The sequence below is a fragment of the Lepidochelys kempii genome, chromosome 5 (genome assembly GCF_965140285.1).
Source record: "Lepidochelys kempii isolate rLepKem1 chromosome 5, rLepKem1.hap1, whole genome shotgun sequence".
NCBI lineage: Eukaryota > Metazoa > Chordata > Testudines > Cheloniidae > Lepidochelys > Lepidochelys kempii.
Genome location: NC_136384.1, coordinates 30,413,498 through 30,474,445, shown reverse-complemented (window position 1 = coordinate 30,474,445; position 60,948 = coordinate 30,413,498). Strand labels below are relative to the sequence as shown.

Here is a 60,948-nt window from a genome sequence, read left to right as displayed (position 1 = left end):
ATTGTATACAATCATTTATCAATTGAGGTTCAGCCCTCCCCTGTCTTTTTAGACCAGGAAACCTTTGCAATGCATCCTTTGAAAAGTAAAACCCAGTCCAAGCTTCTCTCTCTCCTGCTGGGTGTAGACGCCATGCTGTCTTTTCCTCCAGGTGTTAGTTTGAGGTTTGCCTCCATCCTGTGTTAGCTTGATGAGTCTGTTTACATAATATGTAAAAAAATTCTCTTTGTCCTTCAAAATACTTTGGAAGCAACTCCTAGCTGGGGAAAACACATGTCTTTGTTTAGTGAGGACCTGTTTAGCAGCTCCCCCTGACATACCTGGTTTTCACACATTTCAGTCATAATTTCAGCATATTCCATAACTCTTGAGACTCACCATGTATATACATCATGCAAGAATATTAATGATCAGTGAGTTGTTAGTTTTCAAATGATACCATACAAGGCATATTTTGTACAAATTAGTGGGTTGTGTGTGAATACAGGGGTGCTTAGTGTCACAGTGAGCTTTCACCTCAGTTGTTTTCAGTTCTTGCACTAAAGAAGCAGAAGATTGCATTTGGAAAAAATATTAGAGCAACAGCTAGGTGATAAGCAATTTATGTGAGAAGAGTGGTATTACAAATTCTGAATCTTGCAGGGATGTTTACCACTGATGCAAAAGTTGGGAGTCATTCTCTTTCTCTCGCCTAATGATTATTTAAGTATTTATCCACAGTGGATCAGTCACTGGGAGAGAAAGTGACTCTGTAGTCCATCAGGGTGTTGCGAAACTCAGTGTCCAGTCCCCCTGTTCCAATCACTCTTTCATTATATATCCAGAGTGCAACAGCTTCAACAGGAGAAACTGAGGGAACTCTGCATCAGAATATCCCATAGCTCAATGGCTAGACAGCACTTTTAAGTAGCTCAGCAGGAGACTCCTTCACACACTCAGGCAGAGAAGGGCAGAATTGAACTTGAGTCTCCCACGTTCCCAGTAAAAGATCTAACTGCTGGGATAAAAGTTATGGTGTGTACACCACCTCTTCCCCTCCACCCTGGTATTATGACTGGGAGCTGATCTGATAGGTGACCTCTAAGTAAGTCTACCAGATTGGGCCTTGCATGTGAGTTAGGCAGCCAAATGTCTGTTTTCCCACAGTTTGTGAATTACTTTGGGGCTTAGGCAGGGATCTAGGCATTTGGATGCCTAGATGGAAGCAGCAGTACACAGGCCCAGAGGCGAGAACTTCTGCTCTGAAAAACTTAGGCTCTGAGTATTTTTAGGTACCTACAGGGTTTGGCAAGAGTTCTGCAGTTCCAAACTGGGACACAGGTGCCTATAAGATTTAGGGCATTTAGGTGCCTAACGACCCTAATGTTAAACTCACATAAATTATGCTTGCTACCTGCCTCCTCCCCCACCCACTGCTATTCCTCTCACCTTTGGGAGTCCCTGGTTCATCCCTTCGCTTAGGAAGCCTGTGCCCCATCCATCTCCACGAGACCCTCCATCCATCCCCCTGCCTGCCACCTCCTGACCCTATCCACCTTTATGGCAGCTCCATCCACCCATAGCAGCCTCTCTCCTAGAGCTCCCCTAGCTCCCCTAACCATCCACAGGCGCGCCTCTCCCCGTAAGGGAACCTGAGGCTCTGGTTTCCCTCTGCCTGGGCTGAGACTCACTCCCGTTGCTAGGTAACATCCTCCTCTGTGCGCCAGGGACCAGCGCAGCCACACTACCCTCACCCGGAGTCGGCAGCACACCTCCCATTGGTCAGCTGGGCTCTGCGCCGAGTTCCCATTGGGCGGCCTCTCCCTGAGCCGCGCTCCCATTGGCGAACAGCAATCTGCCCAGGTCGCGTCACGTTCTCACACCATGCGCCAGCGCCACCCGCCTCCAAGTCCGCTGACTGGTTGGGAGTGGTGACAAAAAGGGTACCCTGCGACGGGGGACTCTGATTGGGCGGACGAGCTGCCGCTCACGTTTCAAGCGACCGCTTGGGCGGCGGAGCTGGTTTAAAGGCCCGCTCCTGCTCCCGTGCCCCATCCAGTGGCTGAGGGAGAGAGAGGATTAAGCGGGTAGCCGGGACCGTCGCATCGCGCAGGTGAGAGCTGGGCAGAGGCGCATCCTCCGCCACCCCAGCCGCTCGCGGGGGGCGGGACTGAGATGCCCGGCTCCGCTCGGGGCTGGGACCCGCGCAGGGGCTTGCTGGGGAGCTGCGACATCCGCGCCCCCGTCCCGCTCCGTGCGGCGGGGCTGGCGGCTTTCCGGCGTTGCAGTGAGAGCAGCCCCCCGGCGGGCTGGGCAGGGGCTGAGGGGAGCGAGCGGCCCCGGAGCTGCGGTGGTGGGCTGGATGCAGGCACCTGGGGGCCACCCATCAGCGCCCCGTGGCCTCTCCTCGCCTGCCCGGATTGGGCAAGGCTGGCCAGGGGCGCCCAGCTGCATCGCACCGGGGGGCGCTGCCCTGCGCTTGGCTGCGGGGTCCGTGCCTGGATTAAAGGGTGGCTCTCCGTGTCTGGCGTGCCAAGGAGCCGGTAGCCCAGAATGGCTCACCCCCACCCTGGGGTGCCTGCCCTGCCCAGGTACCCTGATAGGTTCACACGTCCTTGGACTTGTCAGTAACAGGTATCCTTCGTGGATTTAGACTATGCCTCACTAGCGGAACAAGGCAGCTATAGAAAGATACTATGAAAATAAGGGCTATATGCCAACCAGGCTATGGTGGTGGTTTTTGTGTATTATAGTGCTCTACAAAATGTGCTAGGCTTGTACGGCCGCCTAGGACAGCAGTCACTGCCCTAGTATTCGCAATGGATGCCACTTTAAGGTACAGGACCCTCTTTTACTGCATGGTGTCTGTGCGGCCAGAACCTCCACAGAATGCTGTTCCGCGGATAAAACTCTATAGATTCCCATAGACTATCTTTGATTCACCTGGGTGTGAATGGTTTCAGAGTAGCAGCCCTGTCAGTCTGTATTCGCAAAAAGAAAAGGAGGACTTGTGGCACCTTAGAGACTAACCAGTTTATTTGAGCATAAGCTTTGGTGAGCTACAGCTCACTTCATAGGATGTCATTGGGAATTTTGCCTGCACGTGTATGGGGCTTTTGGAGGCAGAAAGTTGAAGGGATTTTATATGACTTGAAAAAGAAAAAGAAATAAATCAAAGGACTGGGAGGCACTGTCCTACTGAAAATCAGTTGCATTAAAACATGTAGCTTAACTATTTTTCCCCCTAAATGTCTCTTCTACATAAGCCAGCTACATTTCTAGAGTTTCAGTGATTCAGGAACTGAACTGACCAGGTAACTAAAAGCCGGAATAAGTGCAAGGCATGACTTAGTGGATAATTTCACTGACTCTCTTCCTATCGTATTAGCTTTGTGTGTGCATTAAATACATTTGTTATTGCTCCACTTCACTGTGGTCAGAACTGCAGGTCCCAAAACCAATTTTTTTCCATCTCCTTACTTCAGCCCTCTTTACCATTGATCATATACAGTAGTAGGCTTGCTACTAAGTCTCTCTCTCCCTTTCTTCTCTTCTCACTCTGGCAAGTGACCAGCTCTTTGCAGGATCAAACCCAATCACAGAATTGAGCCTGTGTGTTACTATGCAAGGGGCTTTTTAATAACTGAAATCCTGTATTTGCTACATTAGCAATGTAAAACCTGCTATGGGAAGAGAGAATATTTCTCTGAGAAATTCTTATTTTCTAATTATTTTCTGAGCTTGAAAAGACATGTGAAATAGTACATGCACTGCATTTCTTTTTATGAATGTATACTGCTGCCTAAAACCTGAACTGTAACCAGAAGAGTGCTGCATCTCATGAACACTTCATGGTCTAGCAGCAGCCTTCTGAAAATCTTTGAATATCTGCAGATAACCTTTTTCATATGTTTGGCAGAAATACCAATTGGTGGTCTGTTCAGTGGCTAGTAGTACATGCTGTATTCAATGTACATGAAGTAAATGTATTTTGAAATAGGTGGAGAAAGGAACTACATTAAGTTAAAGGGCATATTAACTGATTATCAAATTCATCGTAACAGTATTTCTTCAGAAATGAAAATAATAGTTTTTGAGTGTTTTATTTATGAAACTTTTCAGGAATAAAAGGAAAAAAGTGAATGACAAATTGTGTTGCCTGCAAGAACCAAAGATATGAATTCTTATTCTGTTTTGTAGCTTTCAGCAGACTCTGTCCTGTGAAAGAAAGAAATTTAAAAAAAATAATCTGAAAAGTCTAGAGAATGATCTCAAGCAAACTAGAGGAGCTCACTCTAATTTAAAAAACAAAACAGTGCATGCAACCATGTGATGTCTCTCCCATTATGGAAAAACTGAGCTAGTAGCATTTTGCAACCAAGGCAAGGACTGTTGTGGTTTGCCACATTATGCCTCCAAGGGATTCTTTAAAAAAGGCCTTCTAGTCGTGTGAGGGAACCTAACTAATTATCATCAATGCCACAAATTCCTTTTGATACTGATGGCATTAATCTTTCTCAGAACTCGTTTGGCTGCCTGTTTTTAGAATTGTTCTAAGGGTTATTACATGCATCAGTTTTGGTGTGAGTTATGTCATCTTGTCTTTCTGGCCTATTAATACAAAACTTAATTTAATATTGCTGTCCTTGTGAATAAAGCTGGTCTGAAAGATGCTGAACATTCACTCATGAAGGATGAAGCCTTCCTACCATAGAATAGGAACATTACAAGCAGCACTATAATTTACCCACCCCATACTTTCCTGTTAATGGGTCTCATTCCATTCCTGAAGGGAATGCTTGTAGTAGGAGTTAGAGCAGGGGTGGGCAAACTATGGCTTGGGGGCCACATCTGGCCCTCCAGATGTTTTAATCTGGTCCTCGAGCTCCCGCCAGGGAGCAGGGTCTGGGGCTTGCCCCACTCTGGCGCTCCAGCAGGGGAGCAGGGTCGGGAGCTTGCCTCACTCCATGCAGCTCCCAGAGAAGTGGCATGTCCCCACTCTGGCTCCTTCGTGTAGGGGCAGCCAGGGGGCTCTGCACACTGCCCCACCCCAAGCGCCACCCCTGCAGTTCCTATTGGCCAGGAACCATGGCCAATGGGAGCTGCAGGAGTGGTGCCTGTGGACAGGGCAGTGCTCAGAGCCACCTGGCTGTGCCTCTGCATAGGAGCCAGAGGAGGGGCATGGTGCTGCTTCTGGGAGCTGCTTGAGGTAAGCGCCACCCATAGCCTTCACCCCTGATGCCCTGCGCCCCAACCCCCTGGCCTGATCCCCCCCCTCCTGCCCTCCAAACCGCTCAGTCCCAGTCTGGAGTGCCCTCTGGCACCCCAAAACCCTCACCCCAGCCCCACCCCAGAGCTCGCACCCCCAGCTCCCCCTCCCCCAAACTCCCTGCCCCAGCCTGGAGCCCCCTCCCACACCCTGAACTCCTCATTTCTGGCCCCACCCCAGAGCCTGCACCCACAGCTAGAGCCCTCTCCTGCACTCCAACTCCCAATTTCGTGAACATTCATGGCCTGCCATACAATTTCCATACCCAGATGTGGCCCTTGGGCCAAAAAGTTTGCTCACCCCTGAGTTAGAGGGTAGCTCAGTTTCCATAACTCATACTTCGGTCTCTTTCAAGTGTTGACTGTCTGGGTCATGGGCCAGGATGCTATGCTACAAGCGCAGGTTACACTAGATATGACTTTTCACTGGTACAGATTTCCACTGGTCTCCATCTATCCTATAAATGATTTGTTTTTTTTTCAGTTGTGTCCATCCAGAGAAAAACACAGGCCACTTGCCAACCACCATAGTTAATCTGCCCTATGATCTTTGCTGATATTATCAATAAGGGTACCAGTTGTGATGTGGAGATCTGTGCAACAGCAACCGGAAATGGACTGTTTTGCCAGTTTCTTCCACTGCAGATCTGTCAGATGGCAAAGACTTTTTGATCACTATCAATGTACGTTGGATTTGAACAGAAGTGAAAGCTGGATTAATGACCTTTCAATCATCTGAGATGTGCAGGCTTTCTTGGTATTGTTATAGCAACAACTCTGGTATCAAAATATTCGTCTTTGACATGAAACAGCATTTTAGCTGAAGATTGTTTTTCTATCTTGATAACTTAAACTAGAACAATGGGAGTTATTTGAGCTCCATCTTGTGTATAGTGTTTTGTCTTTAAATGCTCTTTATCCATGACCATATAACTTAATGCATAGACTCACTTCAGATGGCAGGACAGCAATACTGTTAATAGTCACTGCATTGCTTCTGATTCGAACAGTTTTGCAACTGAAATTTATTTTACCACTGACATTTCCTATTCAGGGAGTCTTGTTCCTACCTAGTGTTACACCTGAGGAAACGGCATTTTGTTATGTGGCAGGTTTCAATCAAACCAATGTTTAGCCATCCTCAGTTGACTAGAGGATGGGCTAGAACCAGTTTGCTTGTCAGCTCTATCCATTCAGAATCTGTTCTGATAGACAGCCTAATTAATTATTAATTTCAATGTGGGGTTTGTCAGATTAGATATACTACAAAAACAGTGATTTTTATTAGTTTATGCAACCCACATCTGCTTTGCATTCTTATAGCATAAACATGCCAATTAATATTTCAGACTAGGGGACACTATTGTGACTTAAATCTTTCACTGAGATGAAGCCAGTGTCCCATTTCACTTCGCTGGGACTCAGAAATATAAACCTGAGTTTACTGCAGTACTAGCAAGCACTTCAAGGATAAGCTAAAGGAACAATATCTGAATTACTGACAAACTAATTTTAAACCCATTGAATAAAACTTGAGTAATTTAGACTGATTAGCAACTTACATAAAAGTTATAACTATTAAATTATTTTTGTGCTCCCAAAATGCATGCCAAGCAAACTTAGCAGGTGGAAAACAACACGATTAAACAGTTGGTACTTAGTATCACTTTAAAGTAACTTTGCCCTGATGCACTTTCTTTTCCAGGTATCCTTATGCAGTTGCTTCTAATCATAAAACCAACCAGTTCTTAAGTAACAAACCTCTGGCTTCATGTTTACAAAGTAATAAATGCATCTGAGTATTTATATCTGTCTTTTAGGTAGCAACTAAATGGGTAAATTGAACTAGTGTAACTTCTCTAAATCCAGTTTCAGAGTAGCAGCTGTGTTAGTCTGTATCCATAAAAGGAAACAGAGTACTTGTGGCACCTTAGAGACTAACAAATTTATTAGAGCATAAGCTTTCGTGAGCTACAGCTCACTTCATCGATACATCCAATGAAGTGAGCTGTAGCTCACGAAAGCTTATGCTCTAATAAATTTGTTAGTCTCTAAGGTGCCACAAGTACTCTGTTTCCTTTTTTTCTCTAAAACCCTCTGTGGTCGCTCCTGTTTTGGTTTGAGTAGTCTTTGTGTTGTGTTTTGTCATTTAACTCAACCTGCTCCCAGTCTATGTATAACAAGACCACAAAGCACTCTTACTCTAAACTAAAACTCCAGTTCTGCAAACACATATTTCCAGTAGAACTATTGACTTAAAGGGGACTATTCAAATTAAGTAGTCAAAATAAGAGCCTGTATAAATGGTTGCAGGATCATGGCCAAAGGCAATATCTACACGACAAAATTGTGTCAACCTAATTTATGTCGGCATACAGCCACCACAGGTATTAAATTACTTCTGTGTGTGCACAGGTAGCTCTTTGTATCCACAGTGCATGCCCTCACCAGGAGTGCTTGTATCAATTGTATTGTCAGTAAGGGCATTGTAGGATGGCTTCTGCAGGCCAGTAACAGTTGACTTAAGCAATGCAGTGTCTACACTGACATTGTCTAGACCTAATTATCTTGACTGTGATTCTGTGCTGCTCGGAGAGGTGGAGTTTTTAAAGCAGTGTAGAGAGGCACTTACCTGGGCAGGAGCCAAATGTAAGTGAAGATACTTCAACAGCTAGGTTAACATGAAACAGCTTAAGTCACCCTAAGCCTAAATGGGACACTACAGGTTTAAATTAACAAATTGGATTCTATCCATGCAACTTTCTCATAAAGACAAGTCTGTGCCTTCCCTTTATGTAGTAACACCTACCTGTACTGTGTGATAAATTCACCTCAGCTAAACAAAAATCTTGTTGTAACCTGTGTTGTACCTCAGCCTTTCCCCTCCCTGTTTATTCCTATTTGCCCTCTCTGTCTAATGGAGTGTCAGTGCCTCACAGAAGCAACCACACCTTTTTATTTAGGTGGTCAAGGACCTAGCCCAGTGTTTCTCAACACCTGGTCTATAGATCAAAGCCGGTCCCAGAAATCTCCCTGACACAGTTTAGGAAAGCAGCAAGCCAGTCCCTGGTATCAAAAAGCTTGAGAAACATAGACATAGCCTACCTCTAACTTTTACAGTGCCTAATCACCTTGTCACATCCTAGCCTGTTCAGGTCAGGCTACTATTTCCTTTTTGGAATGAAATCCGGGGAGGAGGAAAACGTGCTGATCCTTGCCCCTACTACACGCAGCGGTGGCTCATCTACACCCCATGTTTCTGTAGGATCCAGGTGCAGCCTGCACTTCACAGCATAGCACTACATCCTGGACATACATAAGAACGGCTATACTAGGGCCAATGCCAAATGCTTCAGAGGGTATGAACAGAACAGATAATAAAGTGAGCCATCCCCTGTCACCCATTCCTACCTTCTGGCAAACAGAGGCTAGGGACACCATCCCTGCCTGTCCTGGCTAATAGCCATTGATGGACCTATCCTCCATTAACTTATCTAGTTCTTTTTTGAACACTGTTGTAGTCTTGGCCTTCATAACAGCCTCTGGCAAGGAGTTCCACAGGTTGACGGTGCGTTGTGTGAAGAAACAGTTTATTTGTTTTAAACCTGCTGCCTATTAATTTCATTTGGTGATTCCTAGCTTTTATTTACTTTCTCCACACCAGCCATGATTCTGTAGACCTCTATCCTATCCCCCTTAGTCATGTCTTTTCCAAGTTTGAAAAGTCCCAGTTTTATTAATCTCACCTCAGGTAGAAGCTGTTCCATACCCCTAATAATTTTCATTGTCCTTTTGTGAACCTTTTCCAATTCCAATATATCTCTTTTGAGATGGGGTAACTGCATCTGCACACAGTACTCAACATGTGGGCATACCACAGGTGCTATTGTCTGTCATTCCTGTGGATGACTCTTTTTATTGGAAACTGCAGGCTGCATCCGTAGCCTCTATTTCCATGACAATAAAAAGGCTTCCTCCACTTTGGCTCCTACTGTTGGGAAAGCTTCAGCCTCAGCTAGCTGGGGATCCCCTCCCACCTCACAACAGGATTCAGGTGTGATGACCCACAGGCTGCAGCAGAAATACCAGCTGTGGTTGGGTAACAGCTACTCAATCCACGTCTGGTGCGCCGCACCCACCCCTGCGGCGGCTGCTATTGTCTCCCTCTAGTCCCAGGACCCCGAACGAAGGGAAGGCTGCCGGGCAGGGCTGGGGCTTGTCTGTCTTCTCGCCCACACGGCCCTGCCCGTGCCCGCTCCCAGCGCAGCTCTGCAGCACGGCGCGCGCCCGGCTCCGGCACTCACAGCCCCTCACCCACAAGAAAGAGCCGGGGCTGTGCTCTCCGCGCGCGGGCCGGGCAGGACGGCGTCTACTCTGCAGCAAAAACCGGCGCTACGTCACAGCACCAGGAGGCGGGAGTTGCCAGCTCGGGGCGGCCGCGTGGGTTGCGGCAACAGCGTGCGCGCGCATTTGGGTGACACGCACAGGGACGGTAGCGTGCGCGCCTGCGCAGTCGGGTCTGCCCGCCCGGTGCGTTCTGGGGGCCGGCTATGGGATTCCGTAACGTGTAAGCGAGCGGGGGCCGCTGCGGAGGGGGGCGATCGGCGACGGGAGCCCCCGGGGGTGGCTGAGGAGCCGCTTCCTATCCCAGGCGGGGGCTGCTCCCGGTGCGCAGGAGCCCCCGGGCCCTGCTGGGGGGCGTCTCAGACCGCGGGCCCCCTCCGGCGGCTCTGGGCCGCGCGTTCGCCGGGAGGGCTGCGGGCATGGGCCGTGCCGCGCGGAGCCGGGCGCCGGGCTGATCGCTGCAGCGCTGTGGCTTGTTGCCCCGGCTGGGCTTGGCAGGCTTTGCCGCATGGCTGCGGGGCAGGAGCGCGGCCTGACGCTGGGGGTGCGAAGCGGGAGGCGGTGGGGCGGCCGGGTGCTGTGCAGCTGTTGTTCTTTTCTGCCCTTTGCAGATGGCAGTGCGGGAGGGAGAGTTGCCTCCGTTTTGGGACATCCAAGTAACCCTGAGTCAGAAGGACCCCAAGGGTGGATACGAGACTGTCTGAGTGCCATGTTGCCTCGTGGGCAGAGCGCTGTGCTTGGACTCAGCAACTCTGGGCTGGATGACCTTGGGCAAGAAAGTTCACTACTCTGCCTTAGGTTCTCTGTAAAGTAGGTTTCAGAGTAGCAGCCGTGTTAGTCTGTATTCACAAAAAGAAAAGGAGTACTTGTGGCACCTTAGAGACTAACCAATTTATTTGAGCATAAGCTTTCGTGTGCTACAGCTCACTTCATCGGATGCATTCAGTGGAAAATACAGCGGGGAGACTTATATACACAGAGAACATGAAACAATGGGTGTTACCATACACACTGTAAGGAGAAAGTGATCACTTAAGGTGAGCTATTACCAGCAGGAGAGCGGGAGAGGGGCGACCTCTATAGTGATGATCAAGGTGGGCCATTTCCAGCAGTTGACAAGAACATCTGAGGAACTGCTGGAAATGGCCCACCTTGATTATCGCTACAGAAGTGATCACTCTTGTTACAGTGTGTATGGTAACACCCATTGTTTCATGTTTTTCTATGTATATGTATTTTCCACTGAATGCATCTGATGAAGTGAGCTGTAGCTCACGAAAGCTTATGCTCAGATAAATTTGTTAGTCTCTAAGGTGCCCCAAGTACTCCTTTCTGTAAAATAGGGATAATGACACTAAGTCCTCTTGTAAAACGCTCTGAGAGCTAGTGATTAAAAAGTGCTATAAAAGAGCTAGGTATGAATTATTTATTAATAGTGGGGCTTTTATAGAGGAGGCAAATTAAACGTTGGTACCTATTGTCACTGCAGCGCACTATTTTGTTTTATTAATTTAACAGGGAAACACTGTCAACAATAAAGGTGGCATCAGTACTGCAAAGATCCCCTGATTTTCATTCTTCAGGAGGTGATTAACTGAAAGGATTTCTGCTCCTGAGTAGACAAATTAGAATGCCGGCATCATTACATTCTGTATCATGTTTACTTAACCTAGATTTGACTTCAAAAATTTCTACATGTAGTAGTTGCCCTATGGGCAGAGCTGGACTAACCTTCTGTGGGCTCCGATGTCAAACATATTTGTGCGCCCCCATGTCGTCATTGTGGGCTCTGAGTGTGGGCCTGGTATGGCAGTGCCATTGGTGCCATAGTATACCCGGTTCTGAATCTCAGAGACATTTTTCATTTTGGTCAGATACCTCTGCATGACTATCTGCGTTGCCATACACAGTTTCCTCAGCCCCTAGTTTTTCTCATTGAGCTGTACACCCATGTGGGTTTACCATTGTTCACAGTGAGTAGAACTTTCACAGTGATCAGGGGAAACTCCTCACAGATTTATCTTAGGTCTCACATTACCTAGTGAATAAGTAACGCCTCCTACACCTAACTTTTTCTGAGAGGATTCCCACCCAATTACTAAATGTAAACCTACTTAGCTTACAAGGGCTGAAAAGATCAGGTAGTATGGTCACAAAAGCAAAGTACTTCTGAATTCAGCAGGAATTTTGGTTGTGCACAGAACACGGACCGGACTAGTTCCTGCATGGTTACAAAACCGCAGTAAAGCGGAACCATTTTCAGCTTGTGTGATTGGAGGATATCTGGATCCATATTATAAAACTGTCCTACATAAATGAGGAAAAGTTGAGGTGTCTTTGTTCTTTTATTCCACTCTTTGTTTCTGTGGGGAATTTGCCAATGCAATATTACTGTCTTCTTTATAAACAAAACTAAAAAAAATTATAATGGCTGTTTAAAATAGCAATTCCAGCCCTCGTTAGCACTGGGAAGATGCCAGCATTTGTTGCTCAATTTTATCCTAATTTTTGTACAGCAAATTACAGTGGATAAGTGTATTTGATTTGGGAGAAATGAAGTAGCATTGAATTGAACTTGAGCGCTCCTGAATTTTGAGGGTGTTCAAATCTGGAAGGCAGATGCTAGATTCCCTTCCTGAATATTAGATAAATCTGGAAAGGAAAAGCCAATTTCTGCTTCCATGACTCAGAAGTGAATGTTATCTGGCAGACCTCTACTTGGTACCCACCTTCTGTTGGTAGACTCATCCTTGCATGAATCATCCAGTTGACTTCAGTGGGCTTATTAATACGCATAAGTGTTTGCATCCTCAGGGACGAAATTTGTATTTTTAATAATTACGAAAATTCTTAGTGGTGTTAAACCAGAAATTCTACTGACAATTACAAAATCAAAGAAATAAGTACAAAGCATCCACTAATAAAATGGGAAGAAAATAAATAAATAGCAGTACATAAATAGAAACATTGATTTTTTTTTTTCCCCCTTAAATTTAAAATTAGTTACACTTTAAAAAAAAAAAAAGATAATATCTATTGGGGAGTTAAGCATGTTTGTGAAGTGCACCTCTAATGAAGATGAGTACTCCATATTGGTATGACCAGGTAGGACATATCATAGCAAATAGCATTGGATAGAATATGTGGGAAATAGTTTTTCAAGGAGTTTGTAGGAAATTAGAAGTCTACTGCACAATTACTTATTAAAGTGAATGTTTCCAAATAAGCTTTGGTGTGTGTTGTTTGTTTTTTTTTGTTTCTCCTCCTCCAAGCTCTACAACAATGCCTGGGTCTCTTCCTGTGAATGCTGAAGCCTGTTGGCCAAAAGATGTGGGAATTGTTGCCTTGGAGATCTATTTTCCTTCTCAGTATGTTGACCAGACAGAATTGGAAACATTTGATGGTGTGGATGCTGGGAAGTACACCATTGGCTTGGGTCAATCGAAGATGGGATTCTGCTCAGATAGAGAGGATATCAACTCACTCTGCTTGACTGTGGTACAGAAGCTTATGGAGAGGAACAGTCTCTCCTATGATTGCATTGGGAGATTAGAAGTTGGAACAGAGACAATCATTGACAAGTCAAAATCTGTAAAGACTGTCCTGATGCAGCTCTTTGAGGATTCTGGTAATACAGATGTAGAAGGGATTGACACAACAAATGCATGCTATGGAGGCACTGCTGCTATCTTTAATGCTGTTAACTGGGTTGAGTCCAGTTCTTGGGATGGTAAGTTTGGTGTCTGTTTGAAAGCTACATCTTACATCTTTGTCCAGTAGTCTTCCTAGTAACCACCTTAAATACCAAGCACATAACTTTGTGCTTGGATACTAAGCTTTTTAAACATACTTTATAAGATTTCTTTTTCTGTAGTTAAAAAATGCTAAGTAAAACAGACACTGGACTTGAGGTTGGTCTGGCATATTTCCCAGGAAACCTGAGGTGGGCAAACTACAGCCCGTGGGACCCTCTTGCCTGGACCCTGAGCTCCTGGCCCGGGAGGCTAGCCCTCAGCCCCTACCCCGCAGCCTCAGCACGCCATGCTGTGAGTGTAGTGTATTAAACTGCTCACATAGGAATGTGCTACTGGTAGCAGTTACGGAGAGCAATTTACTACACTACACCAGTGCAATGCTCTGCGTAGCCGGGCAACACTCTGGGCAGCTTGGCTGTAGCACTGCCAGCCACCGGTGCTATGCGCTGCACAGTAAGGGGGCAGGGTGGTCGGGGGCGGGGGGGATTTGGGAGGGGGGTTGGGGTAGTCAGAGGGCGGGAAACGGGTGGGGGTGGATGGGGAAGGGGTCGGGGGGGCAGTCAGGAAGGATGGGGCGGTCAGGGGGCAGGGAATGGGGGGTGGGGTGGATGGGGAAGGGGTCCTGGGAGGGGGCGAGAAGCAAAGGGGGTGGATAGGGGGCAGGGGCGCAGCCTCCCCTAACTGGCCCTCCATACAATTTCCAAAACCCGATGTGGCCTTCAGGTCAAAAAGTTTGCCTGCCCCTGTACTAGACAGAAAATGTGTTCTTTCAAGATGGCTTACACGTCTAGGTTACACCTTGTGGAAATGTGAAATTAGAATGCTTTACAAAGTGATTCTGAGACACCTACTTATCGCTGATCTTTTCTTGGAAATCTGGAATGCTCCAAGGAATGAAAATAAAAGGCGGAAATAAATTTGGAGAAGTGTCAGCTGATTAGATTGTCAGCTCGCACAATCCTGTAACCATCTCTTCCTGTAAACTGAAAAACTAAACATTTGCAAGCTAAAAATAAAGTTTCCCAGGGACTTCTTTCCATAGTTATTACTTATCTTTTCCAGGTCGTTATGCGCTTGTTGTTGCTGGAGACATAGCTGTGTATGCCACTGGAAATGCCAGGCCAACCGGTGGAGCTGGTGCTGTTGCTATGTTAATTGGTCCAAATGCTCCTTTAATTTTTGAGAGAGGTGAGTCTCGTGGAAAGATTTTAAAACTAATACCATATATGGGGCCTGCAGAACACCCTCATCTCCAGGATGTCTTGTACTGTAGTTACTATCATTCCAGGCCTCCAGGGAGCCAGATTAACTTCTATCTTGTTGGTCTAGACTGACCTGTTGCTGCTTCTGGCGGGATTCACCTGCGGGTAGAGTAGGAGTTACTGCCTGCCTTCCTTCAGATTTTCACCAGTGGAAATACAAGGGCTGCATTGTCTAGTCTAGTGCCTGTTAGTGCAGTTTTCTCAAGGGGAGGGGGCGCTGTCAAATGATGAAAATTGACTTGTTACAGGCAGGATAGGGTAGATTCACGAAGGAATGTAAGCATAGTGACGCTGAGCATCTGCGCACCCAACTTCTAGGAGCGTAGAAAATTACTGGGATTAACAAAGCCTGGGTTAGGCACCTTTGGACAAACTGGAGAAATGGTCTGAAGTAAACAGGATGAAATTCAATAAGGACAAATGCAAAGTATTCTACCTACAAAGGAACATTCAGTTGCACACATACAAAATGGGAAATGATTGCCTAGGAAGGAGTGCTGCGGAAAGCGATCTGGGAGTCCTAATGGACCACAAACTAAATATGAGTCAACAGTGTAACACTTGTAAAAAAAGGAAACCTCATTCTGGGATGTAGTAGCAGAAGTGTGGTAAGCAAGACATGAAAAGTAATTTTTCTGCTCTACTCTGTGTTGATTAGGCCTCAACTGGAGTATTATGTCCAGTTTTGGGCACCACATTTCAGGAAACGTGAACAAATTGGCCTGAGAAGAGCAACAAAAATGATTAAAGGTCTAGAAAACATGACCTGTGAGGAAAGATTAGAAAAAACTGGGTTTCTTTAGTCTGGAAAAGAGAAGACAGAAGGGACATAACAGGTTTCAAGTACATAAAAGGTTGTTACAAGGAGGAGGGAGAAGAATTGTTTTTCTTAACTTCTGAAGATAGGACAAGAAGCAATGGGCTTAAATTGCAGCAAGGGAGGTTTAGGTTTGACGTTAGGAAAAACTTCCTGACTGTCAGGGTGGTTAAGCACTAGAATAAATTGCCTAGGGAGGTTGTGGAATCTCCATCACTGGAGATTTTTAAGAGGAGGTTAGACAAACACCTGTCAGGGGTGGTCTCTAGATAATACTTAGTCCTACCCTGATTGCAAGGGACTGGATTAGATGACCTTTCAAGGTCTCTTCTAGTCCTATGATTCTTAGCCCAGCGGTCTAGGTACACACCTGGAGTGTGGAGACTTTCCCCCAGTTGAAGTCCCCTCCACCTGCGTGGGAGAAGAGATTTGAACAGGGATCTTTCACCTCTCAGGTGAGTGCCCTAACCTCCTACATTTTGGGATATTCTGATGTGGGCCTCCCTCAGTCTCTCCTGTTTGGATAAATAAGAGTCATTGGGCCAGAGAGAACAGCTAAGTATAAGAATGACTCTGTAGCCTGGTGATAGACCCAGCATCCAGTCCCTCTACAGCAATTATTCTAATTATTTATCCTCCGTGGAATACCTTCAGTAGGAGAGACTGAGGGAGTTGTACATCAGAATAGCCCGGTGGTTAGGGAGCTCACCTGAGAGGGACCAGATCCACATTCAAATCCCTTTTCTCCCCTTCTGGTGGAGGTGGGACAACCCAGGTGAGTACCCTAACTGGGCTAAAAGTCATGAGGGAGGTCATCCCCTATCCTCAATGCCTGTTTGTTGTATGCCTGCTTATAGGGGCCTGATGTGGTAGGCGAGATCTGAGGACACCTGCTGAGTTGGGCCCCACAGGGGAGTTAAGTGGAGAAATGCCTATTTTCCCCCCAGTTCATTAATCGCACCGGGGCTTAGGTGTCAAGATGTCTAGAGTGGGCTGCAGTTCACATGCTCAAACAGAAACATAGGCACCTAGGGAACTTTTACTACACAAATTCAGGCCCTAAGTGAGTTTAGACATCTAGAGGGTTTGGCAGCAGCTGAGGTGAAAGTTTTGTGAATCACACTGGGGCCTGATACTGGAACTAAGGCACCTAAATCCTTTTGTGAATCTATCCTGGTGTTTTGCCAGCACTTCCACTCTCACCTGGGTAGTGGGAGATCTGGAGCTGTATGTCAAACCACCATGGATGTGAGAGAACTAAGCTGTCTGGCCAGCACCAAATCTTACCTGTATGCCACTAACCTGGGGTGACTTATTCAGGTTGACTTATAAAGTGATTTTCTTAAGCAATTTTTTTTTTTTTTAAATAGGACTGCGTGGGACCCATATGCAACATGCCTATGACTTTTATAAGCCAGATATGGTATCTGAATATCCTGTAGTTGATGGTAAACTATCTATTCAGTGCTACCTCAGTGCATTAGATCGCTGCTATTTTGTCTACCGCAACAAAATCCGTGCTCAGTGGCAAAAAGGTATGTATTACTGAAAAATGTTTACATGCATTGGTGGCAATCTAAAATTCAATTTGCCAGAGCACATAATGAGAATTCAGTATCTGTACAACCGCATATCCAGCCTAAGGAAATATTAAATAAACCTCAGGGAAGCAACATTGTCACCAGGACTTTGGCTAGCTTATACCTCCCGTGTACCTTGCCTAGTGGGATGTGAGTGTGTATGTGCTTTTTTAATGGTCCCTTAATCCTGTGACACTGAGATTTATATTAAATTGTTCAACAATTATACAGAATAAATATAAGCATTTTGTTTCATATTTATTGAGCAACACTGTTTTGGAGATAAATAACTACCTCCTGCCACTACTAAATCTAACCAATGTGCCAAAATACTGTTCTGCTTTTTTTATGTAGAACCCCAGTCATACGTCAATTTATGATACAGGCACAACTTGCCAATTGTTATCTGAGGAGATTCTTTGATTGCCAGAAATTACCTTGTATTTTGAAATGCAAATAACCGATTGCTGGCAAGTTACTAGAAGCACAAGGCTAGATTTTACAGTAATCTCCTGGATGCTGCCATACTATAGCTTGCTTTTTTAAAAAAAGTGGCTAATTTGAGCAATTGTACATGTATTGTTACAACTTCCTGTGCCTTTTTTTGCCTTTTCCAGAAGGAAGTGACAGAGAGTTTACCTTGAATGACTTTGGCTTCATGATCTTCCATTCTCCATACTGTAAACTTGTACAGAAATCTGTGGCTCGACTGTTGTTGAATGACTTTCTTAGTGACCAGAACTCTAAAACAGAAAATGGTATCTATAGTGGCTTGGAAGCTTTTAGGTGAGAACTGCTACTATCACTTAATTAGTCTAAGGAAGAAGGGAATCTAAAATGTGCTATGCATCCTATATGCTTCTCCCTTTCAGCTGTTTTAGTGAGTAGCAGCAGTTTCTAAACCTCATTATTTTTTAAATAGGGATGTAAAACTGGAGGATACCTACTTTGACAGAGATGTGGAGAAGGCCTTTATGAAAGCTAGTGCTGAACTCTTTAATCAGAAAACCAAAGCTTCTTTACTTGTATCCAATCAAAATGGAAACATGTACACCCCTTCAGTCTATGGCTGCCTTGCTTCTCTTCTAGCACAGTAAGTATAAAGCCAGAAAAATAAGAAGTTGTGACTTGACCTGTTAACTCTAGAAAAGCTCTAGAAACGTAACTTTTTCCCAACAGGCTTACTGTAACCAAAACAAACTAGCCTCAAAAAATCTTTTCCCTTGGATTAAGTTCAGGTAGCAATCTTTTGTTTTGTTTTGTTTTTTTAAAACCCAAACATAAGTTTAGCAAAGTGCTCTAAATACATTAGTCATGCAAAGGAAGTGGGAAAGCAGACTGTACGCATTCCAGGGAAGGGGTTTTCCTGATAGCTGTCTTGTGCAAGACCGCATACTAACAATTGATGGTGAATAAACATAGGTGCATCAAGTATCTATCAAGTATTAGCAAAACAACATTTTAGATCTTTGTAAAAAACAAAACAAAAAAACAACCACCCCACCTGGTTGCAGTCTTAACACACACACATGGTTGCTGGATTAGGGATCAGAAGCCTTTCTTAACCTGCCATAGGTTATGGCAGGGTTGATTAGATGATTACTAGAGGCTGGTTGCAGCTCAAATGATTCTGCATGCATACTTAGTAATGTGAAACCAGCCTACGCCAGTAACTAATTTGTATTTACTCTTGTCTCACATACTTCATCCGCCCATCTTTCATGAGTTGCATCCAGAAATAGCTGCTTCCCTACTATCCAAACTAATTAGTCACTGACTAAATTTCTCATTTACTAGCACACCCCTCTCCCACCCTCCAAACAAGTTAAGAGGAGAGAAATCAAGACACCTTCTCTTCCCCACCAAAACAAGCATACCCAAAGAGCAATTTCATTTGTTTCTTTGCAGACAGTTCCAGCTACATCAGCTGTGGTGCAGCCACTGAGACTGTGACAGCACCAAAGGGAACTCTAGCAAGTCCACTCTTTAGCATCAACTTTCTCTCAACCTGGGCTCTCCAGTTTTCTTAGACGTGGTGATACGCTTTAGGCATGGAAAAAGCAAATACCCTGAGGATTGTAATGTTCTGGACATTATTTAACCCCATTCCATTTAAATTAGTTTGAGGGTAGCTGCACTGCAGAATCCTAAATCTTGTTTTCTAGGTCATCATATAGTGCTGTAGATGTATGTGGCACTTCCCCACTGGAAAGTGAGAAAACCCCTTTCCTGAGACGCATACAGTCTAATACAGGCGATGCAATGTGTAGATGCCTCACCATGAGAAGTGAAAAAACAAGAAGTGAGGAGCACTCTTTGTGTTACTTGTTTTATGTATAGGAACTGGGGCTTGTAGTTGAGATGTGAGCTGCACTGATCCAATCAACTTTGGTCTTAGCAGGCTTCTTCCTGGAAGCTAAATATCACACTTGGTTATTTAAAATTGGCACTTAAGCATAGTTCTCTTAATTCTTCTTAACTGTTGCTTGATGTACAGGTACTCCCCACAGCAGCTAGCAGGACAAAGAATTGGTGTGTTCTCCTATGGCTCTGGTTTTGCTGCTACACTCTACTCCATTAGAGTTACACAGGATGCCACACCAGGTAAGTTAATTTAACTATAACATTTCTCATTTGAACAGCTCACCTGAAAAGTTGGCTACAGTAAAACATTAGTATAAGCAGACATGCAACAGACTGGCTAATAGTGATGGAAGTATTTCTGTACCCTTGGAAAAAGACTAAAATTCAAGATGCTGTCTCACCATGTTCTAACTCCCAAAAGGATAGCTTTGTAACTTTTTGTCACTTATGACTAAAGCTATAATAATGTAATCTTGAGTCCCAGAGATCATGGAAATTACATATTAAAATACAACTATCGTCTTCCAGTTTGTACAAAAGTCCTCTTGAAATACTAGTGCATTGACATTTACGTATGATGATAACATTGACTTAGTGGAGGTCTTGTGTGTTCCAGGTTCTTCTCTGGATAAAATAACTGCTAGCCTATCTGATCTGAAAACAAGACTTGACTCAAGAAAGTGTATTGCACCGGATGTCTTTGCTGAAAACATGAAGATTAGACAGGAAACGCATCACTTGGGTAAAGGCATTTTCATATAAAGTAAATTACAATATGCTTAACAAAGTAAATTCCTGATATTGTTATCAAATCCATGAATTCAGGTAGGGGTCGAAGTCCGGGGCTTTCACATCTTTCTAGTTTTTACATAATTTCAATCAAGCACTGCAGTAGTTAAGTATTCATGGCACAATTTGAGCTGAAGTGAAGGCTAGACTTTGGTATTAGTACACTTGCTCTTCTGCTATTGTTGCAATTTGGAAAGGGGCAGAGAATGTTACAATAAATATTAACAATCAGGTAACAGTATTTTACTGGTTTCCTCATAGCCAACTACATTCCGCAGTGTTCAGTGAATGATCTCTTTGAGGGAACGTGGTACCTAATGCGAGTGGATGAAAAACACAGAAGAACTTATGCTCGACGTCCAGTGCTGGGTGATGGGCCTTTAGAAGCAGGAGCTGATGTTGTCCATTCAAGCATAGTTCATGAGGTGAACATTTTATATTTTTGTTAGTTTTGCTATTTACATCTATTATTTCTATATGGTGGTGCTATGCAAACCCCCTGTAAAAGGAGGACCCGGGGATGACAAGTTCTTTCCATCTAATTTGTTTAAAAAAAGGTAAAATAAGAGCCAAAAAATTAAAGATATACATTTAAAAAAAAATGCAGAATGTATGTTTTGGTGCAAGAGAGACGGAGTCAGTTTGTATATAAACCAAGACTGCAGAAACATCCAATCAGACATGAATACCTAAAACCAAACTTTCTAACTAGTGTAGCATGAATTTTGTCTGGGAGATAATGTTGGGAGTCTAGGAAGAAGCAATACAATCTAAGAGTAAAACTGGAACTGGAAACTTGTGTTTCCTAAAACTTTTTTTTTTCCTCCTCAGCTTATCCCAAGCCCTGCTAAGAAAGTGCCAAGAATCCCTGCAACAAAAGAATCTGAAGCTGTTGCTGTCTCTGTTGCCAATGGAGAGCATTAATATACCTCTGTGAGGTGCGAAATTAATCAAAATGGGTGTGTGGTGGGAAAGGAAAAGGGATTAAATATTATCTAAGGTTCACTGTACAGAAATACTCTAATTGGAGCATGGAAAACTGTTTAAACTCTTTGAGAGGCTTTGTTTAATGTGGTATCATAACACTAAAGCATGAATGTATTGGAAAAGAAAAAGGCAAAGGTTCTGTGGGCTTTCATAACTCTGGATGTTCGTGTTGTTTTAAAAAAGGGTTCAGGAATGGGTGTACCAATTATAAGATCTTGGTAACTGGACACAGAAAAACAGGAATTTTGCTTGACTTCCCAAAATTTTTAGTGAAACCTTCTAAAATAGGCTGTAAAAATTTTTTTAAAGGGGGTGGGGGGAGGTGCAGAGGAGGGAGGAACAGGTTCCCTCTTCTCCTCAAAAACTGACCAAAAGCCATTTTCTCTCTCTCAATTTCTGAAGTCACTTTGATTTTTAATGTTGGGGTCCCTAGTGCCTTGACAGTAAGTAGTCAGTTTTCTAAATACAATATACCCATTTCTTTCCCTGCTTAAAAAAATAAGTTAGGAATAGGTATTAAGTGATCAAAAATCTGTGACCACTAGATAGGTTTGGTCTCAGTCTAACTCCCAGTGTCCATATCGCATCACTTTTATCCACATCCTTAAAGCCCACCACTATACTGTTTTGGCAACATTAGCAGAGGCCAAGGACTGAATGAAGTTGGATAGTCCTTCCACTGAGCAGTTCTTGGCAGGGCAGTGGGAAGAAAGCTATATCTGTCAAATAAAGGGTTTAGTTCCATAATTCTTTCAATCTGGCACCTTTTAAAAGGCCTTTAGGTTTAATACTCTTTTTTTTAAAATTTTTTTTGTCAGAGTGATCAGAGAGCAGACTTCTAGTCTTCAGTTTCCAAATACTATGGGGAGCTTATCAAACTGACAACCCACAAAGGGAAAAGATATAATAGTTTGTCCTTGACTCCTAGCTCTTGCTTTTACTGTATTTTTCTTCATGACAATTTTTAACTCTGAACTCATGATTGGCTTCGTTTCACACTCCCCTTGTACTTCTATAACAAGACTGTTGCAGGAAAACACAAAAACCTTTTTCCATCCTTCCAGTCTGAAATCTGTTCATCAGGCAAGGATTAAATGCCCAAAACTAGTGGGGAGACCATTCTGAGATATGAAGAGCCTTGCTAACTTGTAAAATATATTTAAATTGTTCTAATGTACAGGACTGAGTCTCTTGTTTAATTTTATTTTACTGTCCACTTCAAAACTTAATTGTCTAATATAAACTTGCAGAAATGACATGTTGCAAAATGCAGATTTTTGTGTAACGTAGTGTTTGTATAATACACCATATGTCACTCACTAGGATTTGGTAACTTTTTTTTTGTTGGACATGTACAGTCAACTTTCTAAAATTTCATTTAATATGAACTGATGTGGACGAATGGTCTAAGTGCTTTTACAGAAAGTGATGGAGAAATGAGGCATGAAGATACTTTGCAAGTGTTTGGGTTTTTAGTTTCATAAGAGCAATTTAATTTGTTGCCAGAAGACAAATTTATCACAGAATAAAGTCCATTGCTGGCAACGGACAGGCCAAGAACTACTGGCACAAAAAAATTAACTTGCCATCCTCACTAACACTGAAGCAGATGCTTTTGTAAATAAAGTTTTAGAGATATTTGAAACCGGTGTTGGTGTAGTGCTGAACTGATGTGGACTACATCTCTTAAATGGATTAGGACAAATCTAATGACCCAGCAAACACTGGAGAGTATACAGGTTACTGATCAGGGAACCCAGGCTATGCAGGTGTTCTTGTGTTATATAGTGGAATATTAAGAGGAAAATTAATCAGACTGTCTAGCTGACACTCTAACCTACAAATATTTAGAATCATGTTTTAGGACTGTATATTTCAATATTATGTACAGCCTGTTCTTTAGACCCAAACCATTTCTAATGCAGCTGTAGTCTGCAACAATTCTATTCCCATCCCCTTTTCTTCAATATTTTGAAAGACTTGATAGCTTAATTTTTCTTGACTGCCCTCTTGCTCTGCACCCATCTATGACTACGATGCAGTCAGTTTCCCGTTACTTTTTTTAAATCCAAGCTCCTCTTTACTACATAAAAGCAAATGAAGGAATATTGAACCACCCCACTTCATTTTTAATGTATAAAAAGAGCTATTTAAAACTCTACCAGGCCAGTGTAAAGATGGAAAAGCTGCATTTGAACTTAAGTTCTGGTTGTCTGTTAGTAATACAAACGGAAGCTGTGCAACTTCCATTTTTACTTGGCCTAACAGGGGCTTACCTCTAGCTGTCAAAGTAGCCATTTTAACTGTGCCAGCTCATAGTGGTATAACTATTGGGGAAACAGTCTTACAGTTTGTATTTAAGTTGATAGTAGGGGGGAGCAGAGCCCAGAACTTCCGACTTAAGCGGAAGTAGGGGTATCTTTGTCTCCTACCTTACACACAAGGATTGCATAGGGCAACTCTCTTAAAAAGGGACATAGCAATGTGAATAAAGCAAGGAGACCACTATTACAAGAGACTAGAATATTAAAAAAACCCCAAAGCAAACAACCAACCAACCCTGTCCCGCTCTTGTGTATGGTTTGTGGTATTTGGTGGTAGATTTTTTGATACCAGTGACCATTAAAAGTAAAACAAAAACAAACTGTTTCAGCTTTCGGTGCTAATCTTTACTGCTGAAGCACTGCATTGTGGTATGTTTCCTTAATGCCCTATTCAAGGACATTTAATGTTGAATCTATAAGTGAAGCTAAAGCCAGATAAACTTGGAGTCTGGTCCTGTTAGCAATAGCCCATGGCCTTCATTTGGAGCAGGACTGGGTATGCTGTAGTTCTGCATTCTTGATACCTCGTCTCCCTATTCATGGTCTTATTAATAAGTATGTCACAGAGGTAGCAGAAGTCACAGATTCCATGACTTTCTCCAACCTCCGTGACATTGGGGCCCTGCAGCAGCCCAGCCACTGCTGCCAGCGGGGGGACGCTCTCGCCCAGCCGCAGCGAAGGACCCCCCTCAGCTCCCAGCCGCCCCCTGACCGTCCCCAAGCTCCTAGCCGCTGGGCAGGGGTGAGGGGCCACAGCTCCCTGCCACTACATGCAGCGGGGCAGAATGGTGGACCCTCCTGCCTCCCCATTTTGTCAGGGATGTTTTTAGTAAAAGTCTAGGACAGGTCACGGCTTCTGTGAATTTTTGTTCATTGCCCATGACCTGTCCATGACTTTTTTACTAAAAATGTCCATGACAAAATCGTAGCCTTAATTATTAATTCACACAAGGATCAAACCATCCTAAGGCCAGTAGATGGCAGCATAGCTGTCAGTACCCAGGAGTAGCAGCATTTCTCACAGTGGTACTAAAATAAAGGTGCAAAACGTTTGATTTGAGTTAGTGGAGCAGCATGTTAGGGTTTGACTTTAAATATAGGATAACTTGTGATACATTACAGCAAGAAATACCTAGACAAACCAGAAGCAATTTTCTGGATTTTTCAAAAGCTGATCCTGGACTAATGATGAGAAAGGGAAAAAAGGTTAGAGCCTCTTTATCTGTCAAGGTGGAATAGCTAAAAATGAAGCGCTAACATTTAATACCTCACATATGCCTGTTAGTCTTAGCTTAAGTAAATAGTTATAGATTCCTTGTAAATAAATATTCACAGCTGTTCAGGAATCAGTTTCTTTAAATAACCAGATTTTGTCCATTGCAAATTGGCAGTCATTTAGATTCCTGTACTGTTGTGACTTAACATCAGGCTAATAAAGTAATATTTCTGCAAGTGGCCACATATTATAAATAGCTGTCTTAAAAGATCAGCCCAACTATATTGAGTAATTCTACTCAATTATTAAAAAACATCCATTCAACAACTTGTATTTGTTAATCAATTAATATATCTTCCATTTTACATGTGAGGTCTGTGGGCCAAAGTGCAAACACAAGCAAGTCTGTTTGAGCACACCAGTCCTCTGGATGAACTAATACATTTTGAGATTTAAGGCAGTTTTGGTTTATTTAAAAATTACAAAAATGTAACATCAAAGTTTACTGTGAAATGAATAAAACCCCTTGTTAAAGTTACTGAATGTAAAGTCTGCTATATACAATTCATAAAATTGAACACAACTTGGATGTATGTCTGATACCACGGTGCGAACTGTGACCTTTCTTTAAGTCCTGCTCTTTGGGTTCTGGTTGTGTGACTATAGGAACAGTCTCCAGGGCTCTTTTCTTCTGCACTCTGTGCAAAACAATTCGGTAGATACCAGTTATTGAGCTTCGAGAATCTCTTCCACGGTTATTTTGAATGTGTTCTTCTGTGATTCCCAAATCTTCCAAGGTATTTTTCACTTCAATTTCCTCCTCTTTGAGGGTACTAGTCTCTGCTAAATACTTTGGATCCAGTTTAAATGGGTCCAAGGCTTTTGGATACTGTATCCCTTGCATCCATTCGTTCTTCATAATACATTCAACAGAGTATCGTGCAGTTGGGACTGGCTGAAGAACTCCTCTGATCAGTTTCTGGCAAGTGTCTGAAAGGTATGGGGGCAGGCTATATGTCCCATCAAGAATGCACTTCTTCAGTTTGGCTACTGTCTCCGCTCGAAATGGCATTGTACCAGTTGTCATAAAATATAAAAGGATGCCTAGTGCCCATATGTCCACGTAAACACCAACATAGTTTTCATCTCGGAAGAGCTCAGGGGCAGCATAAGGAGGAGACCCACAGAAAGTGTTTAAAGTTTCCTCTCTTTTACTTATTGTGCTGAATCCAAAGTCTCCCACCTTCACACAGGTGTTACTGGTATAGAATACATTTTCTGCCTTCAGGTCCCGGTGAATGATATTGTTATCATGCTGTAGAGCAAAAGGAAAGCAAATTAAGTATTAGTATATATGAGAAGGCTTTTCCAGCTCATTTTTTTTTCTTTATCTTTGCTATACAGAAGTTGCCATTTTTAAAAGTCAACATTTGCCAAGTTACCACACAGTGGATCTGAGATCCTCCACTGTTTCCCTATAGTTGGACTAGGAAAGTCTAGATGTAAAAGTATGGAAATGCACAGTTAAGGTGCCCAAACGAACTTAAATTTTCCCTGTGTTAACACCAAGGGGGTGGGGGAGAAAAAGCTGTAAGGTGTCTTTAAAAATCAGTGTAATCTGACACCATAACAACACATGCATTAATCATAGTTGTACGGTTAAAGGCACCTGAACTTCCTAACCCTAAAATTCATATTTCTTTTAAGGGGTTTATAACACTCTCTTTGCAATAATTACAATATCTTTCATGTTTTTTACCTTACTTTACTGATAAGTACTTTTAACCATACCTCCATCTTATTACTGTGTTTGTGTGGGATTAGAATTTAATGCCAAAAGGCATGTGATTGGCCTTTATGCACTATCCTGTATCCAAACAAAACATCCTTTGATCTCTTTTTGAATGTTTCTGTGGATGATACCTCAGCAGTCTTTAGTCTTGATTAAAAAGCAGACCAAACGCCCATTGACTTCTTTAGAAGTTTAGGCCAGGGTTGAATTTGATCCACGAACATCTTCTAAATGGGATTATCATCACTTTTTAGACCCTGATTTATTCTAAAACTACAGTAGTGCTAACAGGTGCCATTATGCTGTTCCCTCTCATCTGCTGCGTTCTCCCTCCCCATTGTAGCACTTCCATTACCTACAAAAACAGAAACCTGCTCTAACATGCTAATTCTGGGTTCCAATAGTTGGCACGATATAGACTGTCTCATTCAGTGTGTTTACAGATGTAACACCTAGGTTATGACTTCACATGTGGATGAGAGTGCTGCACAAGAGTAAGGAAAGTTGTCATACTGGTGTGTTGCTTTATGTGAAATGAGTTTTGTGTTCTCAGTCCGATACCCAAAGAAGAGGTGACAGTATCAGAAAACACACCGCAAAGGCAGCATAGTTAGGCATTAAACAGAGAGGCCAAGAGTTGAATGGGCATGGAGACAACAGTACTGTCTCTCCCTAAAAGCAATATCCCTAGACAAAGGCTGAAGAACAGTGATGTGGGGAAGTCTACATTGCCACTGCACGTGGGGGTATCTGTTCTACGGGGACTTTTAGTGTCCAGAGCTGCCTTTCAGGAACCTTTCATTAGCACTACTCTCACTTGGTGCAACACAAAACAAAAATACATGAAGTCTGCTAAAGTAATGCAGGGTAATTTAGGCCTACAGAAAAACAACTTACCATGTGCTTCACAGCAGATGCAATCTGGGAGAAAATTAATTTACTTTCCATTTCTGCTAACTTTCCCTCTGTGCTGATTTTAACAAAGAGTTCCCCACCTCCTGCATACTCCATCATAAGGTGCAGTTTTGACAATGTTTCCACCACTTCGTAAAGTCTGATAATGTTTGGGTGGTGCAGTTTCTCCATGCTGGAAATTTCACGGGACAGTAAGCGTTGAGTCTTCTGGTCCAACTTGGTCTTGTCCAAAATCTTAATTGCTACTTTTTCTGGAGAGTAAAATGTATTGGAATGTATTAGTACAACAAATATTTATATCGACACTCTTACTTTAAAACAATGCTCATTTAACTGAAAACTTTTTAAAATCTCAATTCTTTGAGTGATTGCTCACATAAACTCCAGTTAGGGGTGTGTGCGCTGCACGCACAGTCGTCAAAAAGTTTTCCCTTAGCAGTGGAGCCCCCTGGAGTGGTGCCTGCATGGCACTGAATATATGCCCCTGCTGACCCGGCTCCTCCTCAGTTCATTCTTACCACTAGTGACAGTTGTTGGAACTGTGGTCGCTTGCCTAGCAAGTGCTTCCCTTAGTGTAATTTCTGATCATTGTAGTTTAGTTCTTAGTTAGTAGTAATAGTTAGTATATAGTGATAAGGGTTGGGGAATGGGTTTTTTTTCCCCAATCCCTAACCCTTCCCTCTCTGGGCTCTGGGGCATGCCACGAGCCCAAGGGTTCAAACCCTGCGGAGCCTGCAGCAAATCTATGTCAACGAGTGACCCTCATCACTCGTGTCTGAAGTGTCTGGAGGAGGTGCACCAAACGGACAAGTGCAAAATCTCTAGAGCTTTCCACCCCAGGACGAAAAAGGAGTGAGACTTCTGACTGAAACAATTGCTGATGGAATCCGTTCTTCATCCCCAGCCTGCCGTTGATCGTCAGGACCCGGCACCGAGCGTGTCCATACAGAGTGCCTTGCATGACATGGTGCCGAATAAGGACTCTAGTCTAAGAAACCCTCAGCACCGGTGCTCCTCGGCACTGCAAGCTTCAGCCCGGCACCACTCCCATTAACTAGTGCTGCACAAGTGGCATAGGAAGACCAACAGGGGGCGCTCCCCATGCCAAAGACAGCAGGACTGGCAGTGCATCCCACGAAGGAGCATTTAGTGCCCAAACATCAGGAGTTGGTGCCATTGACTTCGGTTCCCCTGAGGGGACTGTCGAGTCTGGTGTCCAGCGACTCCCCAGAGCAGTGCCAGGTGGAGGAACTAGAGCTGCCCTCCACACCGGACACTTTTGAAGCTGCCAGAGATCTCATTGCCATGATCGCACCCCAGCCCCTGGCAGTCAGGGATGAGCCTCCAGTGCCGCATCATCCAGCACTGTCTAGAGGCAAGCCAGTCATGCTGAGGAGATCACCATCGCCGGTCCGGCACCATTCGCCCCGGCGCCGCTCCCGATCATGGTTGCCAAAACACTGTTATCTGGCACTAGGTTCCAGGCTTGGCTCCCCGGCACCAGTGGGGCGATGCTCCCCTTCCCCAGCACCGTTAGAGGAGCTCATGGATTCCCAGCAAGGGTACCTCGGCACCGTTCCCCTGCATCGTTGGTTCCCAGCGCAATAACCTTTGGCGCCACCGTGGTCGTCACGGTTGAGATGGGTCTCATCCGACTCTGACGGGGACTCCTTCTGTTCCTGCCACAGTAGGCACAGATTGGACCAGCAACGGAGGGAGACACCGATGGCATGGCATCCCCAGTGGCAGCCTCCAACACAATGGCCTTTTTGGACCCCCTGGGCTTACCATCAGGCCCAGGGTTTCAAGACGATGTCAACAAAAGCCCCACCGCCTGTCCAGGTCGCAGTTGCATGTGTTGTGCAGCAGGTCTTGCAGATGTTACTTTTCTGTGTGCACAGGATGATGCCTATTTTCAAAGGCCTTTAGGGAGAGAGTCATAGAAGTTAAGGCCAGAAAGGACCACGAGTTTGCCTAGTCTGACCTCCTGTTTAATCACAGGCCACCAGCACTACCTGGCACCCACACACCAAACCCAACAACTGAAATTAGACCAAGGAATTACAGTCCTCCATCCTATTATGAGCCACAAACTATTAGAGACACATTCAAGCAAGTTGTAAGTGAACCCTGTTGCTAATGTAGCCAAGGTCTGGGTGCATACAACCTTTGGATACATGTGGAGTGCACTGATTTAGAAAAGGGGATTCAGTTTGCCAGGCTGTGTCTGCACTGCTCTACTTCCACTTTCCTCCTCCCAGTTCTGGCAGGCCTGAGAAAGATGGTATTTAGTAGACAAGAGCGCATCAGTGTCGTGTTGTGCAAGGCTGGGGGGCAGAAAGGAAACAGTGCCCCTCTGCAGCCTATCCTCAGCTGTGACTCCAATTCCTAGCCTGGACTAGGGGCTGAGACTTCTGCACAATCCCAACATAGGGGTTTGTGTCCACTGGATCTATGTAACCCTGCCCCTAAATGTCCTGTCCACAATGGTGAATTCAGAACAGGCCCTGGGCCCACCTTTGCTACATTCAGAGGTGCTGAGGCCCTCTGTGTGTCCCCTCTCTAGCTGCCAACATCCAGTAGAGCAGAACTACCATAGTCCGCTACAGTGGAGGCCTACTACAGTCCTTACGTTCTTCGGTGAATGTCACCCAAGTATCAGTTATGCCCCAGGTTTTAATATGTTTTCTTGGAACAATATCCTCTGCTGTGCATTGCAAAATCAAACCTCACCAGCCCCCCACACTGCAATGTGGGTGGGGATCATTAGCATTTATACTGCAGTATTCACTTCTGGTGGAACCGTGCCACCATGCTATGACTTCCAAATCAACAGCTGCATGAAAACTTGGACTAGGGGCTATTACGCAGTCACACTCAGGAGTCATTTATTGGCTGAGATACAAAAAAATGCTAAACTGCATCAGTATTTAAATTAAAAATTATGGAAGTATATACAAAGAACAGGTGTTAACAATGTTCATTGTCGTTTTCTAGTCTTTCTAATAAATAAAGATTAGAGACCACAATCAGTGGATACTGATTTCTGCTATGTGACAGAGGTAAGAATCTTTTGAAACACTGATCTGTATCAGGTGCCTGGTGCAGGGAAACAAAGACAAATTTCTCACCATGATTCCTGAATGTCACAACTTTAGTATAAAACCTATGACACACGCATGTAAATTTCAATTAGGATTCAATCAATGTTCATAAAAAAAAGTTCACTCTACCATTGTCTGAAAACAAGGGGAAGCGACACCACTTTCCCTCTCTAAGACTTCCCATTTTTCCCTGTGCCCTTTTATCCCTTTCTCCTCTTTTTGATCCTCATTTCCATCTCTTTCTCATGGCCCTGCCCTTTCCTTCCTGCATTCCCTCTCCAGCCACTCCAAGAGATGTTTTAAAGCCCCCAAGCCCTTCCCTCTCTCTGACCTTTTCTTCTTCTCTTTGCTATACATATATAGAATACATACATATTCTAAAGGTTTGCAAACCCTCCATCTTTCCCCATGCATGAGGTTTTTGTTCTATTTTCTTTCACTGGTACCAGAAGAGCTATCTGCTACATGTGACCCATGATATGTTGCTTGATTTGATTGTTTGCTTTTTAGGGGAAGCAGTATCTTATCATTGAGCAACATCTCCTTTAATATCAATCACGCAGCAATAAAGGGAATACCAAGGAAAGGAAGGAGCAGGGAGGACACCAGAGTCAGAGGTTGGTCTGGGCCCGCATGTATGTTACTGAATCCTGGAGAGAGATCACGTTGGCCTATGAATAGGGCTTGCTGAAAATTTTCCACTGAACTTTTGTATTGATGGAAAATTGGGGGTTCAAATAAACAAATTTTTTTGTGGGAAATCTGCTTTCCTTAAAACATGTTGGGTTTTTTTCACCACAAAGCTGATTTTTTTTGGCTCTCTTTGGCTGACAATGTTCATTCTTTAATTTTCAATCCTATAGGGGGGGTTACAAATTTTGATGAAATGTCAACATTTTCCAGGGGGGAGGAGCATTTTTCAAGTAACTCTACTTATGAGCTCATGTGTTCTCATAAATTAAGTAGTCAGATCAGGTTAGTATTTGGATGAGAGACCAACACAAAAACACTTACATGCTTCAAGAAGGGGTGTTAGTAATTCCACCTGCTGAACCAATGTGCCATCATGGTGTTAGGTGGCACTGGCTTATAAAAATTCTTACGATCTTTTTGTAAGAGTCCTGGTGTTACCCTGATGTCCAGGTCAAATTCTAATTATATTCTGCCTCTTGAAATTCCACTCATTATTAAAATTGGAAATAATGTTAGTCTTCACCAACTGTTAAAAAATCCTAAAAGGTTCTTTTGCTCAGCTAGGACAACAAAAAAAGATCATTTGGCGTTCATAAGCCAAGCAAGTGTGGAGGTATGGGAAGCCAAAATAAAACCACCCCCCAAAAGAGAAAATGATGTTTTTCAAAAGTTAAGACAGAAAATATTCAAAACGCTGTGGGGCTTAGTCTTCTTTCACTTTACAACTGTGTAACTGCAGCAACTTGAGTGAGTTTATGTCTGAATTACACTAGTGTGAGAGAGGAATCAGGCACTTCAGCTTTAAAACGCCTTTTCTGTTGTTTTTTTTAACCAGTGTTCTCAGTAAACGTGTATCCTGTAATGAGATATGGCACATGCAATGTGCAGAGGGATGTTACTTCTTTTTTTTAAAGTCATAAGAGAGGCTGAAAAATCAGTTTATAATAAGAAGCAAACTTCAATCTTAACTGCTATAATAGAATATCAGTCACTATAGTATCTGAACACTTATATTGGTCATGAAAAACAATATACTGTAAGCTTTGCATATGGCAGTATTTCTGTTGATTTAATTGTTGCCCAGTAAAATGCCAAAGTAATCAGGATTCTCTAGACTAGGATTTTTAAATTGCATTTTTGTGAGTGTAATGTATAATTATATTTCCTCACTGGGGACAGGATGGATCAGGCAATTAATAATAGGATAAGGAGCCTTTCACATCTAGATCACCAAGCTGAAACCTGCCAAGGCTGTTATTAACTATAAGTTAACACTGGATAACTGGTGTGTTGCTTACGTGAAATGATTTGGTGATTTCTGGCTGATTCAGACTGGGCAGGTGTCCACATCACTGAACCACCACCAGTACCACAGCTGGACTGCTCAGCAAAAAAGGACTTAATGGGGCAGTGGGGGGAAGCTTGCCCTGCCCTGGCTCATGTTGCATGTACTTGTTCTGTGCACTTAAAAGAAATTCCTCATATGTTGGGCTAAAATTGCAGTATCTTTTAGAAGCATCAACTTAACTAATTATTACAGTTTTGAGATCTGGATGGTTTTATGCATTTTAAATTACTAGGAAACATAAATGATGCAAAATGTTGAGGTTTCTTAACCTGTACAGTGACAAATCTGTATCTGTTAGACTGATATTTCACCCACACATATTAAAATGTTTAACTGAAGTTAAAGCATGTTGCAATAATAGCAATATTTGAGACAAAGGTGGTTTTTTCAGATTTCTTTATTAACACACACATCCGCACCTCCCCTCCCCCACCAAACTAATGGCCTGCTCATGCTACCATTGAAGTAACTAGGGGCTTCTAGATGTAGAAAATTGTGATACTTCTGTTACCTTAGGATCCATCTTGCTAAGTGCTGAGTTCCTACATACAGGATTTGGAGCTATTATGAAGATTCAAGGTTTTAACTTTTGACCTAACTCAAAATTTAAGAAGATTAACTATTAGAAAATTAATTGACTGGGGCTAAAGTTGCACTTAAAGTACATCCTGGCTTCTTTGTTGCTTTGCAAAGTGATTCCTTCATGCCTATTCTAAGCTTTGTTTCAGATATTTACATCAGCAGCAAAGATTAGATGCTGTCTGATACCACAGACAAGCTTAAAGTAACCTTATCTTACAAAAGTGGCAGATTTAATTTCCATAATGATCCATTTTTTCAAATTCTGCATAGTCCTCAAAAGAGGGTGTGAGAAGAGGAGTGACTGGGGGAATAAGGGGTGAATAAGACTCTTTAAATAGTAATTGGGCCAACAACAAAGTTAAATGATGCTATAGCTCAGTGATTAGGCCACTGAGCAATGATGGGGGAAAACCAAGTTCAAACCCCTGCTCTAATTGATACGAAGTGGAACAGCTACAGTAGGAAAGAATGAGAGAACCACACCCCACTAACCTGGTGGTTTGGGTATTTAGCGGAGAGGTGGCAGAGCTGGGTTCAAGTTGCTGCTCCCCAGCAAGGGTCTGAACATGGGTCTCCCCTATGCTGAGTGAGTGCTCTGAGTAGTGGGCTATTGCATTCAAGGAAGGCACCACCTCCTTGGTTTTGTGAGAAAGGACTGATCGGGTTTAGCCTAACTTTAGGAGAGGGTTTCCAGCATGAATCCCAAATCGAGGGAGATTTCCGTGGTGGGGCTTAGGCCCCCGTCCCTCTCCACAGTATGTCTTATTGATTAGCTTAGATGGCTCCCTGCTCAATATGCTGGCTTTTGTGAATCCCATTTATAGGCACCTAACTCTCCCTATGCATTGTATAGGGAGCTGGGCAACAAACTCAGGGCTGTGGATTCCATTAGGCACAGGGCATCTAAAAGTTAGGTGTTGCAATGCTGAGTCTAAGCCCCTTTAGGGATTCAGCCCTGAGGGAGTTTAGGTGCCTACAGAGAGTAGCAGCAGCTGAGTGGTGGTTTTGTGAATGCCAGTGGTGCCTGAAGTGGCAGTTAGGTGCCTAACCCCCCCTTGTCAATTTAGCCCTAAGATTCTAGCCTCTTGTACCAACCTGATCATATGATAACATACATTGTTGAGGCAGGTGCAAAATACCAAAGGGGTTAGTCACCCTTGTGAATGGACAATGGACAAAACAAAGAGCGATAAGCAGAAAGAGACTGTGATGGATCCCTAGCAAGTATCATTGATTTTGCTGGTGTTTGCATCCCAACCAGTTAGGCTTTTAACAAGCTTGTCTCTGGGGTGTTTCCACCGCCCATTTCCAGTGCAGTAGCTGTCCATGCTCCAGCTATTGCTGTAATTCCTGCTTTTTCCACTGAAGCCGCTTGAAGCCACAATGATTACCTAGTGGATTGAGGACTGGAGAATGTAAAGTTATAACCTGGACAGAACTAACTTTAATACTCAACTAGTGAAAACAAAGGTACTTAGGCCCTTATGTCCCATATTTAGGCTCTACTGTGCGCCACAAAATTCTTGCTTGGCTGCCACCAAACAAAGTAGGTGCTTACAGCAAAAATAGGTGCTCGCTGCCCATACATACTGCTACCGTACTCCAGGCAGCTGGATGCCTGTCTCCATCTGAAACCCAGAGTGATCCACAAAGCCCAGGGAGATAGACATTTGTCTACCTTACTCACATGTGGGGCCCAATCCAGTAAGTGTGCTCGGAAGCCACCTACCAGTTCATGTACCTATTGCTAAGTAGGACTATACCAATGAACTGCTCCTGCTACTTCGTGCTACTCTGGTGATGGAAAGCAGCCATGCTTACATACGTATCATCAGTACATTGTGACCCCCATTTCTTCACCGCAGTGAACACGTTGTATAAATAAATGGATAACCTGGTTAAACTTAAAAAGAAAAGGAGGACTTGTGGTACCTTAGAGACTAACAAATTTATTTGAGCATAAGCTTTTGTGAGCTCACGAAAGCTTATGCTCAAATAGATTTATTAGTCTCTAAGGTGCCACAAGTCCTCCTTTTCTTTTTGCGGATACAGACTAACACGGCTGCTACTCTGAAACCTGGTTAAACTTAGTACAGCAGCAGCTTTGTGTCACTGGAATAGCATAAAAAAGCAGGATTTGTTTACAGATTAATCTGGCCCCTACTGCTCATTCTGAGTGACTGTTTTAGATCTACATTAACAGGGAGTTATGTGCTCTTTGATGAACCACAATGAAGACATTTTATTCAGTGCATAGGTGCTGACTCTGTGGGTGTTCCAGGGCTGGAGCACCCATGGAAAAAAAATTAGTGAGTGCTTAGGACCCCCCAGGGCCTCTGCCGCTCAACTTCTCCCAGTGCCTCCCACCCTCCACGATCAGCTGTTCTGTGGTGTGCAGGAGGCACTGGGGGGGGAGAGGAGCGGGGATGGGGTGCGCTTGGAGGAGGGGGCAGAATTGGGCGGGAAGAGGAGGGGATGGGGACTGGGGGAAAGGGGTTGGGTGGGGGTGGGGCCTGGGGCAGAGTGGAGCGGGTGGGGGGGGGAGGAGTTGAGCACCCCTGGGGCCTTGAGGAAGCCATTGCCTGTGTCTCAAGGTGTAGGCTCTTTGAGACAAAGACCATACCTTCCTCTATGTTCAGCATTGCAACAAGCACAATCATAGAAAGGTAGGACTGGAAGGGACCTCGACAGGTCATCTTGTCCAGTCCCCTGCTCTGAGATAGGACTAAGTATTAGCTAGATCATCGCTGACAAGTTTGTCCAACCTGTTCTTTGAAACCTCCTTTGATGGAGCTTCCACAGCTTAACTACCCTTACAGTTAGGAAGTTTTTCCTAATGTCTAACCTAAAATCGCCCTTGTGGCAATTTAAGCCCATTGCTTTGTGTCCTGTCCTCAGTGGCTAAGGAGAACAATTAGGTGCGCGTGCGCTGAATGCACGGGCGTCAGAAAGTTTTCCCTTAGTAGCTCCCGGCGCTTCCTCAGTTCCTTCTTGCCAGCGACTCTGACAGAGGGGTAGGAGGGTGGGTGGGTATTAGAATAGATACGAGCAACACATCTCAAAGAACAACAGTTACGAGAAGGTGAGTAACTGTTTTTTCTTCTTTGAGTGATTGTTCATTTCGATTCCAATTAGGTGACTCCTAAGGTCTACCTAGGCGGTGGGGTCGGAGTTATGGAGTCACTGACTGGAGCACCGCTCTACTGAATGCTGCATCATCTCTGGCATGCTGGATGATGGCATAATAAGAAGTGAACGTATGCACTGAGGACCAAGTTGCTGCCCTACAGATTTCTTGTATCGGGAACTGGGCCAGGAACACTGATGACAAGGCTTGTGCCCTTGTGGAGTGTGCCGTAAGTGCCGGGGCCGGTATCTTGGCCAGTTCGTAGCACATGATCCAGGATGCGATCCACGAAGATATTCTTTGAGAAGAGCCCAGGAGACCTTTCGTCCGGTCTGCCACCACTATGAACAGCTGGTTCAATTTCCTGAACGGCTTAGTGAGCTCAATGTAGAAGGCTAGCGCCTGCCAAACATCCAGAAAGTGCAGCCTCTGCTCTTGGCTACTGGCATGAGGCTTAGGATAAAAAACAGGCAGGAATATGTGACACAACCTTAGGAAGAAAGGCCGGGTGAGGCCTGAGTTGTACCTTATCCCTGTGGAAAACCGTATAAGGTGGGTCGGAGATAAGGGCGAGCAGGAAGGCTACTTTCCATGACAGGTAGAGAAGGAAGTAAGTCGCCAGTGGTTCAAACGGGGGCCCCATTAATTTGGAGAGGACCAAGTTAAGGTCCCACGTCCAGATGCTCCTGGGTGGAAAGCCGAGATAGCTGCAAGATGTATCTTTATGGATGACACTGCCAAGCTTTGCTGTTTCAGGTGCAGAAGGTATTCTAGGATGAAGGTATACACACCTGAAGTGGGGATGTACAATGCTGGTCACACCAGCAAGTAAACCTGTTCCACTTTGCCAGATATGTGGCTCTAGTGGAGGGTTTCCTGCTGCCGAGGAGGATCTCCCTTACCTGTTTAGAGCACAGAAGCTCCATGGGGTTCAGCCATGAAGCTTCCAGGCCGTGAGGCGGAGGAACTGGAGGGATAGCTCAGTGGTTTGAGCATTGGCCTGCTAAACCCAGGGTTGTGAGTTCAATACTTGAGGGTGCCATTTAGGGATCTGGGGCAAAAATTGGGTATTGATCCTGCTTTGAGCATGGGGTTGGACTAGATGATCTCCTGAGGTCTCTTCCAACCCTGATATTCTATGATTCTATGAGGTCGGGGTGATGAAGACAACCGTGGTCCTGTGTGATCAGGTTGGGGAGGAGTGGCAAGGATCAGGAGCGTGGTGTATCAGTGTTGTCAAGGCCACGCTGGTGCCAGCAGAATTATCTCTGCCCCATCTCAGGGGACCTTGAGTGGGCCCTTGCACATGAGAGGGATCAGGGGAAAGGCATACAACAGGTGGTTCCCCCCCACAAGGTAGCAGGAATGCATCCGTGATTGAGCTGGGGCTGTGTTTCTGGAAGGAGCAGAACATTGGGCACTTTCTGTTGCTCCGGGTGAAGAACAGATCGACCTGGGGAAACCCCCACCTTTGGAAGATGGAATGTATGATGTATAAGTAGGGATGTATAAGTAGGGGCATAGCGAGCAGATCGAGGGACGTGATCGTTCCCCTCTATTCGACATTGGTGAGGCCTCATCTGGAGTACTGTGTCCAGTTTTGGGCCCCACACTACAAGAAGGATGTGGATAAATTGGAGAGAGTCCAGCGAAGGGCAACAAAAATGATTAGGGGTCTAGAACACATGACTTATGAGGAGAGGCTGAGAGAGCTGGGATTGTTTAGTCTGCAGAAGAGAAGAATGAGGGGGGATTTGATAGCTGCTTTCAACTACCTGAAAGGGGGTTCCAAAGAGGGTAGCTCTAGACTGTTCTCAATGGTAGCAGATGACAGAACGAGGAGTAATGGTCTCAAGTTGCAGTGGGGGAGGTTTAGATTGGATCTTAGGAAAAACTTTTTCACTAAGAGGGTGGTGAAACACTGGAATGCGTTACCTAGGGAGGTGGTAGAATCTCCTTCCTTAGAGGTTTTTAAGGTCAGGCTTGACAAAGCCCTGGCTGGGATGATTTAACTGGGAATTGGTCCTGCTTCGAGCAGGGGGTTGGACTAGATGACCTTCTGGGGTCCCTTCCAACCCTGATATTCTATGATTCTATGATTCTATGACATCTGGTCGGATGGATCACTCGTGATTTGTGGAACAATCTGCTGAGGTGACTACTAAGTTCAGGCTGTCGCATCTGGGATGATAGGGCGAAGTGAGCCACAGTTGGAGTGGTCTGAGCCTCAGTCTGGCATGCCGGATCCCATAAGTGCAGGCTGCCATGTGGCTGAGGACCCTGGGGAGAGGCACAACCCCTCCAAGTGCGCCAAGGAATTCAGGGGTATGTGCACACAGAACCACCCTTTAATGAGCTTTATTGTGTGATGTGGGGGCAGGCCCAAGGCTTCATTCTATCTGTGGTGGTTGGAAGCCAAGGGATGCAGCCTGTGCAAGCCCTGGAACACAGAGACTGCAATTTTCCTTGAATCTGGCACAGGAGGTGCTAGATAGGGAAATGATCCTTCCCCTGTTCAAAGGAAAGGGATAATCTAGTCCTAAGCATTTACCTGTGTCCCTGCCTATAAATACATGTTGCCACAACTGTATAGGTATGTAGGACTCACACAGTGCCTTTCATTCCAAAGAACCCTGCACCATATATATACACAGCACCACCACAATCATAACGTGTTGCAAATAGCATCGCCTACCTTTGGTTAGAGAATGAATTCCAAGCTTCACTTGTGAGAAATTTCCACTCCCTATTTCCCCTCTGACTCGATAGAATCCAATCCTCTTCCCCAGAGTTAATTCCTTCACCACCTTTTCATCCTGGGACATATCCTGGGTTAGCTTCTCCAACGGGGTCAGCCTGCGCTTCCTGCCCTCCTCATCTTCTCCATAGCACTCAGCCCGCCCATAGTCCTCTCCGCTGTCCTCACGATTCCACCTGGTATATCGGTGGTTTCCAAGACCTCCGCCATTCATATAGCTTGTTGTCATAGTCCACAGAGTGATCACATTTCCATTTGGTTTAGCAAGCTGTTCCAGTGGAATACAATCCTGGACATAACAGAATTGTGATAACCTGAACAAAAATTGCCAGAGGTCCAAAGATCAATGTGGAAATGACTTACAAACCAAATTTTCCATCATATATATATATATATATATATATATATATATATATATATATATATATATATATATATAATATACTGCTGCTTCTATGCAAAATCAGAAGTAAAATTAAAAGCCAATTGGCTTTTAATCTCCAGCGAGCAATTTTAAATCCTTATCTGTAAGATAAAAAAGTCTTGCTAATTAAAGCTGTAAACTGTACACATACAAAGCAAGGAGTCCATTTTCAATGGAGTGCAAACAAATGCAATACATTTGACACTTCTTTAACTTTCAGGTTCTGGTTTGCTGCCCTGAAAACACTGATGGGCACACATAAGACTGATAGCTCAATAACTACTTTGAATAAATCCAAAAGCTTTCAGATCACTTCGAACAGCTTCGGTAGGATATGATGCAGTCCTTCTTGGTTCAAGGCTCAGTCCAAAAGCTGAATTTTCCTTGGATTCATTTTTCAGCCAGCAAAGTTTTCACTGTGATTTGGAAATGCCTGACCTTTACCTTGCAGCCCTGCTGTAAAATGCTTGCCACTGCTTTGTTTAATTTCCATAGCTACTCTGATGTACAGAACTGCTGCTGGAGGATGCTAGGAGCAGTGTAATCTGTGCCCTGGGAAAAAGAAAAGCTGTACCTCAGTCTTGCTCGAGTCACATGGAAGGAAAGCACAGGATTAAGTAACTGCAATGTCACTTTAACCCTCCTTTATTTAGACGAGCCTTCTTTAAAGCCTTGAGCCTTCTCAAAATTTTGCCAGATGCGTTGTCTTCCTAAGAAGAGAGATGAAGAAAGTCATTAAACCCTTTATATAAATCGCCTCATGTTTCACTGAGCTACATGATAGATTAGATCATTTACCAATTTTATTTCCACACTGTTTGGTTTTGGCACACATACAAATTACAGCTTGTACTAAAACATACTTACAAGTAGTCACTTAACACAATAATAGTAAGATGTTCTTTCCTCTCTACCTGCTGATAACTGTGCAGGAAGAGGAATTTTATCAGACACTCTTAATCATTTCTGTACCCAGCAGTACCAGTCTGTGCACAGAAGGCGTGGAGATGTTAAAGAAGCTGCTGCCTCTAGCCTACCTCGCCCATGCACAGACACAGGAGCAATATTCTTACATAACTGATTAAATAGAATTAGACCAACAAAATGATTATCACTTTAAGTATGTGGAGTCCGTGAGGTACGTAAAGATGGTGAGGACACCCCAATGACTCAGGCCTTAAGCTTTGGAAGATAGTCATCTAAGGTATCACATTTTAAGGGGTGTTACCACTCATGTCCTGCATATATTGCAGGATGATGCTGGCTGGCTTGAAGACAAGTTCCCTGTGCCACTGGGGATAGGTGGAGAAATGGAAGGTATTGTGGATAAGGCATTAGACTGGGAGTCAGGAGACCTGGTTTCTCTTCCTGCTTTGCTGTTCCTTAGGCAAAGCCACGTCACCTCTCTGTGCCCCAGAAACGATACTCACCTTCCTTTGAAAAGAGTTGAAATGCGCAGTAAGAGCTAAGCATTATTATTTAATTAAACTGCTTTGGGTTGACAGTAACCCAACCAAAGTCTTTATTATATCACAACAGTATAGGTGCTATTCATTGCTAGGTTCTGGCTCTCCAGCATGGGTGCACAAGAGTGGTGAGAGGGCACAGATAACCCACCCTGCCTTCTCTTGTGCAAGTGCTATGGGAGCAGACGGGTGTTGAGGCTTGCACTTCAGGAGCACAAGAGGGCATAAGCTAACACGGTATGCTGAGTGAGGAGTGACTAGAGGTATCTCTACATTGCAATAAAACACCCATGGCTGGCTTGTACCAGCTGACTTGGGTTGTGGGCTCAGGCTAAGGGGCTGTTTAATTGTAGTGTAGACATTTGGGCTTGGGCTGCAGGCCAAGCTTTGGGAGCTCCCACCTCACGGGCTCCAGCCTGAGCCCAAGTATCTACACTATAATTAAACAGCCCCTTAGCCCAAGTCAGCTGGCACAGGCCAGCTGCAGGTTTTTAATTGCAGTGTACACATACCCTAGATGGGGCATAACTAGGGCCAAGCCCCCCCAGAATCAGCTGTAGGTCTGATGCTGGGAACAGAGCATATGGTGCACTAGTAGGGCTTGCTCCCTTTTAGAAAGCACTTACTGGGCCCTTAAACAAAGGCGCAAAACCATTTTAAGTATGCTCCCCTCAGCACCCAGGCTCTACCCTGGATATTTCTGTGATCTGCGGCTGCCAACATGAAGTTCTGCTTTGCTGTCAAAGTTATGTTTGTTGGAGTCAGAGAGCAGAAACCAGAAATGCAAAAAACAGATTGCCATGAGCACTACCTTAGTGAAAGAAAATTAACCACAGAAGTCTAGCTCATCATTATGCCTGTCAGCTCATTCGGTGTGAAAGAGTCAGCCTACTTATGCTAATTGGGCACACAGAGGATACTCAACAGTTAAGGCCGTCTTCTGCAAGAATTACCTATGCCTTTGCACCAATCAGCTGTACAAAAGGGCTGAAGAAAATCCTTCTTGCGGCCTGTCAGATAGACCTATGTGAACAGTCATTGTGTAATGTTGATTATGGGCAAAGAGAGGCCAGCCGTGGAAGCTCAATATCACGGCTATGAGAATGCTTTAATCCAGATCTGTCTGTCCAAAGAGGAAACTGGGTCAAGGCATTCTTCCTTCTGGAATTTACGCCTACCAAATATTTGCTTGAGCCCAAAGATGGCCATTTTTAGAACACAGCCTAAGATTAATTTATTTTTCCAACCCTCCCGCTAACTGCAGGCCCTGGAATCTCCTGGCACTTAGCCCACTGGCTAGGTTTCCTCAGTCCTTTAACATGAGCTATTTCAGTGCTGCAGGAGCTAATGGAGTATATGCTCTCCAGCTGTGGCCAATGTGGTCTTACTCTTTAATCTAAATCATGCAGAACAGTTGTTTTCAACCTTTTTTCATTTGCAGACCTCCAAAAAATTTTGAATGGAGGTGCAAACTCTTTTGGAAATCTTAGACATAGTCTGCGGACCTCCAGGGGGTCTGCAGACCACAGGTTGAAAACCACTGTTCTATGGTAATGGCAACCTTTCATGGACCTTTAGGCATAGTTTGTAAACCCCCCGGGGTCTGCAGAACACAGGTTGAAAACCACTGATGTAGAATGCACCCAAATACTGTGGTGAAGGGTACTTCACAGAAGCCTGTAAATAAATAATACTAATTCCAAAAGCGAGACAGACAGACTGGAGAGATTGACATTACCACAGTGTCTCCATATTGGAAGAGAAGGTTCAAGGTCTGGAGCAACAGGTATCGACCCTGCGTTACATAAGAGAAACTGAAGATTTCCTGGACAGACGTCAGAATATGCTTCTACGGGCACAAGGTTCTGAAGATTCAGAGCAGGCTGCACATCGGGGACAGGAGGACGGTGAAGAAATTTGGTATCATGTGACCTCCAGAACCAAAAAGGGGAAGTCCATGTACCAGCAACGCCGGTACAGGTAAGTAACCGTTTTCATGTTCTCTCCACAGGTACTAATGGGGGGAGTGGACCGATATGTCTGAGGGAAGGGAGCAGAAGGAGACTCCACCAATTGGAAGGCATGAGATGCACTGTCCTTGGGTTGGGGGTTCCACGACCACCGCTCCCAAGAGAAGGAGGTGGGTGGTGGTGGTCGGGGACTCTCTCTTCAGGGGGACTGAGTCATCTATCTGCTGCCCCAACTGGGAAAACCGAGAAGTCTGCTGCTTGCCAGGAGCTAAGATTCAGGATGTGACGGAGAGACTGCCGAGACTCATCAAGCCCTCGGATCGCTACCCCTTCCTGCTTCTCCACATGGGCACCAATGATACTGCCAAGAATGACCCTGAGCGGATCACTGCAGACTACGTGGCTCTGGGAAGAAGGATAAAGGAGTTGGAGGCGCAAGTGGTGTTCTCATCCATCCTCCCCGTGGAAGGAAAAGGCCTGGTAGAGACTGTCGAATCGTGGAAGTCAACGAATGGCTACGCAGGTGGTGTCGGAGAGAAGGTTTTGGATTCTTTGACCATGGGATGGTGTTCCAAGAAGGAGGAGTGCTAGGCAGAGACGGGCTCCACCTAACGAAGAGAGGGAAGAGCATCTTTGCAAGCAGGCTGGCTAACCTAGTGAGGAGGGTTTAAAATAGGTTCACCGGGGGAAGGAGACCAAAGCCCTGAGGTAAGTGGGGAAGTGGGATACTGGGAGGAAGCACGAGCAGGAGTGCGTGAGAGAGGAGGGCTCCTGCCTCATACTGAGAAAGAGGGGCGATCAGCAGGTTAATCTCAAGTGCCTATACACAAATGCACGAAGCCTGGGAAACAAGCAGGGAGAACTGGAAGTCCTGGCAAAGTCAAGGAATTATGATGTGATTGGAATAACAGAGACTTGGTGGGATAACTCACATGACTGGAGTACTGTCATGGATGGATATAAACTGTTCAGGAAGGACAGGCAGGGCAGAAAAGGTGGGGGAGTTGCACTGTATGTAAGAGAGCAGTATGACTGCTCAGAGCTCAAGTATGAAACTGCAGAAAAACCTGAGAGTCTCTGGATTAAGTTTAAAAGTGTGAGCAACAAGGGTGATGTCATGGTGGGAGTCTACTATAGACCACGGGACCAGGTGGATGAGGCTTTCTTCCGGCAACTCGCAGAAGTTACTGGATCGCATGCCCTGGTTCTCATGGGAGACTTCAATCACCCTGATATCTGCTGGGGGAGCAATACAGCGGTGCACAGACAATCCAGGAAGTTTTTGGAACATGTAGGGGACAATTTCCTGGTGCAAGTACTGGAGGAACCAACTAGGGGCAGAGCTCTTCTTGACCTGCTGCTCACAAACCGGGAAGAATTAGTAGAAGAAGCAAAAGTGGATGGGAACCTGGGAGGCAGTGACCATGAGATGGTCATATTCAGGATCCTGACACAAGGAAGAAAGGAAAACAGCAGAATACGGTCCCTGGACTTCAGAAAAGCAGACTTTGACTCTTTCAGGGAGCTGATGGGCAAGATCCCCGGGGAGAATAACATGAGGGGGAAAGGAGTCCAGGAGAGCTGGCTGTATTTTAAAGAATCCTTATTGAGGTTACAGGGACAAACCATCCCAATGTGTAGAAAGAATAGTAAATATGGCAGGCGACTGGCTTGGCTTAACAGTGAAATCCTTGCTGATCTTAAATACAAAAAAGAAGCGTACAAGAAGTGGAAGATTGGACAAATGACCAGGGATGAGTATAAAAATATTGCTCGGGCATGCAGGAGTGAAATCAGGAAGGCCAAATCACACCTGGAGTTGCAGCTAGCAAGAGATGTTAAGAGTAACAAGAAGGGTTTCTTCAGGTATGTTAGCAACAAGAAGAAAGTCAAAGAAAGTGTGGGCCCCTTACTGAATGAGGGAGGCAACCTAGTGACAGAGGATGTCGAAAAAGCTAATGTACTCAATGCTTTTTTTGCCTCTGTCTTCATGAACAAGGTCAGCTCCCAAACGACTGCACTGGGCAGCACAGCATGGGGAGGAGGTGACCAGCCCTCTGTGGAGAAAGAAGTGGTTCAGGACTATTTAGAAAAGCTGGATGTGCACAAGTCCATGGGGCCAGATGCGTTGCATCCGAGAGTGCTAAAGGAGTTGGCGGATGTGATTGCAGAGCCATAGGCCATTATCTTTGAAAACTCATGGTGATTGGGGGAGGTCCCGGATGACTGGAAAAAGGCTAATGTAGTGCACATCTTTAAAAAAGGGAAGAAGGAGGAGCCTGGGAACTACAGGCCAGTCAGCCTCACCTCAGTCCCTGGAAAAATCATGGAGCAGGCCCTCAAGGAATCAATTCTGAAGCACTTAGAGGAGAGGAAAGTGATCAGGTACAGTCAGCATAGATTCACCAAGGGCAAGTCATGCCTGACTAATCTAATTGCCTTCTATGACGAGATAACTGGCTCTGTGGATGAAGGGAAAGCAGTGGACGTGTTGTTCCTTGACTTTAGCAAAGCTTTTGACACGGTCTCCCACAGTATTCTTGCCAGCAAGTTAAAGAAGTATGGGCTGGATGAATGGACTATAAGGTGGATAGAAAGCTGGCTAGATTGTTGGGCTCAACGGGTAGTGATCAATGGCTCCATGTCTAGTTGGCAGCTGGTATCAAGTGGAGTGCCCCAAGGGTCGGTCCTGGGTCCGGTTTTGTTCAATATCTTCATAAATGATCTGGAGGATGGTGTGGATTGCACCCTTAGCAAGTTTGCAGATGACACTAAACTGGGAGGAGAGGTAAATACGCTGGAGGGTAGGGATAGGATACAGAGGGACCTAGACAAATTGGAGGATTGGGCCAAAAGAAATCTGATGAGGTTCAACAAGGACAAGTGCAGAGTCCTGCACTTAGAACGGAAGAATCCAATGCACCGCTACAGACTAGGGACCGAATGGCTCGGCAGCAGTTCTGCAGAAAAGGACCTAGGGGTGACAGTGGACGAGAAACTGGATATGAGTCAACTGTGTGCCCTTGTTGCCAAGAAGGCCAATGGCATATTGAGCTGTATAAGTAGGGGCATTGCCAGCAGATTGAGGGACGTGATCATTCCCCTCTATTCGACACTGGTGAGGCCTCATCTGGAGTACTGTGTCCAGTTTTGGGTCCCACACTACAAGAAGGATGTGGAAAAATTGGAAAGAGTCCAGCAGAGGGCAACAAAAATGATTAGGGGACTGGAACACATGACTTATGAGGAGAGGCTGAGGGAACTGGGTATGTTTAGTCTACGGAAGAGAAGAATGACGGGGGGATTTGATAGCTGCTTTCAACTACCTGAAAGGGGGTTCCAAAGAGGATGGCTCTAGACTGTTCTCAGTGGTAGCTGATGACAGAACAAGGAGTAATGGTCTCAAGTTGCAGTGGGGGAGATTTAGGTTGGCTATTAGGAAAAGCTTTTTCACTAGGAGGGTGTGAAACACTGGAATGCGTTACCTAGGGAGGTGGTGGAATCTCCTTCCTTAGAAGTTTTTAAGGTCAGGCTTGACAAAGCCCTGTCTGGGTTGATTTAATTGGGGATCGGTCCTGCTTTGAGCAGGGGGTTGGACTAGATGACCTCTTGAGGTCCCTTCCAACCCTGATATTCTATGATACAACCAGGAGCCACATGTACTGAAAGGCAGCTTATGTCCCAAAGTGCTTCAGTTTTGTAACTCACCTGTCTTATTAGTGACCCACAGCAGTTGGCCAGCCTGCTGTCTGTCTGATTTAGCTCATTGCTAAAAAACCAATACTAGTGATATTAGAGCCACCAGCAAGAGAAAATATTTGACCCCATTATTCAAACATTTACACCCTCCATCAGTGACGCCACTGACTCAAGCCTTACATCACACATTAGAATGAAAGGAAGAAGGAGAAAGCCAAGAATGAGAATACTTTTAACCTGCAAATACAATGTAGGTCAATATTTTTCAGACTTTGATGCATAACGTAAGCTTCTAAATCCATGTATTGGCATCTGTAATTCCTTCTGCTAGGTGGAGTTAGCAGCAAAAAGGAACGGATTCAATATCCAGGGGTCCAGAACCAGCTCGAGCCCCCACCCAGTAATCTGGGAAAATTAAACACCACTTCATGGCGCCTCTAAGAGGCGATACTTCCCCACTTGCAAGCACTGAGTCTGTGTATAGCGAGAAAACTTTTAATAAAAAGGGGAAAGGAACCTGGCATTAATTTGGGAAAACACCATAACCATGATTTGAACACATCTGACCCTGAGCAAAAGTCCCCCACCTCACCCCCCCAACCATAGTACATTGGGCAGTGTCCTTTGCCTCCATTTCTCACTTTGCAGTGTGGTAGTCCAACAAACGAATGTCCCTTTCACACGCCACTCCCCTCTCCTTTCACCGCACCCCACTCAGAGCTGCTGTCCCTGGTCAGCAAAGACCCAGAGTTCAGCGGTGTGTTCATGTGAGTTCACCTCCCACCCGGGATGTGGGGGGAAGAAACATCAAGCAATGTCTCAGGCGTCGCTGCCACCACAACTGGCTCACAGTTGCCATTCGCTCTGTGTCACTGCCTGCTGCTGCCGCTGTGCCATCATTCATTCCGCGGCGGTCATCCTTCGTGCCGCCGTTCACTCTACCCCACCGTCATCTGCGCCGGTGCCGATGGCTCTGCACCGGCCCTTTCTGCAGCCGCCTGCCTCTCTACTGTGACCTCGGTGAGTCGTCTCTTGAGGTTCCACCCAGCTCTCAGTGATTTCAGCAGCTAATGTGGGAACCTCATTGCTAGTGCAGACTAGGCAGGTGCTTCCGCAAAAACGTTGTCTGAGGCCTTAGACCTAATTATCGGTGATTTCAGCTCTAGTGATCACTTAACAAAACAAAAGACTCTCGATGGAGCCTAATCAGCTCTCTCTCTGAACAGTAGAGAGGGGCAGGTCAGATAGTGTCTATGACTCTTAGGTAGAGCCCACAAGACCAGGCAGAAACACCTGTCCCCACCCTCTCTGTCTCCACTGGGCTCTGGCATCCGAACCCCCTGCTTAGTGAGTTCAGTTGAGGGTGACCCCCTCAGTCAGGACAAGCTAAGTACAGTTCTGCTTCCCTTTACTCATGCAATAAGGATAACAACATTTCATTACACCTGGTTGAGAACAGCTGCTCTAGAGGGTTCTCGCACGGATGCTGATACATATAAAAGGTGGAGCACAGATCGTGAATTGGATACAAGTAAATTATTGCGGAGGGTTCTACACATAAGCCTTTGCATTTTTAATACAATGAGCTTCCCAGAGTCACCAATTTAATCCAATAAGGTTTAACTTATTTCAATAATGTTTGTCCAGGATATTGCAGGAAAAAACGGTTACCTACCGTTTCGTAACTATTGTTCTTCAATATGTGTTGTTTATGTCCATTCCATTCTAGGTGTGTGCACAGTTGTTGGAGATTTCTGCCTTTGCGGTATCCATAGGGCCCTCTGGAGTGGCGTTCCCATGTGGCAGTATATCAGGCACCTCCAGCCCTACACCCTCTCAGTTTCTTCTTATTGACAACTCCGACAGAGAGGCAGGAGGGCGGGTAATGCAATGGACATAAGCAACACATCTCGGAGAACAACAATTACAAAAGATAGGTAACCGTTTTTTCTTCTTCGAGTGCTTACTCATGTCGATTCCATTCTAGGTGACTCACAAGCAGTATCCACAGAGGTGGGCTCGAAGTTCACAGTTAAGCGGCTTGCAGTACTGCCCTACTGAAGCCAGCATCGTCCTGGGCCTGCTGGCTCAGTGCATAATAGGACATAAAGGTTTGGACAGATGACCAGGTGGCCACTCTACAGATGTCCTAAATAGACACATGGGCCAGAAATGCCACCGAAGAGGCCTGCACCCTGGTACAAAGGGCGGTGATGATCACCGGGGGAGGCACCTTTCCTTGATCATAGCAAAAGAGAATGCAAGCAGTGATCCAAGAAGAAATTCTTTGAGTCGATACCGGGCAACTCTTCATTCTGTCAGCCACAGCGACGAATAATTGTGTTGACTTACAGAATGGCTTGGTCCTGTCAACGTAGAAGACCAGAGTCCTCCAGACATCCAGGGCATGTAGCCTGCGCTCCTCCTCCGACTTATGCAGCTTCAGAAAGAAGACTCATAAGTAAATGTCCTAGCTCAAATGAAACTGAGACTACTTTGGGAAGAAAAGCCAGGTGTGGCCTTAGCTGGAACTTGTTCTTATAGAAGACCATGTACAGCGGCTTTGAGGTGAGTGCCCGAAGTCACCATGACCAGGAATCTGACTTTCCAAGAGAGGAAAAGGAGAGAGCAGGAAGCCAGAGGCTTGAAGAGAGGACCTGTGAACTGCCACAGCACCAGATTCAAGTCCCACAGAGGGATGGAGTCCCTGATGTGCAGGTAGAGGTGCTCCAGGCCCTTAAGGAATCTGTCTGTGATATCCTGAGCAAAAACTAACCTGCCCTCAAACGGTGGGTAGAAGGCTGAGATGGCCACTAGATGGACCTTGACTGAATAGAGAGACAAGCTCTGGAGCTTGAGATCCAGGAGGTAGTCTAGAATATGATGCAGCGAAGTCCACTCGGAACAAACACCTTTGTCTACAATCCAGCAGGTGAACCATTTCCACTTGGCCAGGTAGGTTGCTCTGGTGGAGGGCTTCCTACTCCCCAGCAGGACTCACTGAACCTCAGCTGAGCACTGCTGTTCCTGTGCATTTAGTCACGCAACAGCCAAACCGTGAGATGTAGCGCCGTCAAGTTGGGGTGTAGAAGACTGCCGTGATTCTGGGACAACAGGTCCGACCTGAGCGGTAGCTGGAACACAGTTGTCACCGAGGAGCCCAGCTGCGTGCTGAACCAGTGTTGGCGTGGCCAAGCCGGCGTTATGAGGATGACCCTGACCCTGTCCTGTTTGATCTTCGTGCGGACCCTGGGCAGCAACGGCACCGGAGGGAAGGTGTACATCAGAGCCCCCAACCACAGGAGCAGAAAGGCGTCTGACAGGGATTCTCTGTCCATGCCACCAATCGAGCAGAAGATGTGGCATTTTCTGTTCTGCTTGGAAGCAAACAGGTCCATCTGGGGAGTTCCTCACCTGTGGAAGATGGAACCGACCACCTCCGGATAAAGGGACCACTTGTGAGGAGACAAGAATGCCCCGCTGAGGCAATCTGCCGAAGTGTTTTTGGCCCCTGGAAGGTGAGTAGCTACGAGATGGATGTGCAGCGGACAGAAATCCCAGAGCCAGAGCACTTCCTGGCAGAGTGCAGAGGGTAGAAAGGCTTGGCAGGCTAATCGAACCGGCCTGAGGTCCCTGACGTTGATATGCAGGGAACGATCTGGACCAACAACCTTGAGTACTGAGATTGCCCACGTGTGCTCCCCATCCCCGGTTGGAGGCATCAGAGACAAGGGTCTACCGACGAGGCCGGGGCTGCGAAGGGAACGCCTTCCAGCACCGACATGGGATCCTGCCATCAGATGAGAGATGACAGTATGCTGTCCAGAATTCTGATCATCCAGTCCATCCTGTGCCGGTTGGGGACATAGACCAACGCCAGCCATGCCTGTATGGGTCTGAGGCGGAGTCGTGCATGCCGGACCAAGTAAGTACATGCTGCCAAGTGGCCCAACAGTCTCAGGAATGTGTGGATGGTGGTGAGTGGGTGGGTCCATTGGCCCGATATGAGGTCCGCTATAGCCTGGAACCAAGTCTCGGGGAGGAAGGCTCTGGCCCAACTGGAGTCAAGGACCGCTACGATGAATTCTGTGCATTGCACTGCGGTTAAGGTTGACTTTTTCTTGTTTATTATCAACCCCAGGTCGCAACAGGGGGAACAGACCAGATGGAGATGCCTCCACACCTGATCTGGGGACCGGCCCCTTATCAACCAGTCGTCGAGGTACGGATATATTTGGACTCCCCGATGTTGCAGGTAAGCGGCCACTGGCGCTATACACTTTGTGAAGACTATCGGGGCTGATGAGAGATCAAAAGACATCACTGTGAACTCGAAGAGGCGGTGGCCCAACATGAAATGGAGGAAGCGCCAGTGCCCTGGGAAGATAGAAATATGCGTTCCTTAAATCGAGGGCGGCGTACCAGTCTCCCGGATCCAGGGATGGAATGATGGAGGCCAGGGAGACCATATGAACCTTCAACTTCTTGAGAGAGTTGTTGAGGCAATGCAGGTCTAGGGTGGGTCTGAGGCCCCGCTTTGCCTTCGGAACTAGGAAGTAGAGGGAGTAGAATCCTCTTCCTTCTATGTTCCGAGGAACCTCTTCCACTGGCCCTACACACAGGAGGTTTTTGACCTCTTGAATGAGGAGTTGCTCATGAGAAGGGTCCCTGACGAGGGATGGGGAAGGGGGCTGGGAGGGATGGTTGGCTATAAATTGCAGGATGCAACCCAAAGAAACTGTATCGAACACCCAGCTGTCTGAGGTGATATGGGACCTGGCTGACTGGAAAGGCCAAAGGCAGTTGAGGAAGGAGGGGAGTGGATCCAGTACATTGGCAGGGGCATCATCTTTGAGCGCACCCTAAAAATGACTGCTTCTGGCCTCCCTGACTTCTGGGAGGATCAGGTTGGGCAGCCGAATGGGAAGAGGACAGGAAGCATCTCTGAGGCCCTTTGTCCTTGTCCTTCCGCCTGTAGGAGTCTGACTTGGGACCCCCCCCAGGACCTAGATTGTGTTGGAGGAGGAGGAGGCAGAGGCCGGAACGGCTTCCTGGGGTGTGCAAGCCCAGGGAGCAGAGAGTGGCTCGGGAGTCCTTGAGCCCTTGGAGTCTGGAGTCAGCTCAGAAAAGAGCCCCGAACCCTCAAATGGGAGGTCTTGGATAGTGGCCTGCTTTCTCCTGGGACAGCCCAGAAGCCTGCAACCAGGAGCTGCATCTCATGGCCACCACCAATGCAACCATCTGGAGAACTCCCTGGTCCACCACCGTGCCTTCGCTCACCAACGCGGTGAACTCTTGGGCATGATCCTGTGGGAGGGCCTCCGTGAACTTATTAAGGGAGTCCCACAGGTTAGAGTTATAATGTCCCAGCAGGACCTGGTAACTAGAGATCCTAAACTGTAAGCTGGCCATTGAATAAATTTTCCTGCCAAACAAGTCTAGCCTTTTGGCATCTTTACTTTTTGGTGTTCCGCTGGCATGGCCCTGTTTGTCCCTTTGATTCACCGCAGACATGACCAGCGATGATGCAGGGGCATGAGTATATAGATACTCAAAGCCCTTTGCAGGGACACAGTACTTCTTTTCTGCTTTCTTTGACATAGGCAGAATAGAAGAGGGGGTTTGCCACAAAGATTTGGCTATCCTGAGCACCCCTGGGTTGACAGGCAATGCAATGCTTGCCGGTGTGGTGGCTGAGATGACATTGAAGAGTTGTCGGCCTCCTCAGCAACCTCCTGGATCTGCAGGCCAAGGTTTTCAGCCACCCGTTTAAGGAGGGCCTGGTGCTCCTTAAAATCATTCAGGGGACTGCTGGTGTGGGCCACCTGAGGGAATGTGTTATCCCCTTCCTTGTCAGGGGAGGGCTCCCTCGGTGCCGGAGTACGGTGCGCAGGCTAGGCCTCCTCCTTGGTGCCGTGTTCTGACTGCAGTACTGGCGGTGCCCTGGCCGGTTTGTCATATGTGGCATGGAAGTACTGGACAGGTATCACCGGCACCCCCAACAGGTACCAGTATGGCCACTTTGGGGGGCCACTGTCCCTGCTGCATCAGCACCATGGCTGGTGCTGCCCCAGTCTCCCGCGTTGTTGGGAAGTCGCCCCTTCTTGGCAAGGGGCTGAAATCACAGTCCGACCCTGACCACTGTCCCTCCAGTGACCACAGCAGGGCTGTTGCGGCCTGGGTTTTCCTACTGACCCTGGTAGGTGATTGGCAGGGAGACTGGGAGTAGCACCGCCTGCCAGAGGAATGGTACTGGGGCGAGCGCATACTAGGCCGAAATCCTGAACAACCCCTCCGGGACAGTGACCAACAAGGAGACCTTCTGGGAGAGCGTGACCAGCGTCTGGTGACCTATGACTAGACGGTCGCAAGTACCAATGGTACAGGGAGCGGTGCCACGAGTCTGGAGTCCCTCACCTAGTAGGAGGGGATCTTAACGGAGACCTAGGCCTTCTGGCTGGGGAACTAGGTTGCGGTGCTGGGGTCTGAGGTTGCAGCGACGGGGACTTGCACCTGCAGTCCGTGACCTGGGGTGTTCCGCCAGTCTATGTTACTACAGAAGCCCGGTGGTTTTCCCCTTCGGTGCTGCAAGCTTAGCCATTTTGGTCACCTGGCCTGGCACCTGCCATGCCAATTGGCCTTGCTCTTTAGCCGCCGGAACCACTTCGGGCACTGAAGGCCCCACAAGTGGCTTGGAGCCCTTGCCCCTGCCTAGGGTGGGGTGCAGGTCCCTGGCCAGGCTGGGGGGTCCGATCTCAGTGGTACCCCTGTGAAGCACCGTAGCAGATGCATGGCCTGACGTAGGTCCTTTGCCTGAAGCCCCTCTGTCCTTCAGTGCCAAGGGGCTTTGCTTCTTCTTCCTCTTCTTTGGTGCCGGCAAGATGGAACGGTGCTGGGCCGAGTCAAACTAGGACTCCACTGACTAACTAACACTGTAGACTAACTACAATGAAACTATGTATAATAACAACAAAATGAAGTCTATGGAAAAACCGCTACTCCTCTTGCGAAGCAAGGCAAGGTGCTCCAACTAACCATCATGGGCGGTCAGAAGGAACTGAGAGGGCACAGGGCTGGCGGCGGCTGATATACTGCCGCATGGGAGTGCCATTCCAGAGGGCACCACAGCCGGCCCTACGGATATCGCTAAGGAAGAAATCTCCGACAACTGTGCACATGGGTGCACACACACCTAAAATGGAATCAACATAAGCAAGCACTAGAAGAAGAAATTGCCATATCTGTCACACCCAGTTTGAAAACTTTGGTCATTGTTTTTTTAATTTCACAGCATGTAAAGTGCATGTTGTATAACGAAAATGGAGCGATTTCTCCACAGATATATTTTAAAACTGTAAATATGGAAGAACACACAAGATGGCCAAATACAGCACAGGCTTTTGGTGCCACAGAGATCTTTAGGTTTCAGAGTAGCAGCCGTGTTAGTCTGTATTCGCAAAAAGAAAAGGAGTACTTGTGGCACCTTAGAGACTAACAAATTTATTTGAGCATAAGCTTTTTGTGAGCTCACGAAAGCTCATGCTCAAATAAATTTGTTAGTCTCTAAGGTGCCACAAGTACTCCTTTTCTTTTAGAGATCTTTAGGAGGTCACTGGTGATTGGCTCCCCTCCTTCAGAGATCACAGGTCTGAAGGCTAACTTCACAAGTGTCCCTCATTACAATCTCTAAAGATAGCAGGATCCTGGAGGTATTTCCCAGACAGCAAGAGATTAAGATTTAGCTATCTGATCCCTATCGAATGGACTTCTTTCTACTACTGCAGAAGTTGTTCCTCTATTTACTGTGAACTAAATTAGGAATTGAACTGAACTCCAAATAGGAGTTTTTGATGGGATTAATAAGAAAACACTGGTTCCACTTTCCAAATTCAGCATTCCAGATTTGAAAAGAAAATACTGATGTCTTAGTTTGTTTCTATTTTTGAAGGCCTAGCTTTGACAGAAGGCGACAGCGCACTAGCAGAGGTACCAGATCTGCTGAAAGCACCACAAAACCTCTCTGGTGTTACTGCACAGCATGTTCTTCTAAGCAGAGGGAAAGTATTTTAAGCAGCCCAATTTTGCTCTTTTTCTTGTGTTATATTGGTTCAGTTCATGGTTGAAGTAGCCAGAACAAGCCACATAAACTTCCTGTTGCTGAATGTTTGTCCTCAAACTTTGCTAAGCACGTTGTTTAAATCCGAAAAATGCAAGCAACAGGAAACACCTCGGGGCCCGTTGGGATGCTCCAAGGTAACATCCCAAATGCAAGAGATGAAACGAGGGGGTAGGGAGACAGTTTGGTGGGCACAACTTCAGCCTTTGAGCTCAGATTGCTTTACATTGCCAACCCAAGTAGGAGAAAATATTTACAATGTCCTGAGTGCAGCTGGAAGAGCCTACAGCAATAACTAAACTAGCTCTTTTGCGCAGGTCCACATGCTGCCAACTTAACTACATCCCAGAATAAGTACTGCTTTTACATTTAGCACAGAGCTATCACTCTGTAACTCAATGTTTGCTGAGACACAGATGAGGCCCTGTAATTTAAAAAATCCAAAACCAAACCATCATTGGCTTTCCTCGTACATAAGGTTAATATACACAGCGGACATGCCTAATGGGTAATGCAATTTAAGACAATAGCATAGAGCTTTTAAAAACACGAACCTTTATCCATACTATAGGTGTGTCATGCCAGGTGAATATAAGAATTAATTAGACTGTTGTGACCTGGGAGATAAGCCTCTTATAGCAGATTGATCACATGCTCTATTCTCATTTCTTGTTCAGTAATTCGTGTAAGTCTACTTGGTCAACACAATGTTTGTGCCATATTAATTTATAATAATGTACGTCATGTGCACTGCATTATAGCATTCACTCTCCTGTTATATAATTGAACATATGTTTGCAATTCTGACAGACTCAGGTATCAGGTTTATAACAACATTTATGCAACTATGGGCCAGAATGTACCATTAATTTTTAAGCAGAACTTCCCATGGTCTCACAGCACCTGGCACAATGGTGGCCTTGATCCCTGGCTGGGGCCCTCTGGGTGCTACCACACTACAAGATAGCAACACTATCTTTTTGCTAAAAACCTAATAGCATGACTATGCCCCTTAGAATCAAAGAATAACAAAAAAAATGGAGTTGGAATTCCTCTGCCCTGTCCATGCAGGAGTGATCTTTACAGCCGATTAACTAATGCTTTTCCCAGTCAAGTTGTAAACCTCCTAGAACAACTATGCTTAGTCATATACACAGACCCTAACATCAAACAACAGTTCTCTGATTCATACCCAAACACTGAGTCAAATCAAAGCAGTCTGCTAGCCCCTTAGGGTATGTCTACACTGCAATTAAAAACCCACAGCTGGCTCCTGCCAGCTGACTTGGGCTTGGGCTAACTGCGACTGTGGTGTAGACATTTTGGCTTGGGCTGGAACCCAGACTCCAGGACCCTGCAAAGTTGGTGGGTCCCAGAGCTCAGCCTGTAACCTGAGCCTGAACATTGCAGTATCGACACACCCTCAATGTGCACATGTACCATACATTAACAAGTACACCTCTACCCCCGATATAACGCTGTCCTCGGGAGCCAAAAAATCTTACCGCGTTATAGGTGAAACTGCCTTATATCTAACTTGCTTTGATCCACTGGAGCGTGCAGCCCCCTCCCCCCGAGCACTGCTTTACCTCGTTATATCCGAATTCATGTTATATCGGGGTAGAGGTGTACCACAAGCACACATCAGGGCACAGGAAAACCTTACATTTGGGGGAGAGGATGGGAAGACACTTTTTTTTTAAAATAAGTCTATAGACATGATTTTGTGACTATTGCATATTAATTGACTCTAGGCCAAATTCTGCTGCTGGATGTAAACAAATGGCCTTCAATGACGTCTGGCTTTGTCCAGAATTGCTGAATTAGCACCATTCACAAGTGCTGAATTAGACACTGTACTGAGCAACATCAAACTCAGAATGGCAGCAAGATATGACAACATTTTACCAGAATTTCTGAACCACCTTGGAAACAATGTCCATCAATGGTTATCCAAATTCCTGATTTAAGTTGTCAATGAGGGTGACCTGCCAAGGATCTGGAGAATGTCAAAAAAAGTGATTGCCCTTTTAAAACTTGGAAAGGACCCATACAATGAGGCAAGCTACTGACCAATCTCTCTGCTGTGTGTCGTCTTCAAAGTCCTGGAGCAGCTTATCCACCAGCTGTGACTAAGACAGTTTTGAGCATCTTCCACCTCCACAACACAAGTGCTAAACATGAGTTAGACACCTTCCTCAAAGGAAAATGACTAAAACATGAGGCAAAACCGGTCTACATTTGGTGTACCACTAAATCGCTCTTTGACTTACCTTACTACAATTGTCTAAAAAAGACTGCTGCCAAAAGTCAGGACCAGGAATAATCTAATCAGCAAATCAGCTGGTTCGACATGGGGCACAGGCTGGGATCATTATTTGTTGTTGTTGTTGTTGTAGAGAACTTTTTTATCCCTGCAGAGTATGTTCCTCAGCACTTGTTCCATGTATGCGGCTTCCATTGGTGTCAATGGCACTTCTGCCTACAGATAGGGATATTCACACTGTACAAAGAGAACAGAAGGCCTTGTGGCACCTTAGAGACTAACAAATTTATTTGAGCATAAACTTTCGTGGGCTACAGCCCACTTCATCAGATGCATAGAATGGAACATATAGTAAGAAGATTATATATATATATATACACATACACACACGGAGAACATGAAAAGGTGGAAGTTGCCACACCAACTCTAAGAGGCTAATTAATTAAGATGAGCTATTACTAGCAGGAGAAAAAAAACTTTTGTATTGATAATCAAGAGGGCCCATTTCAGACAGTTGACAAGAAGTTGTGAGGATACTTAACATGGGGAAATAGATTCAATTTGTGTAATGATCCAGCCACTCCCAGTCTCTATTCAAGCCCAAGTTAATGGTATCTAGTTTGCAAATTAATTCCAGTTCAGCAGTTTCTTGTTGCAGTCTGTTTTGAAGGTTTTCTGTTGCAAAACTGCCACCTTTAAGTCTGTTACTGAGTGACCAGAGAGGCTGAAGTGTTCTCCTACTGGTTTTTGAATGTTATGGATTCCTTATGTCTGATTTGTGTCCATTTATTCTTTTACGTAGAGATTGTCCGGTTTGGCCAATGTACATGGCAGAGGGGCATTGCTGGCACATGATGGCATATATCACATTGGTAGATGTGCAGGTAAACGAGCCCCTGATGGTGTGGCTGATGTGATTAGGTCCTATGAGGGTGTCACTTGAATAGATACGTGGACAGAATTGGCATTGGGCTTTGTTGCAAGGATAGGTTCCTGGGTTAGTGTTTTTGTTGTGTGGTCGCTGGTGAGTATTTGCTTCAGGTTGGGGGGCTGTCTGTAAGCGAGGACTGGCCTGTCTCCCAAGATCTGTGAGAGTGAGGGACTGTCTTTCAGGATAGGTTGTAGATCTTTGATGATGCGCTGGAGAGGTTTTAATTGGGGGCTGAAGGTACAGAGAACCAAACAGCGCAAGGACTATGCACCACACATAAGACCTATTTAAGGGCTAAAGTGGTGTACTGGTCGTGTTCTGACTCTCTACAGACATGGTGAATTTAATTCAGATTGGATGCAGATTATGTAAAAGCTGGAAAGGGTAATTTTGCCCGTATTGATTTGTGTGCTCTTTCACGCCAATTTTCAAGAAACAAGTATGTAGTCAGAAAACTAATCAAAATCAAAGAAAACTGAGCTTTCTTTTGTGACTTGTTTTTATCCACTTGTACGCAGCTGTGAAAATACTAAGAAAAATAGCCATTATTTTGTCTAGACTTCATATAGCAATTATTAAAACCTCAAGTGATCTCTCTTTGACAATCTTTTAATCTCTGGATGTTGTTGGCAGGATCTGCTTTAAAGCAGCCTGTAACATTAATCCTGGCTTTCACTGATGTAACTCAAGGAAATTCAACATTGTGATTTAACAGAAAGTGAAACTACTAGTAGTGTATTGAATATTCTGATGCAGACCTCTCAGGATAAACAGAATTGCCCTTTGCAAACACAGTGCATGGAGTGGAGAGTGGCCACATGGCCAAGGAGATCTGTTAGCCAGTCTCTCCCATATAGGGGGCATGCAGACAGACTGCTGTCCTGAAGATGCAGTAGTGATCATGGGGTGGCTTCCCTGCTGCTTCATGGCTTGGAGGAAGATGATTCCTTTTTCCATTGGTCCCACAGAGATCCCTATGCATAGTCTGGCTATGTGTATTGTGCCCTGGGCTCCAAAACTGGCTTTGGCCTGCTGTAATTGGAGAGGACCCACCCCATCTTTCACTATCCAATGCAACCCAGATCACTAAAAATATAAAATGATGGTTTTCCTAATTCAGGAAGCGGCAAATCCTAAACATTTGGCATGCATGTCAGAAAGAAATGTCTTAATAAGCAGATTCATTAGTCCACTTACCTATGATTTGTTTTGCAAAGAATTTATCCAAGAATAAGATGGATGACGCTAACGGAGGATTAGCAGAGTACCTGGCTTTGGCTAATCTCTGTGTCCTTGAATTGGAGCCTCTCAGTGGGAATTTTCTGGTTTTATCTCCTGATAGTTACTCTGATCTTGTGTATTTTTCACAGCATATGTCATATGTACAGTACATGACTGTCTTGTTTATTAGTTCATAGCATGCTCAATGGGAGTCACTCCTTCCTGGAAAAATTGGAAAAGGAGCACAGTCCATCTCCGTGCCTCATCAATCCATGGCTGAAAAGAAAACCCACTGGGCTGTTAATAGCCTCCATAAATTAGAGCAGCCTTCAGACTGTCCTAACTCATGCTGGGACCCACTCTGGCACCTGGACAACCTAGAATTAGGGGAACAATAAGAACATCTTTGTGCCATCCCTTCTGAGCTGTGCCAAGTAGTATGAAGATGAATTAATCGCTGGACTGGAAGTTGGTGGTTGCCAAGGGACCAGTAATATTACATTCAATATGGGCAAACAGAAGACAGTTCCAATCAGAGGTGGGCGGGGGGGGGGGGAGTGCAATGGGCAAGAGAGCTAATTTCTTATTGTGAAAATGAGTGAAGTTGATTGGGAGGAATAGTTTAGAGTGAAAAATGTGAATGAAAAATGGGAGTTCCTTAAGAAGAGTTTATTAGATGGCCAAAAAGCCATGATTCCACATTCAAGAAATAGGATGTCTTTGGCTAAAATCCCATCCTGGTTCACTGGTGAAGTGAAGGTAGCAATTAGAAATAAAAAAGCAATATACGTCAAATGGAAAAAAGTAGAAATAGATAGAAATCAATATAAATTAGAAGTTATTAAGTGTATAAAATTGATAAGGGATGCTAAAGACATCAAGGGGAAAATCCATGGTTGGCAGGGTTCTGAACAATAAAAAGGATTTTTTAAAGTATATTGGGGTGCAAATCCTAGCATGATATAGATCCATTACTAGATGGAGATAGTAAAATTGATAATAATGATGCAGAAAAGACAGAAGTGTTCAGTAAATGTTTCTGTTCTGTATTTGGAAAGAAGCAGGAGGATGTACTCTTATCACATGAAGATGAAATACTTTCCAATCCATTAATAACCAAGGAGGAGGTTAAACAACATCTACTAGGATAAACATTTTTAAAATCAGGATGCCGGGATAAGTTGAACCCAAGAGTCCTAAAACAGTTGGCTGATAAGTTCTCTAGCCGGCTGATATTAATAGTTTATAGATCTTGGAATACCAGGGAAATTCCAGAAGACTGGAAGAGTGCTAATATTGTGTCAATATTCTAAAACAAGTGGAATAACCAGGGCAGTTAGCCTGACATCATTCCTAGGCAAAATAATGGAAAAGAGGATATAAGAGTCAATTAATGAAAAATTAAAGGATAGAAATATAATAAATCCAGTCAACATAGGGAAACTAGGTCTTGTCAAACAAACCTGATTTCATTCTTTGAGGAAATTACAAGTTTGGTTCATTAAGGTAATTGTGCAGATGTAATGGAAACTGCAGCCAGACAAATTCAAATTAGAAATAGGGCACACATTTTTTTGGAACAAGCTAGCAAAGGAAAGGATGGATTCCCCATCCTAGATGTCTTCAGATCAAGAAGGGCTGCCTTTCTGGAAAATATGTGCTTGGCAAATACGAGTTATGCTTTAGTCAAAGACAAATTATTGGGTTCAGTACAGGGGGAACTGTGAGATTTAACAATCTGTGATATACAGGTGTTCAGACTAAATGATCCAATGGTCTTGTCTGGCCTTATACTCTATGAATCTACCAAAAAAAAAAAAAAAAAAAAAGACCAACAATTCACAATGCTCC

The 60,948-nt window shown here is 45.1% G+C and overlaps 2 protein-coding genes and 1 long non-coding RNA gene across 7 annotated transcripts; 2 read left to right on the top strand and 1 right to left on the bottom strand.

Moving 5' to 3' along the window:
* Nucleotides 1-1,999: 1,999 nt before the first annotated feature.
* On the top strand, nt 2,000-25,223 carry HMGCS1 (3-hydroxy-3-methylglutaryl-CoA synthase 1). Of its 5 annotated transcripts, XM_073343869.2 has the most exons (11): nt 9,764-9,814; nt 10,203-10,401; nt 12,864-13,321; nt 14,409-14,534; nt 16,796-16,960; nt 17,623-17,791; nt 17,928-18,098; nt 19,503-19,609; nt 19,986-20,111; nt 20,420-20,583; nt 20,990-25,223. In XM_073343869.2, the coding sequence occupies exons 2-11, from the start codon at nt 10,301-10,303 to the stop codon at nt 21,080-21,082; spliced, it is 1,680 nt and encodes a 559-aa protein (XP_073199970.2). In that variant the 5' UTR covers nt 9,764-9,814; nt 10,203-10,300; the 3' UTR covers nt 21,083-25,223. The 5 variants fall into 5 exon arrangements, with proteins under 5 accessions (XP_073199972.2, XP_073199973.2, XP_073199971.2 ...); XM_073343871.2 differs by lacking the exons at nt 9,764-9,814; nt 10,203-10,401 and adding an exon at nt 2,000-2,092; XM_073343872.2 differs by lacking the exon at nt 10,203-10,401 and having other exon boundaries at nt 9,615-9,777.
* Nucleotides 25,137-39,319, bottom strand: NIM1K (NIM1 serine/threonine protein kinase). The gene is made up of 3 exons (XM_073343874.2): nt 38,942-39,319; nt 27,375-27,643; nt 25,137-26,000 (listed from the first exon to the last, which is right to left on the bottom strand). The coding sequence occupies exons 1-3, from the start codon at nt 39,231-39,233 to the stop codon at nt 25,251-25,253; spliced, it is 1,311 nt and encodes a 436-aa protein (XP_073199975.2). The 5' UTR covers nt 39,234-39,319; the 3' UTR covers nt 25,137-25,250.
* Nucleotides 39,320-48,298: 8,979 nt separating this feature from the next.
* Nucleotides 48,299-51,978, top strand: LOC144930584 (uncharacterized). The gene is made up of 3 exons (XR_013635878.1): nt 48,299-48,500; nt 50,705-50,818; nt 51,542-51,978. It is a non-coding gene; the product is annotated as an uncharacterized LOC144930584 (long non-coding RNA).
* The last annotated feature ends 8,970 nt before the right edge of the window (nt 51,979-60,948 follow it).

Excerpts from the sequence above, each read along its gene's own strand:
- HMGCS1 (XM_073343873.2), top strand. The coding sequence starts at position 10,100 with ATGGCTGCGGGGCAGGAGCGCGGCCTGACGCTGGGGGTGCGAAGCGGG. Across the intron at positions 17,792-17,927 it reads AGTGGCTTGGAAGCTTTTAG|GGATGTAAAACTGGAGGATA; the intron begins GTGAGAACTGCT and ends TTTTTTAAATAG. Across the intron at positions 20,112-20,419 it reads ACAGGAAACGCATCACTTGG|CCAACTACATTCCGCAGTGT; the intron begins GTAAAGGCATTT and ends GTTTCCTCATAG.
- NIM1K (XM_073343874.2), bottom strand. The coding sequence starts at position 39,233 with ATGACAACAAGCTATATGAATGGCGGAGGTCTTGGAAACCACCGATAT. Across the intron at positions 27,644-38,941 it reads AATTCATTCTCTAACCAAAG|AAAAAGTAGCAATTAAGATT; the intron begins GTAGGCGATGCT and ends TTTACTCTCCAG. Across the intron at positions 26,001-27,374 it reads CATCTGCTGTGAAGCACATG|CATGATAACAATATCATTCA; the intron begins GTAAGTTGTTTT and ends TTTGCTCTACAG.